This window comes from Hydra vulgaris, chromosome 06 (genome assembly GCF_038396675.1).
Source record: "Hydra vulgaris chromosome 06, alternate assembly HydraT2T_AEP".
NCBI lineage: Eukaryota > Metazoa > Cnidaria > Hydrozoa > Anthoathecata > Hydridae > Hydra > Hydra vulgaris.
The window spans coordinates 9,510,354-9,575,000 of record NC_088925.1 but is presented as its reverse complement, the minus strand read 5'-3'; the positions used below and the strand labels follow the sequence as shown (position 1 = coordinate 9,575,000).

The window sequence follows — 64,647 nt, the reverse complement described above, 5'->3', positions numbered from 1 at the left end:
ACCTAATGTTTCTATGGCACCTACTGTTTCTATGGCACCTACTGTTTCTATAACACCTACTGTTTCTATGATACCTATTGTTTGACATCTTGTATTTCTAATATATTGTAGCTCTCAAAATGCCTACATGTATTAGGTTATAAACTTACTTTTTTAAATTGCTTTTCAAACTTTTTATTTATTTCTTAAATTGAAGGTTATTGACAATGCTTCTTATACTATATGTTACTAAAAAGAATATATTTTAAACAATATATATATATATATATATATATATATATATATATATATATATATATACACTTCTTATTCTCTATAACTCATTAGTTTTTTTATAGAATGAAAATGTAACGAAATATTTTAAATTTGTAAAATGTTTTGAGGGCAAAAAAAATTATCACATAAGTAGCCTCAAGTTCAAGAAGGTATTAGAGGTTAGAGATTAAGAACCGATTAGATTGAGTCTTACATTTTTTAAACCTTTGCCATTTTAATCTTTTCACAACACTTTTGTGTTTGAGAATTACAAACAAAATGTCCACAAAAATCTGAAAGTAAGCTCAAAAAGGAACATTAATTAGTAATATTAATAATAAAAATAAACTTTAAGTTTATTGTTTAGTAAAATGTATTATTTAGTAAAATGTATTCGAAAAAAATGTCGAATGAACAATAACCATAAGAAAATATTAATAATAAATAGATTTAAAAGTTATATAAAAGAAGTTATTTAAAAAAACAACTTAATATTATATATAACCAAATAATCACACTACAAATCTTTTTAGTGAGTATCAATAAAATTCTTTGGAAAGTAGAATTGATAAAAACTGGATTTTTCATGGTAAATTATTTAAAATATTAAATTTTTATTGAGATAACAATTAGGGATTAGTTTGCGCTTCATTGCGAAAATTGTTAACTAATTTATTTTTTGATCAATCAGCACTTTTTTAATCAGTAATTTTTTTTAATTAATTTTTATTACCGTGATACTAAGTTTTTATATATATATATAACAAATGAATTATCATTTGTGCAATAAACTTGCTTAATAGTTATTTGATATCAAATCAAAAAATGCATGTAAATCACTCTCACACGCCAAAAAGAAATTTTAAAAAAAATTAATTAAAATTTTTTAACGCTTTAAAGTTTGAATTTGGTTATTGACAAATATTTTTATATTTTTATTGTTGAATGTTTGTTGAATAACTCAATAGCAAATTATTTGAATTTTTACATTAATAAATAAAAATAGTTCTTTTTTGAAGGTAGCCTTAGGCAGCCATAAACCTTGCTTAAGCATCAACGTTGCAAAAAAAATTTTTTATGAAATTTAAATCTCGTCTTTAGATAAATTTTGATGTCGTGATTTCGGAGAATATAAAAACATTTTAAAAAATTGCTTTCTCGAGTGTGCTGGCGGTGATGGTAGTGATGGTGGTGAGGAAAGCGATCGGAGGGAAGAGGGGGAAGGAATAAAAAAAATCTAAATAAGAAGATCGTTGTAAATTTTTGGAAGACTTCTTAATTTAAAATCAAACAACCTTTTGTCAAGGTTAATGATGCTTAACTAAAACACAAATGAATATTTATTTTGACCACAGTAAATTTTTATAAAAAAACAAATTAACAACAGCTGGTGTATTAGCTGGTTATCTAAATCATCTAATTTTGTTTAACTCAATTAGCACTCAATTCAACACAATTTGCAAAAAACATAAACATAAGGTGCAATTTGCACCGTACAAAACCTCTGCTATAAAGTTTGAGAACTTCTCCTTTCAAAAATGTTTTTTTGTTTGGCGTGTTTGATTTCTACCATAAGTTTTGTGAGTCAGTCAATTATTTACGTTCAAAGTTGACGTGAGTTAATCCAGCGTTTGTAATATTCAATTTTAACGAAGTTTAATTGATATCAATAAAGTTCGCTTTTACAACTTGTCAAAGCAATAAAAATAAAGTAAATTATTTTTTTAAGGGTTATTATTTTAATAGAAAATTCCTTAAATATGAAAAATTGCTTCTAAAAGTGAAACTTGTAGTCAATTTTAAGATAAATATTTGATATCGGAAGAATTATTATAGTAGTGAATAGAAGCCTCACTTGAAACACCTTCCTTATTAAATTTTCCTGTTCACAATAGACGTACTTGCATATTTCATAGTAAAATTAAAGAAGCTTGAATGTTTAATCAAGTTAGTTTGATTCTGCCCACTTTTGTAATGGAGCTTTTCTACAAAAAAAACAAAAGATTTGTTATATTTTTCATAACAGATTTTTCATAATTTATTAGATTTACAAATATCAAAGTAGATCTAACGTAAGTGCAAATCCGATTGATCAGTAAAAACATATGCTTACGTTGAAATTGAATCTTATTTTTGCATAAACTTGCTCATAGAAGTTTTTTGTATGCGCATAATATTTTTTTATTTTATATTTAGTAATTGTTATCATTAAAGATTAAAGAAATTTAGGTTACATTTTATTTATTTTTAATTAATTAAACATTTATAATGAACTTGATTGAATAATCTTAGTTCCAATTTTCTTACAAGCATAAATATATATATGTATAAATATATATATATATATATATATATATATATATATATATATATATATATATATATATATATATATATATATATATATATATATATATATATATATTTTATATATATATATATATATATATATATATATATATATATATATATTTATATATATATATATATATATATATATATATATATATATATATATATATATACATATATATGTATACATTTTTTTTTTTTTTTCTTCTTCTAAAAACATGACACATTTAACAAGATATTTATGTTTATAGATACTTGAAACATGTAAACTTTCCATGAATGAAATAGACGATGAAATAGTAAACCTTCCATAAATTTCTTTTCAAGTTTAAAATAATCTTTTGTTTAAAACCAAATAGAGAGCTTTTATAATTATTTTTTTACATTTTTTTTTTTTTTTTTTTTTTACAAAAAATTTTTTTGTTAGCAATCAATGTTTTGCAAAAAATGCTAATTTGATATCAATATGAGCAAAAACTTTGATTTTTCGCCATTCCAAGAAGTTGGCTTTAACTCAGACACCAAACAATCCCTCTTACGATTCTGTATACTTTGCACAGCCAACTGTCGTTTTTGAAGATACAAATTGAAAAACTGTATTTATTTTTAATAACTACTTCAAAATGTTTTTTTGTTTGTTTTGTTTTGTTTTGTCTGTTGAAACATACATAAGAGATATAAAATAACAAACATTTTGAAACGAGTATTAAAAGTTTTCTGTATATTTAATAAATTAGGTCATTTGTAAAATATTAGTAAACGAAAGTAATAAAACTCAACTGCAGTTACATAATCAGTTATTAGAAACTTTTAAGTGGACGAATTGGTAACTATATAAAAACTGACATGGGTTAAAGGAACACTTCTTCAATGCTATTTAATTTTTTATTAAAAAAATCACATCACTTTTTTTTCAACACTTTAAAGACACCTTTTTATTATATTTATTAATATAAAAAAATATTTAGCGGAAACTTTTGTCTAAGCTGAAGTTGTGAAAGTGAATTGTACTTTTGTTTTTACGCATCAAATTCAAACATATTAAAGATAAGAAATTTCACACAAAAGCTTTAAAATTATTGTTTTAATGATAAGATTAAAAAACCATACAGAAAAATTTGAGTCGTTGAACTTCTTGTTATTTGCAATGTAAGTTGCTCAGTGCAGCTCAACGCAAAGAAGCAAGTAATTCATTGTTGTACATGTTATTAAAACTTATTTTAATTATTTAGACATTGTTCCACAGCATATAGTAGTGAAATGCAAACAAAAGTAGTGTACATTTATTTAATATATTTACGTAACTAATATTTTACAAAAGGTCAACATCCGCACATACATTACGTCGGTGGCGTTTGATAGCTGGAAATATGGATAATATCTTAACAAGGTTTTGCAACATTTTGTTAACTTTTTGCGGTTTAGTTGTATATTTTAAATTAATTTTACTTTTTATGTCTTTGAGAAATAAGGTTTCATTCTTTTCTATTTATTATATCTCATTATTATTGGAGTATTGTGAGTATTGATTATTATTGTTTCGTATGTTTTATTATTATCGTTTCGTACGTTATATTATTATCGTTTCCTACGTTATATTAGATTTTTTACAATTATTTGTTTAAAATCGAAAAAAATTCAAAGATATTAGAATGTTAAACCAAAATTTATTTTTTGGTGTGTGTAAAAGAATCTTATGATTAAATGTTGTATTTCTGTAAAATTACATTGAAATAAATTTTTATAAAAACAATATTTATTTTAATTTACCATTCAAACTTTTCTTTAAAGCAAAATATTTATTTTCTGGTACATTATTTCAGATGGAGCGAGATTAGCACGCTATTGGAACGAAAACAATAGGGTTAGCATTAGAGAATATTGCAAATGAAATACCCTAGCCGGTGATATAAAACCCTGGTAAATTGAGACACGTAGCTTAATAAAAAAAAATAGTTTTGAATAAAAAAAAATTTGAAATAATTCAAAATTGTTTATTATTTAATAAATAATAATAGAGTTTATTTATTAGATAATATTTCCTCAATGTTTCCCCCATCTATTCAAAGCAGTTATGATGCGGTTGAGTTGTTCGTACTTCGTTCTTTCTTTAATTAAATTTTATTTGTGAAACAAGTCCTTAAAATAACAATAACAAATTTATTACAATAAGAAATTTTATTCTATCAATATTAATTTATTTGATTATCATTTAATATTTAACGTTTTTTTGATTTTTGATATTCAATGTTTTTTTTATTTGAAATCAAGAATAAAGAAAAAAAAGCCAGCAATTATCTAAAAAGCTTGCTGCGTCTTTATACTTTTTTCATTTAAAATTTTTTTAAATTATAAATATATGCATATTTTTTTAAATACTGGTTGAAAAAAAAACACACACACAAGTTATAATATTTCCGTTAACACGTGTTACATAAAAAAAAAACATGTTAAATCATATTTTTAAACAATTTTAGTTTTTAAAAAGGTTTTAATTTTTAAAGTCTTAAAAACTTTAAAACTACTTTAAATATTCTTCCGAAATATTTTCACTTTTCCAAATATCAGCAGAAAAGAATTTTTATTAGAAGCACAATATTTTTTTTGAAATATATTTTGGGCGCAAAAATATTACTGTTTTTAAATGTCGGCATATATAAAATAGTGATTTAAAAAAATTTTATTCGTGCTACGAATATATTTTAAAGATTTGCTAACAACAGACATACAGATTTGCAACAACAGACATACAGATTTGCAATAACAGACATACAGATTTAAAAACAACAGGCTTACTGATTTAAAAACAGCAACGGTTTTTTTATAATTTTACTTTAGGAAGACTTGCATAGCTGTGAATACTTTTTACCCAAATCTACATATTGTATTAACTTTTTTATTTTTCCTCAAAACCATTTTGTCTAAAAAATAAATAAACATAATAACATTATTTTACAATAATTATAAATCTTATTGTATTTTATAGTTTATTATATTAATTAAAAGTTTTCATAAAAAATTATAATTTGTTATAAAAGCGAAAGTTTATAATAATAATTTTATTTTTTAATAATAATTTTTTACGTAATTTGAAAAAAACACAGTTAAATGAAAAAATTAAAAGTAGAAACTCTACTTAAAACGTTTTTTGAAACTGATTTTTAGGAACTTTATAGTTCTTCACTTATTCAATATTAATTAATGACTTCAATAACGTTTATAGGCATTTAAATTAAATTATTTTTGTTAAAAAGTCAACGTTGAATTTTTTTACCTTAATGCGTTTAAAAAAAAGTTGTAGAATAAACAAGTATTAAGTTATGGGTACTATTATATTTTTTAATGATCAATTCACCATCCTCATTCTATCCACTATCCACCTTTCTCAATCAATTCACCATCCTCATTCCATCTACTATCCACCATCCACAATTTATTACCATAACGAAAACCAAAACGAGAGTTAACTGTTTTATGTAGATGTTCAGGTTTACTTTGGCTAACACTTCATACTTTTGTGTTTTATTCGTTTCAATAACTTATTTTTTATATAGGCATTTAATTTCTTTTATAGCATTTTGGACTTTTATGCTGATACCATTAAATACTTTAACAGATCAAGATGTAAAACTGTCGTATAACTTTTTTTCACTTTGTTTTAGGTTTTGTGATTAAAACGGCAACCCATCTTTATGTTTTCCTGACTCATACAACCCATTATGCTTCATAACTCCATTCTTTTTTTCTTCTTCTTTCAACTTAATAGTGGTTACTTGCAGCCTTGTTTAGAGTAAATTAGAATTAAAAAAAATTTGTTTACTGTTGTTACGGGAACTATTTATTGGTCATCTTCATTTTTAGCAATGTTTAAGTTTTTAAGAGTGCCTTGCTATTTGCAGCCTCTTTATGAAAGCATTTTTTGCAAAGAGGCTGAAAGAATTAGAGCCGATGATATTTGTTTTAAACTTTTTTAATTTTTATTTTTTTGAATAACTAAAACTACAAAAATGTTCGAAATTGAGTGATGGAAGTTGAACAAAGTTTAGTTTGACAAAAATTTTGGATTTTTTATCAAACATTATTTTTTTAACCGTATTTGTTTCTCAAGGGAAGTGTATATTTTAATGCTAGTAAGTGAGATCGCTTATTCAAATAAGGTGTTGTGAATGAGATGGTTAAGACTAAGATGTAATAAGGTGTTGAGAATGAGATTGTTTACATCCAGATAGTGTTGTGAGTAAGGTAGTTTATGCACAGATAGTTTTGTAAATGAAAGTTTGCTATTTAATTTTTTGTCTTTCAATTTTTTAACTATAGTTCTAATATTGTTCATTCAGTTATTTATTTCATTTTGTTCTGTTTAAATAACTCTTAAAAAAAGAATTTGAAAAAAAATTTGCATTTTGATTTTTTAACTGCCTAACTCTTTTTAAACAAATTTTAAAAAGTATAATATAAAAAAAATTTATCATAAAAACATTCTATAATCCGAAATCAAATATATGAAATAATAACATTTGAGTCCGATCTAATAAAAATGATAACTCTAAATTTTTACAAGAATAAATCAATAAGAATAAATAAGAATAAATATGGTTAAACAATAAGGTTTTAATTTTGTAAACTCTCTTTTGCTAGTGGTTGCATGCATCGAAGATTCATTAGAAATAATAAAAATAGTTTATTGATAATATATCCGAATATAAATAATACATAACCTTTTTAAATACCACATTTTGATTAGATAATTTATTGAAAATATGTGAAAATGCACAAAAATGATTTTTATAAAATTATTTATTATAAAATTGGAGACAAAAAAATACTTTGCTATTTAGCGAGCAAAGTATTTTCAAACTTAAATTATAGCATTTGTATAAATGAAAATATGGAAAGGGTGGATTCACATGGTTTTCTGAAGTATTATTATGGGTTTATCGTCATAAATTTGCGTTTTTTTTATGATTTTGATGAGCAAAATTCAAATATAGTATACACCTAGGTAATTCATTTTTAAAGTTAAAAAAGCCAATAATAAATAAAATAAAAATAAATAAAATAATTAATAAAAATAAAAGTTAAAACAAAATAAATAAAACTTTTAAATCAAAAACTAGCGGATCTAACCCATAAAAATCGAAGTTGTTGATTATCTAAACTATAAATAAACTAAAAATAATGTTTTATTTGTTGTTATCCACTCTTATAATAAAATATTTAGCATTTGTAAGTAGTTGAGTCTTATTATAAATTTTATAAAAGTGCCAAAGTAAGTTTATACGGAAAAAAAAAAAAAACTTAAGGGCCAACTAAACGTCCCCTTACGTTTTGTATTTTTTATTATTACTTTTTTTCATTACCCCATCGGACCTTTATTGGAACATCTCTTTTACCCCCCTCACATTTCTGTTAACAAATTTAAAGCTTTGTATTTTTTCATTTTACAGAATTGCCTTAGATTCAATCCATTTGTATTAACATTGTGTTAAATTGTATTTTGTTTTTAAAATGATCGAAATAGTCCCATTTAGTACAACCCACTCCTCCCATCTGTTTATTTAACACCCCAGAGTAACAACTGAAGGAACCTAACAAGTAACTGCAGTTTTATGTAAAAAAATATTTATGTTAGATAGAACTTGAGTTTTAGTTTTACTGCTAAAATGCAATTTAAAGTCACTAAAGACACAAAAGTTATAAAAATATAAAATAGTATTTGAACACGAAAGTTTATTTTGAAGTTTGACCTCATTTGATAAATTTAGATTTAGAAAATTAAGATAATATTTTTGATTTATTTTTCTCTTGTTTGATTTGAAGGGGAAACAATTTGTTTTTTTTTTCTACTCTTCAAAGTATAACAATAGTTAGTTTATTTTACCTGTTTGTTTTTTAACTATATTTTTTATCTATTTAAAAAAATTCGGAAAACCGTTGTTTATAAAATTAACAACTCTGCTATTTGCTAAGTCAACAAACTATTTCCCTGAACAAAAATTGAAACAAAGTTTGCGTCAATCAATTAAAAAAAGGGAAGTAGTTTCTACTCGACATTAAGGGCTTAATAAAACTCTACCTGTCATCACGAGTTGCTACAAATAGAAATTTAATGAATTGATTGTTCTTAACTACATATTTTATCATTGGTTCTTTAAAAAATGAAAATAGGAAATATACAGAAGACAAATAAATGACCTCTTTGAGATAATAACTCCGGCGTTTGACCTGGACACAACTGTTTCTCAAAAAAAAGCTAAAGTTGCCTCAAAGAACCTGTATATGACTACGAATAAGAGTCAATTAACACAACATATTTAAAATTATTGTTGTTTAAGTTATATAATACTCTTTATTTTATCATGTTGTTATTGTTTATCATGCTTTATTTTTATTATGTTATTTCAAGATAACTTTGATGAGGTGATCTTTGTGTCCTGTTTATGGAATTCTTATGTCGTAAATTTTTTTTGTAAAATTCTTCTGTTAAATCGCGGGCTCAGAGCAGCAAGGTTGTAGGTGACATTTTTGCGAATCAGAGAAAACACGGTTTGAAAGTTGAAATGTTTTGTATAAACCTATGTGAATCCGAAATTTTTTGATATTTGGCACAAATTTGATGCCAAATATCAAAATATCGTGTTTTCACAATTATGCAAAAATGTCAGATACAACCTTTTTGCTCTGAGCCCACAAAATGGTAATTAAAAGTAGGGTGGAGAGGGAGTAATAAACGATAAGTTTTGTAGAAAAAGAAAAAATTAATTTAATAAATAAATCCATTTAAATTAGTCTTTTGAGTTTATTCAAGTTTTAATTTAAATTATTTAAAAAAAACTATTGAATAAAAATAAATTTTTTATTTCTTGTTATTGATTTTTAATTAAAATTGTTTCTTAAATTATTTGCAAATGAAGTTAATGTTTAGAAGGAAACATTAATGTTGATTGTTATGTGTTTTTTTATCATTAGTATGTGATTTTTAAATAAAATTAAAGGAAATTGTTTCTTAAGAAGTTGAAATGAATCGCTAAAGAGGAAATGATCAATCATATAAATCTTATAATTTAGAAAAAGTTTTCAAGCTGTATAAAGTTTTTAGATAAACTCAAACCATAAATACATTGTCAAACTAAAAATGGAGTTGTTTAATGCTTGAAACTTAGTACGAGAATAGTCTTATCTTGAAAGTCAAGAAGCTATTCAGCAAAATATCAAATTAAATATCATAATTAAAGGTTTTAAAAGTTTTTAAATTATTTATATAGCATACATACATACATACATACATACATACATACATACATACATACATACATACATACATATATACATACATACATACATACATACATACATACATACATACATACATACATACATACATACATACATACATACATACATACATACATACATACATACATACATACATACATACATACATACATACATACATACATACATACATACATACATACATACATACATACATACATACATACATACATACATACATACATACATACATACATACATACATACATACATACATACATACATACATACATACATACATACATACATACATGGTTTAATAGATATTTGTAATGTATTGGATGAGAAATTGAAAATTGTTTTAAATAATTTAATGTATGTAATTTTAACAATCTCAATATATGTTTACAGAACACAGAAAAAAAAAAATTTAAACTGTGTCGCAAAAATTTTTATAAAATTGGTGTTAAGAAATATATTTAAACTAAAACATATAAACCAATAAATTAATTGCATTTTAAAGTGTATGTTTAAGAAAGCGAAATCCAAAACAAGACTTAATACCCCTAAATTTTCCTGTTAAAACGCGTTCGATTTAAACACTTAAATATTAAATGCAGAAGTTTTGATTGGTTTGGTTTGACCATATTTTTTATTATAGTTGACATCGATAATATTGTTTTTTTAAAAACTTTAGTATAATATTTATGTAATAGAAAATTAAATTAAATGAGCAGAATTTTCGAAAGATGCAAAAAGTCGCATAAATAAAAGTTTGAGTTTTATATTCTATTTCCAAATTTTATATACTGAAATATATCATCTATTTAAATATAAGATCTAATAATAGAGTCTTAATAATTGGTCCTAATAACAGAAAGAGGAAATATCAATTTCAGTGGTTGGGCGTCTTAAAGTCGTCCAGTTTTTCGTCAATTTTTTGAATCATTGTAGTCGGACCTTTTAAAAGCACCTTTTGAAAATTCACTCCCATATTATATTCTAATAAGTTTACTTTGTTTAAACTTGTAGTAAATAACGAAATAACGAAATTTTATTTATGTTATTTAGCGTTTCATCTATTTAAAACAAACAAAATTAAACATGAGTTCACAAGATTACGAAGCAAAAAGTCCATTAAAACATCAGCATTCAGATGAAGAACGTAACAATTTTATTATAAACGATACTGCTTTTAAAACGACTTCCTCGTTAAAAAGTAAATCTCATTTGTTAAGAGTTTTAGTTGTCGTGGTGCTGCTTCTTGTTGTATTACTAACAATTTTGGGTGCGTTATATATTTCAATGCAAAAAAAAAAAGAACCCGTCTTGGTTCCAAATGTTAGCAAAGGACATAGTAAACAGGATCTAAAAGATGAAGTGTGCAATACTAAAGAATGTGTTCAAATTGCTTCAAGTAAGTTAAATGTCATTCTAAATATTTAAGGTAAGTAAAAAATTTTTTAAGAATACTAGAGATTTGCATTAACTATATGGTTTCGTAATATGATTTCGCAACAGTTATATGATTTATTGCTTTTTGGCCAACAAACCGTAATAGATGGCCATAAGTTTACATATAATTGACATCTCATTCGCTTAACGATGTTTTTCTTGATATTAGGCTGAATCATTTTGAATATTTAGTTTTAGGTTGGTTCAACGATGTTTAATAGCTATGTCACGGTGACATAAAAATGGCTGTTCGTCGGATCAACGTTAGCGCCGTTTATGCTTTGCTAGATTAGCGATACATTAATCCACCCTTGTTGTAATGGAGTAATATGTAAAACTACAACTTTTTAATACTAGCTAATTCTGGTGTTATAAATTTACCTTATGGCGTAGTGGTTCATTCTTCTGCTGCTAATTGATTTATAGAAACCACATGCCCAATCCTCTTAAACAGGCATATCTCCAAATAAAGCGTCATAAACAGTGATCACGGTTCAAGAGTATATCTGCAGGTCTTTTTTAAAATAGCTTGAGGCAAAAAAAAAAATCAACTTTGATTTTTTTACAAAAAAAATGCTAATTAAGGTGCCTACAAATGTTATTAAATAAATTTTTTTAAAGATATATGAAAAAAATATATAAAAACTATTAGTTTCAATAAATGTTTTACAAACAATTTCTTCTATTGTTTTTTTATTATTGTTTTTTTTTCACAAAAAATTAAAAAAAATCTTGAAAATTTTTGAAAAACGGCTGCAGATATGTTTTAGGAAAACAAAGATTTGTTGGCTAAATAAAAGAATAAAAGCTTGAAAATGTTAACAGTATGTTAAAAATACAACTACTAAAAAAATTGCGTCTCCTTAAATATTACTAAAGCGATATTTCGCTTTTTATGCTCATTAATTGCTCTGCTTGCAAGATTTATTTTATACCAAGAAGTAGTATTGTAATTTAGTTGTACTGTGATTGTAGTAGTAATCTACTTTATTACGTCATCCGGCTAAATGCCACACTAACGCCCTTATAGTTTTACGCCGATACGTAAAATGGCGTTAAAAATCTATATTATTTACAAAGATGTTCATTAAGGTATTGGTATTGTGGGTTTATCCTCTTCCAGCTAATTTCCATATATTGAGGCCATATACCAAGGCCTGCAAAGACGAGTTAAGCTCACTAAAGAGCATTGTGACCCGCTACGCAGACCAAAAGTAAGTGATCAAAAGTAGAAGAAGTCGAGTTAGAAAGGTAGCATAGAGAAAGTGGACAATATAGAAAACTACTTGTGGCACAATAATTTTTTCTTAAATATATTAGCGCAGCAAATACAGCAGCAAGTTTCTTTATTTGGGTAACTAACGTTAAAATAAAGTTGGTCCAACTGCAAATCCAGTACAATTGCTTCAACTAACACAGTAAAACAGCTGACTCAAATTTAAACTATACATAGTTTAACCTAATTATAATTTAACCAGCTAACGTAAAGCGTGATTATTCCAAATAAAAATTAAATACAGCTGTGCCACCTAACGCAAAGAGCAATTGACCTAATAATGCAGGCGGCTGGGATAGTAGTTAAAGACGAGCGCTTAAGTTTAGTTGCTAGCTTTAGTAAAAAATATTTTTTTCTAATTCAAAAAAATTGACAAAAGTTTTTTTTTTATTATTATAGAGATTATTGACGTCATGGACAGCGAGGTTGATCCATGCAAAGATTTTTATGAATATGCTTGCGGAGGCTGGCTTAAAAGTGTTCCAGTTCCTGATTCTCGTACAAGGTATAGCAGATTTGATGAGCTTGCAGAACAAAACTCAGAAGTTTTAAAACAAATTTTGAATCAACTAATATTAAAAGAAGCAAATTCTGTTGTAAGTTGAAAATTTTTATTTAATCTAAATCTCTAATTACTTGAATTGCAGTTTTAAAAAAAAAAAATTTAAGAATTATAATACAATAAAAATAAACGTATTTAAAGCGTCTAAAATACGTTTTGTTCTTACTCGGAAGCGGTTTAGGATCAACTTTTATCAGAGCTTTATCAAATTTATGATTTACTTACCAATATCATTCTAATCATGGCCGTATTAAGGCGGGGGCGGATGGGGCTGTAGCCCCAGGCCCTTATAAAAAAAATAGGCCCTAAGGCCCGTGACTTTTTTTTTTTTTTTTTTTTGGGAACCAGATAAATATTCCTATGTTTCTCAGTTTTTTTAAATCAATTTATTGGGAGCTGCGGAGGCGTTGTGAATAAATAAATGAATAGAGATATACTATATCTCTATCTTCGTATATTTGGCGGAATTTTGGTATTCGCAAATATTTTTTAAATTATCTTTCCGCATAAAGATGTTTTGAGAACATTCAAGTTATTTATGTTTCCATCTATGTCCGCACAACTATCAGTTTTTAAAAAACACGCTAAAAAAATTAACTTCGTGACATAAATTTTTTAATTAAATAGGTTTTATAAGAGAATGCTTTTAAAACATTCGTTGATGTAAAAACCTTTTAAAGGAAAAACAATTATATTAGTGAATGATTTTAAAGCACTCTCTTATAAAACCTATTTGATTAGAAAATTTATATGTCACGAAGTTAATTTTTTAGCGTGTATTTAAAAAACTAATAGTTGTGCGGACATAGATGGAAACATAAATAAACTTGAATGTTCTCAAACATTAAAACATCTAAATTTTTTTTATTTTATTTTATTTTATGATCACTTCCGTTACCGCAGAAAATTACAGGATTGCTCATTCGTTTACAAAATTAAAATAAAAAATGAAAAGGAGCGGCCTGAGCGGTTGGGACAAAATGCAAAAAAAGAAGAAGAATGAGATTCAATTAAGTGAATTATTGAACAAAAATAAAAAAATTGTGTAGCTGTACCTAACCAGTTGGTAAAAAATTCTAAAAAAAATGCTCTAAAACATACCTAGATTGTGTCCTTTTATTAGCAAGACTGAAAAAAAAAATTCTGGGGGGCAGCTGCCCCCCTGACCCTGCTACTTAGGGGGTCTGGGGGCCCCCCAAACCCCTTCGGCTGAGGGCCTCCGGCCCACTGACCCCGGGTTTAGCCTCGCTAACGCTCGGCATTTTTACCTTACCGCCACATTAGGCCCTCCTATACTTACAGCCCCAGGCCTAAAAATGTCCTAATCCGGCCCTGATTCTAATAAATGAAAAATCGTTCTAGTAATCAAAAGTCCTTCACAAAATTTTGTTTCTTCGTCAATTTAACATTTGTATTTGGTCAATTATATAATTGACTTCTAGATTTTCTTCTAAATGATAAAGTTAATAACTTTTTAATTTGTTGTCAAAAAAATTTCCTAATTATTTAATTGTTGTTTTTTTTATAATAAATAAAACATAAAAATTATAGGTTTTTTTTTAAATCTACTCCTATGTTTAGTTTCTTTAGAGACATTTTTTATGAAAAAACAACTTTTTTTTGTTGATTTTTAAGTTGGACTTGGACTTGGGTCGTTTTTGAAATGATAGATTTCATTATAATGTCCTCAGGCTTACTGAAGGGTTTTTTCGAATTATTTTCTGGCTTTTAAATAATAAACTAAAATGGGGTAAGAGTAAATGAAAAAAAAAGTAAACAGTTTAGCAATTTTGTTTATATTGCATTTATAGAAAGCGAAAACACAAAATCTTTAAAAATGCACCTTTTTGTAGAGAATTTTGTGCTCTATCTAAAGGTGTAAAAATTATTTTTAAAAATGTATTTTTGCCTTTGCAAACTTTAAAATTCTCACCTTGGTAAAAAATTTTTTTCTAAAATCAACTTTAAAACTCTCAAAGCTAAAATTAAATCCTACTAAACTAAAAAAGGCTGTTTTGTAGAAAATTTTACGACGGTCAAGACTCTCTTTTCAAAATTAATATTTCGTAGTTACGTAAAAAAGTTATGAGCGAAAAACTGAGATGTTTTTCAAAGAAAGAGTAAATATGCTAATTGCTCACACTTATGCATTAAGATGAGCGCGGCTAAATTAATCATTATTCAATAAGTCGTAAATATATATAAAAATTCAAGACAAAATTGACTTGTACTTACATTCGTAAAACGCAAGCAACAAGGAAGAGCAATTGCAACTTGCAGTAGAACAAATCAAAAAAGCAAAAAATCACTCAGTAAAGCTTCAGAGGCCTAAAACATAATTACATAGTCGGTAATTATGTCAGCACTACCGGTATCATTCTGTCACTATTTATAGTTTACAAATTAATTTCACGTGGGACCACCAAACTCTGTATTTACAACATTCAAGTTTTGTTGGATGAAAGAGGAAGAATTTATTCAATGGCTCACTAAAGTATTTATACCGGCAATCAAATTAATTCCAAGTAATTAGTTTGATCTATTTAAATTGAGTAGTTTGATTTATTTATCACATAATTTTTTCAATTACATGTATTCATATTTTAGCCTTGAACGGACATGTCACACTTGTTACTTACAATGTTGCACGTACATTATTTACATTGCTACACGTACATGTATTTACACGTACATGTATTTACATTGACAATACTATCAGGCATATATGCTTACTGGCTCATTCGTCTAACATACTTCAACCGTTAAACGTAGACGTATATTATTGCGTTAGACGTGTTTGGCGCAAATTACTTACAGTATTTTATGCAGTTACAACTTTCAACAATAAAAGAAATTCTTATTTAACTACAAGCGAAACCTTTCAGCACCGATGGCGCATTTACACAAACACAAATAATTTCTGGATTTCAAAATACTGTTTTTTTCTACTTGATATTAGTAAATTTGATCAATTAAAATTACAAATTGGTCAAACATTTCAAGCACCATTTCAGCCTGCTACAACATCTTCATCCGAGATTATATCATAATTTAACATTAGTCGAAGTAAAACTCCAACAACTTGCCAACTTCAAAATGTAACAACAACACTAGTGCTCAAACGTATCAAATGTTGCTTTACACTTCACAAAAAGACTCGAAGGTATTTGAAAAATCTTTTACAGCGCCAACCATAAAAAAAAATCCAAAAGAGTCAATATTTCAAGAGTTAAAGGCCAGTGTCTAAGAGCATCTGAGGTGCTCGACAAACTAGAGCAAGACGATGAGGTCAAATAGTCAAAGCAATTAAAGAAACGCAAGATTGACCTCAGTAAAGCTTCAGATAAAACTCAGCAAGTGCAACATTCAAAAAAACTGAGACAAGACAAAGACATCAAGAGGTGCAAAAAGTGTCGCAGAGTTTGAAAGGAGCTTTGCTAACTCAAAGTAACATTTGGTACCAATGTGAAGCTTTAATTGAAGGTCTTGGGTTTGCCAATCGTGTTTACTCAAAAATAAAAAATTGGTGAAGAGTTTTCTTGCATGAAAAAATGCCGCGGACCTGCTTCTGACCATGAAAAAACTCAAACTTATTTAATTAATAGTTTTTTTCGAATATTTGATTAATTTTTTAATCTTTTTTTAATTAATTTAGCTTGATTTTCCTAATATCTTAATCTTTTTTAATTATTATTTCAATAAAATTTTTTTGTATTAATGTATTAATTAAAATTAGTTTAAACATTAAATGTTGATAAAATTGAACTAGTTTTTCCTAAATTCTAAGGGGAAAAGTAAGTGCTTTTTTTCTTCGTAAAAATCAGTTGTTTTTTTTAAATTTCAATATTTTTTCTCAATTTTTATATATTTATATAATGTAAAAAATTCTCTATAAAAAAAAAACTATAAAGAATTTTTTCTTTAAAAAAGATAATTGAATTTGAAGCTTAGCGTTTACTAATACCCCAGTTTACTCTATTTTATCTAAAGATAAATTTACAACTTTGTTGATTATTTTTTCGTTTTTTTTTTTTTTTAAATCTTTTTTTTTTTTTTTAGCACTCTTTAAGATTTCTAATTCTATTTTTAATTTGAAAAAAGACATGGCAATATCATTGCGAAACTGAATGCCTACCAATAAGAGCGGGAGTTATTAACTTTAAAATCAAAGCATCTTCTTATTTTTTTCTTTTCTTTTTTTTTAGGTGCTCCCAGAAGTCCTTACGGTCTTACCACGCAGCACCGCCGGAGAGCATTAAACTAGAAGTTCGCGCCTCCTTCCTTACCAATGTCGCTTATTGGGCTAGAGCCGGCGTTGAACCCGGGACCACTGGGCCAGAACCCGGGTTCTGGCTCAGTGGTCCCCGTCGAACCCGGTTCTGAGCCAGAACTCTAACTACTGCACCACGGCTGCTCAAACAAATTTAAAACATTTTTTCAAACATTTTTTTTTCTTATAGCTGAATGTATTTTTATTTTTTTAATTAGCAGCAAATGAAAAAAAAATGTTAGTTTTGCTTTTTCCTTTATTTAATCCATTACGACATTCATGAAAAATTGCAATCCAAAATGTTCAATCAAAATGTTTAATCAAACGTTTATAAAGTACTTGCATGCAGCCACTTAGCCTCAAATTACTAAAAATTAGATTTGATTTGGGCTTCTACAAGACGAAATAGAATGTTATTCAACTACAAAATCAGTGTCAGGCAACAGAAGTTTTGTTTCCCAATGGTATGAAAAGTTACTTCCAAATGGAAAAAAAGTTCATGCCTTAAAAACGCTCCTTATTTTTGAACAATTTATATGCCTGAGGGTTTCTTATACGCAGCGTATGGGAAACCCTTGTAGCTGTTGGCTAAACAAATTTAAATTAATAAACTTTTAGAAGTTAATGAGGTTTTTTTATAGAAGGTAATGAGGGCACAGACAAGAATGTCAACAATAATACAACTTTATAAAATATTTTGGAGTATTAAAAAAATAAAAATATCTTTGTATAATCCTTTATTTAAATTTTTAAATTTTCCAACCTTAGCTTAATGCATAAATGGGATATTTATAAATGAGTTAAAAAGTTCAAAAAAATTATCAAAATTTTTTTCAGAAATCAGAATTATTTTCTGAAACCGTTATTTTTTTGGAAAGAATATTTATTATATAGTGTTGTTATACAAGTTTATTGTATATAGTATTGTATATTGTATATAGTATAAGTTTATTGTATATACTGTATATATATTGTATACTATGCGGTAGTGGTGAAGTGGTAAAGCGCTCGCCTCATAAGCGAGAGGTTCCGAGTTCGATCCCCAACTTGTTCATCCGCGCAGCGGCCTTGTTCGTCGAGGTTCGTGTTTCGGAGTTATAGAGTTGAGAGAGGGTTATAACCACTATTAAGTAGCCTCCTCATCTGTAGTGGCCTTCTTGGCCTTGAAGAGGCGAATAACAAAACAAAAAAAAAACAAAAAAAAAAATATAGAAGATATTTTAGAAGAATTTTTTAGTTAGATTTTAAAGAATCCTGCGCCAAAAAATAAAATTTTTTCGATAATGCAGTACGCATTTGGATTTGTCCAGGGCCACTTTATAGCTGTTGTTTTAACTTTTAATATAAGTAAAAAGTGAAGTTTTTTCTGAAGTTTTCTTATGAATTGTTTTACTCTCTCTATTTGTACTGGAAAAAACTTTTACCAAACTTTCAAACAATTTTAGACACCGATTTTGGATAAAGCTGCCGTATTTTATAAATCATGTACAAATACAAAATTAATTGAACAAATTGGTGACTTGCCAATGAAAAAATTAGTGAAAGATATGGGTAAGTCATAACAAGTTGTTTTTTTTTTTATCTTATAACAATAATCTTGTGTTTAGAATTTTTACTTATATATATATATATATATATATATATATATATATATATATATATATATATATATATATATATATATATATATATATATATATATATATATATATATATATATATATATATATATATATATATATATATAAAGTACTTAGTAAATTGATAAAGAGTTAAAGAAACTGAACTGGGAGAGGGGTTAGTTAATATGTAGAAAATACTAGCGTGTAATGTGAAAACAAGCATAGATTTTTTTTGTTGCGTGGCTTTATCAAAGCATGGGGTTGAGTTTAATATACTCTTGGGATAACTAACGCTAAAATTTTAGGCACCATACAGTATTTTATTTCCTTTTAATTTAAACGTTTTTTTTGTTTTTTGTTTTTATTTAAATTAATAATTTTTTCCTTTCATGTTTCTCCGTGAATGTCAAACAATACAAGTATTGCATAATTAAAGTAATTACTGTATAATTAAATCAATACTTTTTATGAATGACTGTGACATATAGTGAAATTTAAATGATAGAACTCTATAACAACTTTTAATAAGCGTTATACTAGAAATTTTTAGCTTAATAAAAATGTCTGTGACGTGCGCGTTCTGAAAATTTTATCAGTTTTTTGACATTATCAGTATCTCGAACTAAATGTTTAAACTACATTAAAAAATTAATTAGCCTAAATAGTATTATGACAAAAAATGTTTTGTGCTTTTTCAATTCTATATTTTAATTACAAAAAACAGCCTGGTTTAAAAAAATGCGCTCAATTTATAAATTCGTTTTCTTACGTTCGTGCGTAACGTTTTAAAGTATGAAGCAATGAAGTTTTTAAATAAAGTTCGAACCACTCATGTAAGTAAAACTGTATTGGTTTCAAGGGTATTTTAAAGATATTTATTGCATTTAATCTTTTTTCTTCTTCTTTAAAGCAATGTTTTACGTAATATCAAAGTGCGCACATATTAATAGTAAATAATAGGGGAGAGTGGGGAGAAGTGAAACATAAAAATTATTTCTAGAATAATTTTAATATCTTTTTTATATAATGTATGTACTGCACCAAACAAGTTTTAACAAATAAAGCAAATTTCCGGACCTGATTCCATCTCCTTGACAGCAGGTAATTATAACTTAGTATATTTTTGATATTAGAGGAACCGTGCAATTAAGGTAAAGTGGGACAAGTATGGGTCAATTTGATGATAGATTTAATACAGCCTAAAGTATTTATGAACAGATAATAATAATAGCTCCAACTAAATATAAAAAAAAGAAGTTTGTTTTATATTTATATTTACTTACTATGATTTATAGAAGTGCTTTCTAGCATTTGTTTTTTTCAATGTAGCATTTGCTTTTTTTAATGTTGCATTTGGTTTTTTCAATGTTGCAATTGAATGCCAATAATAGATACTTTGAGACTTTTCAAAGTATTAAATAATACTTATTAAAAAATTAGCTGCACATTAACAGTTTATTATTATTAAGTTGAATTTTACGTCTACTGTTAGTTAATGTTAATTTTTTATTTAACTATTGCCGTAAAAATGGTTCATTACGCAAATATTTCACTACAAATTGAATAAATCACTTGTTTGAGCAAACATCAAACTTTTTTTTAATAAATAAACTTAACAAGAAGTCGAATACAAAAAAAATTTTATTTAGATTATTTTTGTAGTACTATTATTTTGACATTTTTTTCCGCCCGGAATTGATTTAATTACAAATGTATAAAAAATAAGAAAAAAAACTTCTAAGCACTTTCTTCTTTTTGGCCATAGCATTTTTTTTTTTCGTTAGCAAGATTAGCAACATTAGTTTATATTGAAAGTTTTACGTGTATAATTTAATTATTTATACACGTAAAAATGAATTAGCTAGTTAAACTTTTGCGGAACGGGGGGTGTTCCGTAAAATAGTTAGCCGGGCTAGCTAGTGCATGACTGCACGAAAGATGATGCGCTGTGGTAATTATGAATAAAGCTGATCAAATTTTGCTTTGATGCAGTTAACACTGATTGCAAAACTTCTTTTGGTTGTGCGTTCTATGGATGAGCAACGTGGTTGTTGAAAAAGTTGAAACAAACAAGGCAATTGTAGTCTCTGTCACGATGGAAGCGCCGTAACTTGGTGGGGTGTCAAATGGAAAAATATGCCAGCTAACTAAGTTGATGTTGTTCTCAACTTTGTATTTTTGAATGAGGTTGCCGCGCAAACGTCTATCTAGTAGAGATGTGAGTCCGAGTTTGATGCATCTCGTCTTGCAGTCGAACCGCCTTATTTTGTGCAAAACTTTGGTACCTCAATACTGGATGCGTTTTATTGCATTTATGTCTTTTTCAAGGAATGGACACCAGGCGGTAACTGCCAACTCGTGGGCTTATATAGATGGTGTAATGTTTTTTTCCGTATTTTGGTGTCTCAGCTGATGAAGGTGTGTTTTAAGATTTCAAGGACATTATTGGCCTGGCAGCGGCAAATTTGCCTTGATTTTCATGCTTTAAGTTGTTGGTAATTTGAACGCCTACTTTAAATTTTAACTGTTTGAAATTTTCATTTTAGGGTGTTTTTTGATTTACTTCAATTTATGTTAAGTAATATTAATAATAATTTAAAATTTATTTGTATTTTTTTATTCACAATTAAGTTTTGCACAAAATAGTGTTTAAATTTTTCCCATTGAACTTTGAAAATCTAAAATACTTTTGTCTATTTCGATAATTTTGTAATAATAGATTTTAAACTGAAATTTAACTCGATTACAATAATATACTATAATTTGTTTTACTAGCTCATTTACCACGTTGTTACCTAATGTTGACCGCTGTATTGGCCCACTACTGGAATGTTAAGGTTAGGCACTAGGTTGCAGCAAACTATACATTAAAAAAATTTAACCAAGATATTGTTTAACAATACAAAATCAAAAAGTAATTATATCAGTTAAACGGACTAAAAAAGAAGGTAGTGCGCAAACCTAAAAATGTTTAATTAATTTTATATTGGTCGGCTCTACCGGCCAAAAAAGACTAATTTCACATTTATATACTCCAAAACAAAGTAAATCTATTTATCCGTCTATGAAATCATTGATTCCCAACTTAAATACTGTTCAGTTAAATCTCCTTTTTTAGATGATGTAAAAGATTTATGTAATATTCATAAACTGAATATAAAAACCTTAATGCTGGTTAAAATTAAAAAAAAAAGTAAAACTTAGAGACTCAGAGAATGTAATTCCTGAATTCGGCGAATTTTAGGGGCCCTTTGGTAAATTTAGTAACTTTTCTTAAGGTGGTACATAGGTATATAAAACTGAAAAAATCAATTTTTGGAAACTATACTTATTCTATTCAAAATTTACTCTAGATTCTATTTATCGTAATATCTTTTAATAAAACCCTCTTTAAAGGCTTAAAAATTTTATACTAGTACTTTATTTTAAAATCATAGCAACGCCCTTAGCAACAACATTTTACCCTTACATTAACCTTATAAAAAGTAGTTTATTTTATTGATTCTGTATTTATTATCCTTTATAAAAACGTAGTGTGTATGTAGCTTTATATAAAGTTATTACATAATGACTAAACGATATAATTTCAAACCACTAATCACGTTTGTTAGTTTTAGAGAAACACTATCTCTTAAGAACTATTTTTTCTTGGTATAATATTTTTATATGGGTTCTTCTAAAAGAAGAGAAAAAAAAAGATCGTCTGTTCGAAAGTATTGGGGACGTAAAAAATCAATAGATATATCTTCTTCAGAAACAGGATTGTCTCTAGATGTAAATAAAACATCAACACAAATAACAGCACCACTCATCATATCCGCTTCAGCATCAGCCAGGAAGCTGCATTAAGATTCGTCAATTACAAAAAGAAACTGAAACTGTAGATGACATTGAATGTTATGTTTTAATTAACACAGATATATTGCGAACAATTGTTAATTTGGTTGGAATATGTCCCAGTTGTCAATCAAAAGTGTATCTTGCTCATGAAATTGAATCTAAAAAAGGGTTGTCACATTTATTTGTTTTGCATTGTGTTGTATGTAAATGGTCAAAAAACTTGTATAGCTCTAAAGAGATTGCTAATCCTGATTCAAAGAGAGAAAGAAAAACCTTTGATGTTAATATTAGATCAATTGTAGCTTTTCGAGAGATTGGTAAAGGACATAGTGCCATAGAGACATTTTGTAATGTCATGAATATTCCACCACCAATGAGTTTACCAAGATATAATGATATTGTAGAAAAAATGCACACTGCTTATTTAAAAGCTTGTTCTGAATCAATGTCTGTGGCATCTCTGCAATGTGTTGACAATGGTTTTGCAGGTGATGCATCATTTAACAATGAAGGGAATGAAATAAAAAATGTAACTGTTAGTGTTGATGGAACTTGGCAGCATCGCCGATTCTTTTCATTAAATAGAGTCAATACTTTAATTTCTAACAATAAATGCATTGATACACAAACCTTAGCTAAAAATTGTAAATCTTGTAAATATTTAGAGTCTAAGAAAGGATCCCCAGAGTACAGTGTATGGTTTGTATCTCATACATGCCCAATTAATCATTTTGGTAGTTCTGGAGCAATGAAATCTGTCGGAGTGCTTGAAATGTTTAATCGTTCTCTTTCAAAATACAATTTACGCTATGTAAAGTATCGAGGTGATGGAGATAGCAAATCCTATAAAGCTATTGTAGATGCTAATCTATATCCAGGTTATAAAATTGAAAAGACTGAGTGTGTCGGACATGTACAAAAACGAGTTGGTGCACGGTTAAGAGCACTTAAGGATACATATAAAGGAAAGTTGTTGAGTGATGGCAAGAAGTTGACAAGTAAAGGTAGAATGACTGACAAAGTTATGAACAGTCTTCAAAATTATTATGGAATATGTATAAGACAGAACAAAGGTAATCTTTATGGTATGAAAAAATCAATTGCAGCACTAATCCATCACTGTTCAGAAAACAATAATGATGACGACCGGCACAAATACTGCCCAAGGGATAACAACACTTGGTGTAAATATCAGTTAGATAAACTAATGAAAACATCTAAATATAAAAAAATCAATAAACATACCAAAACCTATGAGTGAATTAATTAAGCCAATTTTCTCGTGGAAGGATTTAGGTGCTGACAGTTTTTATTTGAACGATGTCTAGATGGAGAAACACAAAATGCAAATGAATCGCTAAATAACCTAGTGTGGATGCGAGCCCCAAAAAATGTTTATGTTGGTAAGACCATTATTGAAATAGCAGTTGCATCAGCTGTTTTGACATTCAATGATGGAGGAGTTGGTATTTTGTCAGTTTTAAAAAACTTAAACGTCTCTGAAGGAGTTTTTTCAACTCGCGGTTTGAATCAGAAAAATAAAACCCGCATTCAGAAAATGAACATTAAAACTAGTGACAAAGGTAAAAAACAAAGAAAGAGATTGAGAGCAACTAGAAAAGGTTTTGATGACAAAATTAAGGACAAAGAAGGCAAAGTTTATGGACAAGGAGAATTTTAAATTTAATATAATTTGTTTTTTGACTTTACATTTGATTTTCTCCTCTCAAGGTTTTTGGATCTTCTGGCAAGGATTCTGAAATAAGTACTTGAGCTTTTTCTATCAAATTTGGACCAAGTGTTCCCTGATATATGTAGAGTGTGCTGAAATTCAGAAAATGTTTAATATTTTATTTTAAAGACTTAAATTTTATATTATTCAATGAAAATTTTTGTCGTATTTATTGTGTACATCTGCGGTGGAGTAGTGTGAAGTAAATATTTTGAGAACCTTTTTATTTTTAATTTCAGCACATAAAGTACCATATAGACTTAACTTTGTGAAAATTTCAGATGCTAACTCTTTTTCAAATTCGTTTATTTACCTATGTACCACCTTAATAATACCTAGTGGAAAAGTTTTAAACATTTTGGGGCTCTATTGACAGGTTTTTAAAGGGGCTTCAAACTGATTAGCTACGGTACTGATTAGACCAATTTTAAAGCAAAAAAATTTTACTCAATCTAATGTGAACTGAAAACAGAAATTTTTTAAGTCAGACAGCAAAATATTAGATTGTTTTAAAAACAAAAATATTTGAAATTTAAATAATTTTTGAATTATTTCAGATATTTTAATTCTAAAAAGAACTTTTACCATACTTTTGCTAACTTACTACAAAACAAAAATAAAACTAGTTTTAACTGTGGGTTTTTAACTGTTAAATAAAAGCTACTATATAATAAAACAAAACAAAAAAACAAAAACATAACTAAAATTTCATTTTCACAATGCTAATAATAAAAAATTACATAACAGAAATAAAACAAAGGTTTGATTTTCACTGTGCTGATAAAATTTATTACATTAAAAAAACAAAAACACCAAGACTTCATTTTCAAAATATTAGTAAAGATATTACATAACAAAAATAAAACAATGGTTTGAATTCCACTGTGCTGATAAAATTTATTACATAAAAAAAACAAAAACACCAAGACTTCATTTTCAAAATATTAGTAAAGATATTACATAACAAAAATAAAACAATGGTTTGAATTCCACTGTGCTGATAAAATTTATTACATAAAAACAAAACAAAAAAAAAGACAACCACTAAGATATCAATTTTAAAATGCTAATAAAGGATATTACATAACAAAAATAAAACTAAGGTTTGATTTTCACTGCGTTGATATAATTTATTATATCTTTTAAATTCTTTTTATTTAAAGATTTCTTAAAAATGTTTACAAACGATAGTTTGATAGTTTTACCCCAGTGAACCTCTGTGAGCATTAGGTTTGAAGTCTTCAATTATTTAGTTTCATTTAAAAAGTCATTGCGGCCATATCACAGAACACCGCTGAAGAGCATTTAACTAGGAAGTGAAATGTTCTTATAATCTCCTGGTCCTCAAGCAACCGCTCTAACCACTACGCCACGCTGCTCCATAGAAAAATAAAAAAATAAAAATTATTTTAAGTTGAAAATATCCGCCATTTAAAAAAAAACTAACAGCTATTTTAAAAAAACGTAAAGATGAAACGTAACAGGAACGTATGATGTAATTGAGAGCACAAAAGTGGTGATTAAAAAATGTATGATGTAATTGAGAACATGAAAGTTGTAATTAAGAGACGTAAGTTGTAATTGAGAACACGTTACTTGCAATCAAAAAAAGTTTATAATATAGATTGAGCAAATTAGTTCCACTTAATCTTCAAAATAATGGTAGTTACATGGCAGTAAGCTGTATCTTACATTTTTTGCGTTTTTGAAGTTTGTTCCATAAAATCTTTTTGCTACATCTTTCATGCGCACATCTTTGATGTAGCAAAAAGATTTATGTCTAAATTTTCGGAATAAAAAGATAAAAAAAAGATGTTATTATTATGAAGAACTTATTGACACCTAGAAATATTGTTTTCATCAACATGGCAAAAGGCCTTAATTTTAAATACCCAGTAGGCACGCGACGTCCGGGAGACGTCTGTCAGACGTCTCACGGATGTCCAAACGTCCTTAAGACATCTAGCGGACGTTTTTCAGACGACGCATGCCCACTGTATACATCTAATTGCCATTATAATGAGATGCAACCTCTTGCCATATAACTACCGATACAATGTATTCTGTTGCATTTGATTTAAAGTGTGCTAACTCAATGTTTGCTATAACAAGTCTTGCGGTAAAATATAAATATTTATAGTGTAAAGAAAAGGTTCTTACGGACAGAAAAAAAAACACCTAAATCCCTTGATTATCATTATAATAAGTACACAGAAGCTGAAAAACTAAAATCAAAATTGGCTGATAATAAAAAAGTGATTAATCTATAAGTCTTATATCTTAAAAAAGATCCAAAAACTTTTAGAATATTTTATGCATTTTAAGGAACAATTACAACTTTTTGAAAACTTCTATTAAAACTATACCCTTGCTTTAAACATCTGTTAAAATTAAATTGTATATTTTTAGAGGCTACCGCGGCATTTGATTTGATGGCAACATGCTAACAGACCTTTAAATAAGTTATATGTCCTACTCTTGATATAGCTTATCAAGGAAAACTTATTTACAAATGCTGAATATTTAAGAAAGTTTCAAGCAACGAAGAACCTTTAGTTAGGAACTTTGAAAACTTTTATACAAATATTAAATCTTTTGTTATTGTAATTCAAGGCGTCTTATGCTACTGTAACGGAACACATTGATAACTACTTTTAAAATGTTTATTTATATGTGTCTTAAAATAATTATATTGCAGTTAACTATTTTGTACTATTTCTAAAAAAAAAAAAAACTAGACTTGAAGTTTTTTCAGAACAAACAAGTTAATTAATCAATTATATTCTGAAAAATATTTTTACAGAATTACAAAATACTTAGAAATAGTAATTTAGCGCTGGAAATATTTATGTACAGGTTGCCCACCAGCACTGAACGGCTGAAATAAAAAATAATGAAATGTAGGCAATCAAATTTAATTTTTGTTACTTTCACCTAAATTTTGTAACCCGTAGCACATTATGCCTTACACTTTTTGAGTTTGCGCAATATTTCATAAGGTCATTTTGTTATTAAGCCTGATAATCAACAAAAAAAACGCTGATAATCAACAAAAAAATGCTGATTTGAAAATTAATTAATTTTTATAAATAATTTTTCATAAAATACAATATAAATTTTCATATTTCTTAACTCTCAAACTTTTTCACTTCTTTGTACAGCAGTTTTAGCATATTGTTTTCAATTGCCCAAAACAAACGATAGCCATTTAACAACCCGCTAAGAAAACAGATAAATTTACTTTTTTCTTAAAAAAGAAAAATTAATTTTTTTAAACAGTGTTACTTTTTTCTTGAAAATATTTACTTTATATTATAATAAAAACTTTACTTTTTTCCTAACGTGTCTTTTCTTTACTTTAATTTTATTCTTTACTTTTTTAATATGTGGCTATTTTTGGTACTCCCAGAAGTCCATACGGTCTTATCCTAGAGCACCGCCGGAGAGCATTTAACAAGAGGTTCACGCCTCCTTCCGTACCAATGTCGCTTGTTAGGCTAGAGCTAGTGTTGACCTCGGAGCTCTGGGTTCTGAGCCAGAACTCTAACCACTGCGCCACGGCTGCTCTAAACTTAAAAAACTTTTCCTTTTTTGAGAGTGATTGAAAATAATATGAAAAGATAATCTCTCAGTAAAAAGATTTACTTTTAAAAAGTCAAAGATTTTTTTTTAAAGTAAAACGTCTTACTTTTTAAAAGTAATAGGTTTTACCTTTTCTAGGCGGGTGATTCAGATACTAATTTCTTATATAATGAAATAATTTGTCTGTTGTATTTAGTCTGCTTCTATCTTAAAATTACAATTTATTTTATTCTTTCTATCGAATCAATTTTAACACTTTAACTTTAACACGAAAACTGTCTCATCGTTTGATCCCAAAATTTTGAGATTAGTAAACAATTTAAGCAAAAGTAGATAACTATTTTGGTTAAACTCTTATGATCGCTTTATTTGAACTTTAAATTCGTTTAATTCAAAAAAAATTCAGTTCATTTAAAAAAATTCATTAGCATTTAATTAACTAATCAATTTTTTCTTCCGATTTTAAAGTTAGAGAAAAAAATCATGATCACAAACTACGTTTATTCTGCCAATCAAAAATGTTCAGTATTTTTTATCATTCTGTGAATTTTTGCTTAGGGATCATCCATAAAGTACGTTTATCGACAGGCAGAATAGGCGCGAATTTCATAAGTACGAACTGGCAATAGTGCGAATTGGCATAAATGCGCCGAATAGAATTGCAAAGTGCAATAACCTAAGTGCAAGTTGGCATTTCGCACTTAAGTCAATTCGCACTCATGCTAGTTCGCACTTGCGACATTCGCACTTATGCTAGTTCGCACTTATGAAATTTGCGCTTATTTAGTCGTCCCCTGTTTATACTGTAAACTATAGACTGTTATAGTCTCAAAACTATTTTTATTCCAATAATTAAAAACATTTAGAAGCTAACTTAATAAATTTAGCATTATGTTTTTAAATTTTGTAGCATTTATAGCAATAATAATGGTAACATTATTAGTACTAAAATAACAACAACAATACTACATTCTTTAAATGTCATTTCTAATGCATAAGTATAACATAACTTATGTTATATTTTACTTTATGCATACTTATGTCATAAGTATGCATAAAGTATTAACCATAAAGTTAAAAAATTACATATTAATTTTTTTATTTAATAATTTTCTATTAATAATGGTAAATAGTGACAGAAATATTTATACTCTTTAAATGGTTTTGAAGTTAATTAAAATAACCTTCAAAATCCTTTATGACAATTATATGCAAAACTGTGAATAGCTGTTACGGTCTGACATCTACTGTTATTAGACTCTATACACTGTAATGTATATCACAGCTTGTTTGTTTATTTTATTTATTGTAACTTTAAGTAAATAAATCAGCAAATATATTAAAAAATAAATAAATAAATGGTTTTACAGCTATAGAATAAACAGTACAATGTTTTGGTACAGGTAACTTAAAGTTTATATAACAGTAACACTTTAATGTAAAAAAAAATCTATATTAAACAACTTTTTTTTTTTTTTACATGTTTTTAACTTTTACTTTAAGCAGGTGAAATTTTATAGGTTCATGGCCAGTAACAGATGAAAGTTTCGATGAATCAAAATGGGATTCGTTAGAAGCATTAACCACTGTACATAAAAATATAAGTATTGCTCCAGTTCTGCAGGTTTATGTTGCAGCAGATATCAAGAATTCCAGCCAGAACATTATTGTGGTAAAGTTCTATTTATCTTACATTCAAGGTACTTATATATGTGATGTCTACATTATCCATTTGATTAATTATCAATTAATTAGAATAATCGAAATGGCACATTTTAAATGGCTTACGAGTTGATACAGCAAGTATTAAATTTAATACTTGCTGTTTAATTGTTGCTGCATATTTAACCATGAAGCTTAATATTAGGTAATATTAGTTAAAACATTGTACACAATTTTTAGATTTGCGTTAATATTTGTTAAAACATTGCATGCAAGAATAGATTTTAAAATTTAAATATGTTGTGTGATGTACTCTTTACTTTAGTTTTTATATTGAAATGATCTAAACTAGTTTTTGCTGAGCAATCGCTATGCATTGAGCAAAATTATTGATTGAGAGCATAATTATTGGTTGAGAGAAATATGCAACAACTTTCAAAGATTGAATTATCTTTGATTCATATATGCATGTAGCAGCTAAAGTTGTTCTAGATCCCCAATTTCAATTTAGCATTCATAACTTTGATGTTATTGTCATAAAATTTTTATTAAAGTGGTTTTTTTTACTCCTAAGTACTTGTGTTTTGATGTGTTATTTAATGTTTGATTCTGTTTTACTACCTTTTAAGTTTATAACAAAAAATTTATAACAAAATATTTTTAGAACTGATTTAAAATATACTTTATATCTTCAGTAAACCTAATTTCAATAATTTTAATATATTTCATTATTTACCTTATTTCAAATAATAGATTCAAAAAAAAATAATAATAATAGTTATGAAAGAATTTTAAATTAAAATTTTTACAAAATTATTGTAAGAAATATATATTTTTCTATTTAGAACTATATTCTCATAACTGATATAACTTTTACTAGCATGTTTTTCAAAATATTTGTAATAACTAAAATATATTAAAACATATTAAAATATATAATAAAAAATATATACAAACATATATATTATCACCTTGTGTTTCATATATTTTATCATCTTATGTATTTCATATACTTTATCACCTTTTGTTTCGTATATGTTATCACCTTGCATGCTTCATACATTTTATCACCTTGTGTACTGTTTGTACATACCATACAGTTTGTGCATTCTACATTGTATTAAATAAATTATGTAAAAATAAGTAGTAAATATATTTGTTTTTGACATAGTTTGATCAATCAGGAATTTCACTTGCTAAAGAATCATACTTGAAAAATTCAACTTTTCATATAAGGGTAATTTAGAAAATTTTTTAAAATTATTTAAATTATTAAAATTTTAATCCAACTGAAGACTTATATATAAAATTAATAATTACAACAAACATATGTATATATTTTTTTTTAAATGTTCTTTTTAGCACCGTGAAGCTTATCTGAAGTATATGAAGTCTATAGCTAAACAAATGGGTGCAAATGAAACAGGATTAAAGTATATGAATGATGTGATGGAGTTTGAAACTCAATTAGCAAATGTAAATTCCAATTTTTTATAATATTCATAATGACAAAAAAGAGTGTACTGGGTTAGGTATATATGCTGTAACAATTATAAACAGTGGAATAATAGATTATCATTACATTTTCAATTTAATATTTTTAATAACATTTACATTAGATTACTATGTCAGTTTTGGATAGAAGAAATTATCACTCTATTTATGAATCTATGACTTTAGAAGAATTTTCAAATCGTACTGAAATACCGGTTTACTTTTTTAAATATTTTTAAATTCTAATAGTTAACAATACTTTGTTTAATATTGTTCTGGTGTTACAACCATTTTTTCAGAATATTATTTTTTTAGTTATTGTTAAAACTTTGTTTATTTTAATTATTTGCTTTTTATATCTTTCTTAAGTCTATGTTGGATTAACCATCAGTAAGAGTTACATTAGTAGTAGTTACTTAGGGACACATTTTATTTTTAAATGATTAATTGTATACTTTTTGTATTTTTAATATTTTGTCTAGACACAAATTGAGTAATTATTTTATTGGAGTGCTCAGTAATGGTAACTGAAGCAAGAAACAAACTGAAATAAATAATTAATGATTGTTATATGAGTTAAATTATTAGATTTTCTACTACTTCATGAAAGTGACAGGTTTCTGAAAAAAAAAAGAAAAGGAAAAAGTATATTAACTAAAAAAAATAAATAAAGTATTCAAAAAAAAAGAAGCTGTGCTTGTATAATTACACTAAAAATATTTTTTTACAAAGTTATAAAATTAAATAAAAACTTTTTCACATAAGAAAATCTTGTATACTTTTACAGCAAAGAGGCTCTGTTAGGGGTTAATCTAGCACTATCTCAATCTTTATATATGTTACATTAGTTGATAACTTCTTTTAAGTGAAAAAAAATGTTTTAAATACTTTAGTTAAGTTGGTTATTGAAGTTTGTTAATAACATATTTAAAGAAAACAATTTATTAGTCCTACCCAGTGAGAGAATTGTCTCTTTCAGTACGCAGTTTATAGGAAAAGCTTACAAGTTGTTCAACAAACTACCTAAAAAGTATGTTATTTTTTATTTATTCTTTGAAATTATTTTTATTTATTAAAGTTATGCTGACATTCAAAAATTTTTTTTTAATAAAGAACACAATCCTCTTACATAATATGGCAAGCAGTTAATGTCATGGCTCCTCTAGTCTTAGGGAAGTATCAAGAAATTTTTGACGAATATCAATTAGAAGCTTATAGTCTCACAGATAGACCACCAAGATGGGAGGTTTGCATCAGTTCTACTTTACGTTATTTTGGATATGCATTAGGTCGTCCTTTTGTTGAAAAAGTCTATGATAAAACAGCAAAAACTATGGTGAGATTATTATATATTATATGCTTTTTTTATATTTTTCAACGACAAGTTATCTTGAAACTTGTTTATTTATTAATAACAGTTGAATAAGCAAAATTTGCATATTTTTTCAGCTTTGTAAAGTTTTGGCATTAATTTCATAATAATCCATTTGGCTTTATAAAGTTTTCTTTTTTTTCTTCCTGTTATCATTAACTTTAACTATTTTAAGGAATATTTTTAAAAAATGACATTAAACAAAGGTAAGCTTGGTACAATTGTACAAATTTTGTTCCCGCAACATTTATTTGAAATAAATTTATGTAGTTTGTTGTTTCATGGCTGAATTAGTGCCCAAAACTATTTATGATATTCTTTATCACTATGACAAAATTCTAACAGCTTCTCAAATATCTGGCTTCAGGTGGTTCAATACTAGAGTTACTAAAAGAAATCTGATTATTCTAAAGCATTTGTTTAAAACACGTAGACTTTGGTCATTGCAAGCAGCTCAAAGGTTCATATGCTATTAAAAACAAGTAACAGCAGCCTTCAAGAGAAACAATATTAGCATAATATTAAGACATGCAAAATAAAATACGCTTCACAGCGAGATAAAGGCAATAGTGTTAAGCTTTGAAGCTAAATAGTTTAGTCAACTTTATTGAAAGCTTCCTTATTGCTTGTTGTTTCTTTATGATGAAGGTTACCCAACTCTCTCCCTCTTTGCCATTAATGTCAATCATATGTTTTTACACCTCCATCAGAAAAAATACCTAGCATTTAGTTTTCAAACAAGTAAATCCAAAATGATGATTTTTATGTGGTTAACAATATCAGACATGGTGTTGATGAGACTTTAAAATAATATTAGACAAAATAAAGTTGTTGAGATATTTATATAATATCAGACAACATGGTGTTGTTGAGACATTAAAATAATATCAGACAACATGGTGTTGTTAAGACATTAAAATAATATCAGACAACATGGTGTTGTTGAGATATTAAAATAATATCAAACAACATGGTGTTGTTAAGACATTAAAATAATAGTAGACAACATGGTGTTGTTAAGACATTAAAATAATAGTAGACAACATGGTGTTGTTGAGATATTAAAATAATATCAAACAATGTGGTGTCTGATATTATTTTAATATCTTATCAACACCTTGTTTTCTTATATTATTTAATAATATATTAAATTACAATAAATTTTCTATTAAAATAATAGCAAACTTACTCGCTTTTTTTTTATAATTATTTGTATGTATATTAATTGTCTTTTCCTTTTTTGTTTTTTTTTAAGTCCTTTAAAACATAATGTCTTGTTCCTTATTGGAAGAAGATTTTGTTATATGTCCCTAATGGAAGAAGATTTCATTTTATGTTTAATGCTAGAAGATTTTGTTTTATGTTCTTAATGGAAGAAGATTTGGTTTGACATATTAAGACAAGAAAACTTTTGTAATGATAATTGATATTGATGACAAGGATTGATGGCAACAGATTTTTGAAAAGAAATCAATAATGAGACACAAGTACAAGTCAATAACTTTTTTTGTTCATTTTGAGATGAGACAGATATTTCAAAATGTTGTTTGTTTCAAAACTTAAGATACTTTGAGACAGTACATATATATATATATATATATATATATATATATATATATATATATATATATATATATATATATATATATATATATATATATATATATATATATATATATATATATATATATATATATATATATATATATATATATATATATATATGTATATATATATATATGTGTATATATATATATGTATATATATATATTTATATATGTGTATATATATATTTATATATATATTATATATATATATATATATATATATATATATATATATATGTGTATATATATATTTATATATATATATATATATATATGTATGTTGTTATATATATATTTTATATATATATATTATTATTATATATATATATATATATTATTATATATATATGTATGTTATATATATATTTATATATATATTTATATATATATATATATATATATATATATATATATATATATATATATATATATATATATATATATATATATATATATATATGTATGTTGACCAGCTTCGCACCCCTTCTCCATCTATTAGGCTGGCGCAGATGTATTTTTAATACATTGTTTCCAGTTTAGGATTTTGAATGCTGGATCTTCTTGACTCAATGCATAAGATTTGCTTGTATCTCTGTTTTTATGACTAGGCAACTCATTTTATTATCTCCTAATGAGGGTACAGCTCTAAAACTCAATTTATGGTTCTGAGGCCGGCTGGTAGTCAGGTTTCCCGAACTCTGTGTAGCTCTCAGAGAGGCTAATTCCATCAACAGCTGAAAAATATCAAAGTGTTAACAGTGCCATGTTGCGCATAGATGTTGTCCCTGTTTGTACTTTTGGTGTGCATTGCGGAGGCCACATTTGGAGCCCTTTGTTACGGCTTAGAGTTTATTAGTAGTAATGAGGCAATTGCTTGGGCTATTAAACAGTGTTCTGAGTACTATCTATGCTTTAACTCAAGTTCTTCAATCTAATTTTAAAATGAATAAAGTACCAAAAACTATAAAACACAAAAAACCATCATCATCACCAAGTTCTCTAAACCTATCATTCACTAATATTCGTGGTCTTCAAAGTTACTTTTCTTCTGTTGAGTCTTATCTCTTGCAAAGTTCACCAGACCTACTCGCTCTTTGTGAGACTAATTTGAGTTCAGATGTCTTATCTTGCGATTTTAGTGTTGATGGTTATCTTTCTTTAATTCGTAAAGACTTCAATAGTCACATGCTTGGCCTGGGCATTTACATTCGTAAGAATTCGCCCATTTGTCGTGAAACTAGGTTTTAAGACTATTCTTTCATGTGCTTTTGTTTAGCACCACTTCATCTATTGCCTTTCTATTTGTTCTATATCGCTCTCCTTCATCTCAAGACTGCACTCTTTTTGATGTTATTTCTGATCATATTGACCAAGCCTCTTTATCCATCAGCTAATATAGTTGTTGTCGATGACTTTAATGCTCACCACTCTGAATGGCTTGGCTCTAGTGTCAGTGACTCTGCAGGCTTTAAGGCCCACAACTTTTGCCTTTTACAATCCCTAACTCAAATAGTCAACTTTCCAACTCTCTTTCCTGACAACCCGAATCACTTGCCTTTTCTACTTGACTTATGTCTTGTTTCTGATCCTAGTCAGTGCTCAGTTTCTCCACATTCACCCTTAGGTGCTTCTGATCACAGTTTGATTTCTCTAAAACTAATACCTCATTCTTCTTCATCACCTGAATCCCCCTATTATTGTACCTCTTACAACTACAGTAAAGCTGACTGGGATTCTTTCCATGATTTTCTTCGTGATGGCCCTTGGGTATAAATCTTTTGTCTTCCTGTCGACAAATGCGCATCTTACATAATTTTGTGGATTCAGGCTGGAATGGAATCTTTTATTCCCTCTCAACGATTCCAGGTCAAGCCTCACTCTCCTCCATGGTTTTCCTCACACTTTGCTGCTGCGATTGTCAATCGAAATCGTTACTTCCATATTTATCAGCAAAACAATTCTCCAGAAAACAGACATCTGTTTATTACTGCTAGAAACCATTGTAAAAAGGTTTTGTCTAATGCCAAAGCCCGCTATTCTCAGGTCATGAAATCTCGCATCTCATCTCAAAAATTAGGCTCTCGTGACTTCTGGAGAATCTTTAATAGTATCAATAATAAGGGCAAATCTATAATTCCACCTCTCTTGTATGGTTCAGACTTTGTCACCTCACCTAAAGACAAAGCTGAATTGTTTGCTAAAAATTTTTCATCAATGTCATCTCTTGATTCCACTAGTTGCGTTCTACCTGATATTGCCAACAAACAGGTTGATCCATTGCTTGACATTCGTATCACTCCAGCTTCTGTTTCAAAAGTGATTTCCTGCCTAGACTCTTCTACAGCTTGTGGCCCGGACAACATACCTGTTATTGTCTTGCAGAAGTGTTCTCCGGAGTTGTCGTCTATACTCTCAAAACCATTTAACAAGTGCTTATCAGAGTCTTGCTTTCCAGCCTGCTGGAAAGCAGCATCTGTTATCCTTATCTTCAAAAATTCTGGAGAGCGATCTGATTTGTCTAACTACCGTCCCATTAGTCTTCTTCCTATCATAAGCAAGGTTTTTGAATCTCTAATTAACAAACACTTAATCTCTCATCTTGAATCTAATAACTGACCATCAATATGGATTTCAATCTTCTCGTTCTACAGCTGATTTGCTAACAGTAATAACTGATAAGTTTTATCGTGCATTAGATAAAGGTGGAGAGATTAAGGCCATTGCTCTTGACATTTCAAAAACTTTTGGTAAAGTTTGGCATGCTGGTCTTCTCCATAAGCTTTCTTCTTATGGTGTATCTGGCAACATGTTTAAGATTATTGAATCCTTCCTTTCCAATCGTAGCATAAAAGTTGTCCTCGATGGACAGCACTTTTCTTCTTATTCTGTAACTTCAGGGGTTCCTCAAGTTTGTATCCTTGGCCCTATACTGTTTTTAATTTACATCAACAATCTTCCAGATATTCTCACATCTAAGGTGGCATTGTTTGCTGATGATACCACCATTTATTGTTGTCGTGATAAGAAACCAACACTCTCTGATTGCTTGGAGGGGACATTTGAGCTTGAAAAGGATCTCACTTCTGCTACAGCATGGGGCTCACAGTTTTTCGCTTCCTTCATCTTGTTTTCCTGATTCATATAATTTGCAATTTTTTAAGTTGTCTGTCAATCGTTATCTTGCTCTACAATCTTCATCTTTTCTCTTTCAGTAACTTCCAACTTTAATTAGTGGCTGCTTGCAGCCTTGTTGGAAGCAAAGATGTTAAACCAAAAATTAAAAGAATATATATATGTCTACTGTCTGTTTTAATCTTTTACTTAACCTCTAATAGAAAATTTAAATTTAAATAATTTAGGAAAATTCATTTAATAATCTTTTGATTATAAATTTTTTTGATTTAGTGAGTGTTAACTAATATATGCTTTTAAAAAAATTTAATTTTTTATATTTTCATTTTGAATTTGTAGTCCACTGAAATTATTCAAGCAATCAAACAAGTTTTCATAGACAATCTTGAAACTATGGATTGGATGGATGCAAAGACAAAAGCGTATGCAAAAAAAAAAGTATTTTGAATAATAAAGATATTATCATATATATATATATATATATATATATATATATATATATATATATATATATATATATTTATTTATATATATACATTTATATATATTTATATGTATGTATATATACAAATATATATATATATATATATATATATATATATATATATATATACTATATATATATATATATATATATATATATATATATATATATATATATATATATATATATATATATATATATATATATATATATTCATATATATATATAGATATCCATATATATATATGTGTGTGTTTTATATATATATATAATTAAGAATCATTTCTGAAAGTATTAACAAATAATAATAAATCACAATATATTTGTAATATTACCTTTCATGCAAATCAAAGATAATTAAATTTCAGTTTGAAAATGTATATTTTTCAAATATTTGTCTTTTTTAATATAATGGAATAATTTCAGTAATTTTAATTTCACTTTATTTTTCATAATGTCATATAACCAATCAAAGAATTTAATTAACGAAGACAAAAAAAATTGGACAAAGAATTTAGAAAAATTAGATTTCACAATGTTACTAGAAAACGTGTAGTCAGTATGGACAATTTAAACAGTTTTAAAAAAAATGCAATTAAAACTACAGTGATTAGAAGATTCAAATCAAAAGTTTAGAAAAGTCAAAGTTAAATCGAATCAAAAAAATTTGCTTAGAACTGAGAGAATTGTGGCAAAAACTTTTATTTCCTACTTTATCAATGCAATCTGTTCATCGTAAAGTAAAAAATCTAATAACAGATTATGATAAATATTTAAGAAAATCAAAAAAATCAGTTAACACTTCTTTTACTCAATTGTTTGATATTATTGATTTGAAAGGTGTGTGGCTAAGTAGTGAAGACAAAAATCTTTACAATATGCAGATAGAAACACAAGGAATAGCAGGCTATTGTTTTAATAAAGTAGCTGACCCAACAAAAGTTCATCTATCAAAGAGAATCAGAAACATCCAAAATGAAAACTCATCTACAGAAGATACTGATATTAATGCTGATTTTGATACTATGGTTATTGAGACTAGTGGGGATAAATGTCTTGACACACCAATACCTGATACTAATTCCAGAAAGAGGAGGTATTGCACAACTTCATCAGTTTTGAAATTATCAACAACAGCAAATTTATCATCAAGAAAAGTTGCAGGAGTGTGCAATTTTTTAGTTCAAGATATTGGATTAGATATAGACACACCTAATCATTTATCAATATATAAAGCAACTATGAGAGAAGCAAAAAACTTAAAATTGTCATATAAAAGAAATGTAAAAAATGAAAGCTACTGCCTCCATTTTGATTAGTAAGTGACTGGGGCCCATGCCTTGGCTAAAAATGAGACTTTGCAAACCCGGCCCTGGCAAAAATATAAGATTTAGCAGGGGTTGATAGCCAGGGCTAGAAAAAAATTTATAATACTTTTTGTAAAATATACATTTATATATTTTTAAACTCTAATTTACTTCCAACAAGATTGCAAGCAACCACTATTAAGTTATTAGTTACTTTAAGATAGAGGACAGGTTAAAATACTAGAAAATGGTAAACTGAAGACTTTAAAAGTTGCAGGATGTATTAAAAATGAAAACACGAAGATGAGGATGAGTTAAAACGCTTTTTTGATGTGCAAGGACAAAAAACTGAATTAATAAAAGTTTTTATAGCATGAAGGGACAGATACAGTAAAAGGATGCAACTTGTTGAATAAGAAGCCAAGCAAGAATGAGTTTTGGTTTATCATAATAGTGATGATAGCTCGTTTGAACATTGACCATGATAGTATTTGTAGAAAAAAGAAAGAATTGCAACTTTGCAACAATGAGAAAGTGGCTCAAGCTTGGCAGATAAAGCAGGTGTAGCTACATTTACATTGTGCTTTTAGACTTTGTCTGAGAGTAAGACGGGTGTTATTTGTCAATATAGGAATTCCAACAATACTGCAATATTTTTTTGCAGTAAATAAGTGAGTTTTGTTGCTTTAAAAAATTTAAATCTATAAGCTACTGCAAGCCTTAGGCTAGTTACAGAAAAGAGATCAGATTAAAAACCGGTGCATATTCTATGCAATCAAAAAATGAAGATTTTTTGTCAAGACAAGAGTATAAAGTTGAGTCCTTAGCTAATAGAGGTACTTTAGATGTTAAATTTTCATGAAGATTGTTAACATTACAAGAGCAAAGATAGAACTTTGTGGTACCCTTAAAGTTATTTGAAATAAAGTGGAGTGTAGGCCTTCAAGAATGACTTTAATTCTGCAGTTAAAAGGAAATAATTTATTAATCTCAAAAACTTTATACAAAGAAACTAATAACAGAGTGAAGACTAATCGTAGTTGGAGAGGTCAAAGTGTTTTCTAGAGTTTTGAAAAATTGGAACCACTTATCTTGCACTTTTTAGAAGTTTAGAAAAATTGAAGAGAGTTCTAGAGAACATTTTTATAAGATTATGATAGAAATCTTGTCTGGAGCACAAACTGTAAAAGTGTTCAATTAAGAACTAACTTTAGCATTAGAAGCCATAGTGATTTTAATATTTAACAATGGGTTAATCTGTTTAACTGACAGGAAGAGTGTGGCCGTTAGATTTAAGAGTTGAAAAAACTCTGCCTTATTCTGGGGAGAAGAAAAAAGCCAAACCCATGAATTAGAGATAAATGTTTGACTTACTTTAGTTAATGACACTGTTAAAGACTTACCAAAAGTCTCTAGATCATAACATCTGAGATTAGAAACACAATTTAATAACAGAGCTTAACATCAGACAGGACCTTTTTACAGGACCTTTTTATGAGGCTTGACTTAAAATTGAAGAGAAGGAATAGAAGCTTCCAAGTTTTTATTCCAGAAGAAATAAAAGCTTCCAAGATGTGCTTTATGCATACATATTATGGGTTTAAACATATATTTTTGCTATTTATTTAGATGCTAGCAAACAATATCCTTTCATATTTATATAAACTTTAGTATTTTTATGGTGTAGTATTTGCCAAAATAGATGATCAGATAAATGTGTGGTGTGACTCTAACACAACAAGAAAAGGAGGCATAGTCTTAGACAGATTAGAAAAAAGTGTCCTATTAGACAACGTTTGTTAGGGAAGATTAAAGTGATTTAGGTATCAGCATGTAGAAAGGTAGAAGCTTCAGGAGAAAATGGTAGTGGTAGAAGTAAGAAAACTTGAAGAAAGTGCCTTATATATTGTATAAATGAGGTTTAGTTAAAGAAAGAAAGCCCTCTAGATTGTTTATATTAGAGAAATAGCATAAAAGAGGAAAGCTAAAGTCTGATGATGATGATGATGATCATGATGATCATGATGGTAATGATGATTATGTTGATCATAACAATGTTTATATATACATATATATACAAAATATAACATGAATTTTGAATAAAAAAAATATACTTTAGGGTGTATAATTGCTTATGGTCACAAACCTGGCCCCGGCTATATTTTATCAAACCCATTTTTAATTGATAGATTGAAATTATTGACTCTTTTGATTTATGGAATTGTATAAAAATTATTATAACATATACAACTGTTGTTAATACTGATAAAATAAATGGTACAGTAACTAGACTACAAAAAAAATTTAGTGACCTTGGATTTGATAATCCACAGTATGTTTCATGTCAACATCATGTTCTGGACAGAGTTTTGAAGTTGGTTATTGATTCTGTATGTCCTGAAAAGTCTACCTCACCTGACTTACACTATTCTTTTATAAGATTCTTTCCTGAAAATTACAAAAATCTTGTTGAAGCGTTTGACAACAGTGGTCCTTCTTTAAACTGCAAAATTTTAGGATGGAGTGATGATAAGAAATTGCTTTACAATCTATGCAAAGCATATCTTTTTTATAAAGAAAATGGATATTTTCCTAAAATTAATTTTCCCAATACATTACCATCTCTTCACTGTGCATGATGGAATTCAAGAGCAATTTATGCATTTTTAAGTTATTTTCTTGTTAACTCATCTAGAGAACAACTTGAAGTAGTTTGTAATTTTGTTAGTGGTAACTGGTACAAAATATGATTTGGGAAACATACTTTAAATGAAAATAATTTTAGTGATCTTGAAGAAGTTATCAAGAAAGTTGGTAATTGCCAGAAAGCTCTTTTTTGAAAATGCATTGGACTAAAGAACCATCAATTATTGCAAACATCCAGTACAGTAATATATGTGCTGAAAGAGTAATAAAAGTTGCTCAAGACTTGTCTCAATGTATAAACTCTGAAAAACTTAATTTAAAATTTATTTTGTCTAATATCAAAATGTAAAAAAAAAAGAAAATTAATTTCAAACTGAAAATAAAAATTGTTTTAATGATTAGAAATATTTTTTTTTTTTATTGGTGGGTGATCTTTTTGAAAAATTAATGTAAATGAATATGATTTTATGTTGTTATACATAATTGTTCTTTAGCAAATAATATAGGACATATGTGTTGTAATAAAGTCAACACCTTAGTGTATATATATATATATATGATAAATATGTTATTAATGTATTACACATATAAGAATTGAATATCAGGGGGTTTCAATCATGATTTAATATCTCAAGCTTTCATGATTTCTAAAGTTTCATGAAGTTTTATCTTTTGCAATTCTATTAATTTGTTGAGATTTCTATAAAATATTTAGAAAAAAAGATTTTAGCATGAATTTAAAAAGTAATTTTTTAAAAATTGTGGGTTCATGTGATTCTTAGCCTTGGAAAATGCAGCTTCATCTATATAAAACATTTTAATTGTGGGTGAGCCTAGTCGGAGCTTGTAAACCTAGACACCAATCTTTATAATAGTAGTATCACAATAAAAGTACTCAGTCCTGATTTTCAAAACAGGTTAATACCAGGAAGATTATCTTAGTGTGTTCACAAGCATTTACCCTTACCCTCAGTTATATTATTTTACATTAGAGTTTTCCTAGATGGTTTGCCTTCAGCATGACAAAGAAACCCTAACTTGTAGGTATTTATCATTTGAAAATTCTTTGCACCTGTAGTTCTTTGCATTTAAAACATGTTGTTTTCTTTTTTTATATGTTCTGTATTTACTGCTTTTAAATAAAAGTGCATGTAAACCTTTTGTTGATGGCACAAATGTAAACTCCAGTCCAACAAAAAGTCTTTTTGATTGCTTAGAATAGCTGATCTTGAATGTGACCTCTCATCTTGATAGCTTGGAGCTTACAGTGGCTGATGAGCCATTGTAACCCCCAATGATTAACCCACACAAAACATAGTTGTTTACTGAAAATAATTGTTGCAATCTTGTTGATAATCCTATATTAATGAATAGAAACACTTTTACTGAGTCCTCTACTTTATATATTCTCAGATTATTTTTCATTACTTCTCATGGAAATTATGTTTAGAATCGATTGCAAAACCAGCCTCTGCTAAGATTGCCTCTATTATCTCATTTTCATGCTCACCTCATGCCTCTATTACCTCGTACTCTGCCTCTTTTTATCATGTTTAGTTTTTTCTAGTTTATTTTCCTTTTGAATTTTTCTCAAAAATACAAGATTGCTGCATTTTCATTTCTTTTATTTACCTTTAAGTATTTTAGTACTTATCCAATTTTTAGTTTTTTTTTTTATAAGTTACTTTTCTAACATATTTTTCTTATAATTTTTATTTTTATTATAAATTAGTGCTTGATTAAATAATTTTTTATAATTTTATTATTTTTACAAAAAAAAAATTTATAATTTTATTATTAAAAAAAAAAATTATATACATTTATTGAAATTCAAATAAGTTTGCAATTTGAAATTATAGTATGTTTAACATAAAATTTTTTTAAATGTATCTCAAGTTTTATTTGATTTTAGTATTTATTTATATAAATACATTCTCGCCCTGTAGGCTGAAAGAATAATAGAAAATATTGGCTATCCTAGCTTCATTTTAAATAACACTGCATTGGAACTTGAGTACCACGGAGTAAGTAAATGCTATTATTTATATTAAAGTTGCTTAAGGAAATTTATGCTATTTATTTACCTATTTAATGTTGTTTATATATATATATATATATATATACATATATATATATATATATATATATATATATATATATATATATATATATATATATATATATATATATATATATATATATATATATATATATATATATATATATATATATTAGTTATCTATTAAAGAAGATGAACATTTTAACAATTATATGGAGTGTCGAAAGTATGACAATTTGAAGAACTACTTTAAAAGAGGAAAGCCTGTGGATAAATCTGAGTAAGTATTGTACAATGTGAATATTGTAAAGCTAATGCAATAAATATTTTTTAAATTCATGTTAAATAATTTTTTTTTTAATTACAGGCCATGGCTGGTCCCATTCCCCCTCCCCTTCCTGCCATACCCAACTCCAAAAATGTCTTGACATTTTTAAAGGGCTTTTTTTTTTTTAATTAGATAACAGGTTGTTTTATTAAATTTTTTTTATATTTTAGTTGACTAAAAAGTAAAAATATAAAAAAGCTAATATAAAATAGTTTGTGACAATTATTATACAATATTATTTGTTAATAAAAACTTTATGGTCTTAGATGGAGCATATTGCCAACTACAGTTAATGCATATTATGCTCCTACTGAAAACAAGATTGGTTTTCCTGCTGGAATTCTACAATGGCCATATTATGATAAAAGAGCTCCACGGTGAGATTTTTGAAAGTTCGAAAAAACTCAAAAGTTTTTCTAATTAATACTATAATTGTATTTTTTTTAATTTATCATCATTTTGTATTTTAATAAGGTTATATGAGTTGTACTATGATGTGTGTGATCCATTGATGACCTTTTTATAAAGCATCTACTTATTGTTAATATAATTTTGAATATGCAACTTAATTTTTTGAATTTACTACCTAATATTTTTAATTTACAAAATTAAAACCTTTTAGATTTAAAAATGGGTTGTTTTATTCGTATTTTCTTTTCATCATTAAAGTTGATTAAATTTATACTTTCTAATATTTTTTTTTTGTGCAGCGCCGTTTCTTATGGTGCTATTGGTATGGTTGTTGGTCATGAGATATCACATGGGTTTGATGACCAAGGTTTCTTTTTTTTTTTTTTTTTTGATGGTTAATGCATGCATTTGTATTAAGTGAATTAACTAATGTGATTATGGTATAGTTTAGAGATTTTTTTCCTAAAATTTGTTAATATGTTGTTTGTTTTTTTTGTCCTTTTTTTTTTTTTACAAGTTTACCTTCTCAATGCTACTTATAATAGCCAAAAAAATAAGTACAGAATGTTTTACAGTCAAAATTGTTTTATTAGGTAAAGATTTTACTGTTGAGGGAAATTTCGATACATGGTGGACAAAGGAATCAACTGACGCTTTTAAAAGTAGAAGTCAATGTTTCTCGGAGCAGTATTCAAAGTTTGAAATGTTTGATAGACATGTAACTTGTTTTTTTTTTTTTTTTTTGAAGTTATTTTTTTATAATAAAAAAATCAAATGTAGATTTTATTTTTTTGAAATCATAGATGAATGGTAAGCAGACATTAGGAGAAGACTTAGCTGACAATGGAGGACTGAGGCAATCACTTCAGGTTAATTATATCTCAAATTTACTTTCCACAACAGCAAAAATTTTAAATCTATATATTATTATTCATTTAAACTCTTATTTTTTTATTATATCTATTAATTTTCAGTTATAATTAATGTTACAAAAATTCCTTGAATAGTATAAATTTTTCAAAACTTTTTATATTTTTAATTTCTTATATTTTTAATTTCTTATATAAATATATTTAAGTAGTTTAATTTAATTTTAATTTAAAAAATGAATTTAATTATTGATTGATAAATGTCTTGAAGTTAAGAAAAAAGTTTGTTTTTATATAATATTATATTATATTATAAATATTGCTTTTATAATATCTTGTTATTGTTATTGCTATGTAATGATTGTATGAAGGCGATCAACTGGCCCATTCAGTCATGTAGAAATGGGTGAGATGATAGTGAGAACATTGTAGATTGTAGAATTGTTGATATGGTTAAAGCAAAAATAAAAAAACACGTTGATCAAATAGAGAGCAGCATTTTTTTCTCATGATAATACTTACCAATTTAATCTTATGATTGAATACAAAAATATTTGCAAGGTAGTCAAAACATTAGAAATTTATCAGAAAAGAATGAAAAACAGCTAGACAAAAGTATAAAAAAACCTTCAAAAAATGTTCAAATATTTGAATAACCAATCATTAATATTTTGATCAAGGTATTAATGAAAATGATATTGTATCAAATGACACTTATAAACATACTAAATAACAGTTTTGAGATTTAGTTTTAGAAAGTGATGTTAATTTGCCAGTATTTGTATCTAGAAACAAAAAAAAGTTGAACTTTGTTTAATTATTTGTCTTAGGATCATGAGTTAATGAAATTTACGCAGACTTTGCAAAGACTTTTGGTTATGTGCCACACAAAAGATTATTAATAAACCTTGAAAGTAAAATGGTTAAATAGATAACAACTTTTTGGAAAAGAAGACATGAGAGAATATATTTTATGTTAGAAGGGCATTTTTAGTTGTTGTTCAGAGCTCTCTTATTGATTACTTAATTTTTTTTTTTTTTGCTTACATAAATAATGCCTGATTTTTAAAAGTATATCAAAGATAATATAAAAATGCTATAAATCTGTTGAAGCTTTTCATAAGATATCGACAGAAAACTGTCAACTTGTCAATTAAATAAAATTTAATATTTGACTTTGAAAAAAAATATTTTATTATGCTCTAAATAAATTCAAGTAAATTAGAAAAATAGAATAGAAAATTCTGTACACACTCAAGGTGTACAGCATTTTCAAGGTGCAAGGAACAAGGTGTGGAGTCTTAATTATGTAGAATTAGGACTATGACAGCCAATAACTATAAATAGTGTTCAGAAATCAAAGTATTTAACAATACTATTTTTAAAAAGGTTTATATTATCTTTATCTATTATCTATTGAGGAAGAGAACTCGAATACTTTGTAACTCTAATTATGAAGAAATTGTGACAAATTTGTTTATGAAGAACTGGTAAATTGTCTGGGTATTCTACAATTGTTACTTCTACTAAATCTTTTAAGCTCAAAATGCAACAAAAGATGATAAAATTAAAAATATCTTTCCCTATTAAGATCTTATACATTTGAATCAGATCACCTTTTCTTCTTCTATTATGCAAAGTTGGCAATTCAAGAATCTTTAATGTTTCTTCATACAAATTCCCCCTTAATGATTTGATTCTTGTAGCTCTTTTTTGCATGAACTCAAGTTTATTAATGTCCTTCTTCCAAAATGGACTTCAAACTGTTGCTCCATATTCCAAATGGGGAATATGGAGCAAGAGTTATAAAATTCTATCTAATGAGAAACATTTTTTTGGATATCACTGTTTCTTTATTGAAATTTTGAACTTTAAATAACTGTATGTTCATATAATGCAAATAAATCATAATGTTTTTGCTAAGAAATAGGATTTCTTTTTATTTGACTTTCTACACCATTACTATTGATTACAGTATAGCAATATTACTATATAGGTATACATATATTTATATGTAATATATATAACAAAATTCACATGAAAAATATGTATATATCTTACTTTCAAGGTCTTTTGTGTGACACAGAACCAAAGACCGTTGCAAAGTTTAAAAAGTTATTAGATGATTATAAATAATTTTAAAATGTTAAATAATAGGAATGCTATAACATATTACATATAGTAATACAATTATACTGCAGCATTCTATATAGTTATTACATACTGATTATACGATTTTGAATATTTATTTTTTGGTAATTTTTTTATAGGCTTATCAGTTATGGAAAGAACAACATAATGAAGAACAAAAACTGCCTGGACTTAACTTAACATCTGAACAATTATACTTTCTTGCTTTTGCGCAGGTAAATTTTATTTAACTGCCACATGAACTCATCTGCATCTAACAATAGTAACATATGCACTTGTTGACAATTGACACTGATGATTTTTTTTTTGTTTTTTTTTGTTTTTGCATTTAACATGCCTAATAAAGTATTAGAAAAAAATAATGAAATAAAATTTATTTTAACAGTTATTATTTGTAAGATCATGGCATTTCATGATCTTATAAATAATAATTAATTATAAATAATGCGGTAGTGGTGTAGTGGTAGAGCACTCGCTTCATAAGGGAGAGGTTCCGAGTTCGAATCCCACCACGTCTCTAGTAGTACCGCGCTCAACTTGTTTCTCTGCGTAGCGACCTTGTTTGTCAAGGTTCGTGTTTTGGAGTTATAGAGTTGGGAGAGGGTTTTAACCACAAGTAGCCTCCTCATCTGTAGTGGCCTTCTTAGCCTTGGGGAGGTGAAATACAAAAAAAAAATTCTCGTTCATATCACTTTTAAAATATGAAAATAATTTTCTTGAACTTTTTAAAAAATTATACTTTGTTATACAAATTTTTGGAAAATCATTAATTCTACCATTTTATCAATTTTTTTTTTAATTGTTTTAATTTATTGTTTAATAAAAGTATGTTTATAAGTTTTATTTTTATCATAAACCTAAAATCTTAGTTGTTCCAAATAATATTTTGGTGGTTTTAGGTTTGGTGTACAAATTATAGGGAATCATCTGCAATAAATCAAATAGAGAGTGGTGTGCATTCTTTATCCAGATTCAGGTAATGTTTTTTAAAACACCTAAATTTTAACTGTCTTATTATAAAACAAGAGCATAATAATGTTAATTATTTAGGTAGTAATATATGTATATATATATATATATATATATATATATATATATATATATATATATATATATATACATATATATATATATATATATATATATATATATATATATATATATATATATATATATATATATATATATATACATATATATATATATACATATATATATATATACATATATATATATATATATATATATATATATATATATATATATATATATATATATATATATATATACATATATTATTGGCAATCATCAGCCATGAAGTACTTCATGGCTGATGATTGCCAATAGGCATGAAACTTTAAATTCCATTAAAAGTTGTTTTTTCTAAAATTTTATTATAAAACGCTCTGTTTTTTAAAAAATATATGTTTTCTTAAATATTGAGCACTTTACAACAATCAAGAGTTTAGTATTTTTAATACTAAATCATACAACAGCAATATATATATATATATATATATATATATATATATATATATATATATATATATATATATATATATATATATATATATATATATATATATATATATATATATATATATATATAAAATTAACTCTCTCCCTATAAAGCTGCAAATAACCACTATTAAATTGGCAGTTACTAGAAAACAAAAAATAGTGTTAAAGAGCAAGGAATCCGTTGACAAAACTTGAAAAGCTGTTCTATGAGTCATGAAAATATGAAGAGAGTTCTGAAGTGATATGCGATGAAAAAAGCTAGACAAGTAAAAGTTTTTAGATCATGAAGAGACAAATATAGTAAAAGGATTTTGTTAAATGACGAGTAGTAAGTGACTGGGGCCCCTGCCCCAGCTAAAAATGAGACTTTTTTTAAACCCGGCCCCATAAAATTATAATATATTAGGTATTATAAATTTATAATACCTAATATATTATAATTGTATGCTTACATTTATTATTTATTTAATACTGGCACATATTAATATATTTTCAAACTCTAATTTACTTTACAACAAGATTGCAAGCAACCACTATTAAGTTTTGAGTTACTTTAAAATAGAGAAAAAGTAAAAATACTAGGAAATGGTTAACTAAAGGCTTAAAAAGTTGTAGGTTGTATATAAAAGAAAAACATGAAGATGGCTAAGAGTTTTAAGGTTTTTTTGATGTGCAAGGAAAAAAACTGGATAAAAGTTTTTAGAACATGAAGGGACAGATACAGTAAAAGGTTGCAACTTGTTGAATAAGAAGCCAAGCAAGAATGAGTTTTAGTTTATTGTAGTAGAGATGATACCTTGTTTGAACATTGACCATGATGGTATTTGTAGAAAAAAGAAAGAAATGCAACCTTACAACAATGGGAGAGTAACTCAGCTTGACAGATAAGCAAGTCTAATTACATTTACGATGTGGTTTTAGACTTTGGCTGAGAGTAAGAGGGTTGTTATTCATCAATATAGGAATGCCAACATTATTGCAATATTTTTCGCAGTAAATAATTGAGTTTTGTTGTCTAACAAAAATTGTGGATTTTAAGTCCAGAATTTAAATCCATAACCCACTGCAAGCCTTAGGCTGTTACAGAAGAGAGATAAAAATTAGCTGCTTGTTCTAAGCAATCAAAAAGTGAAAATTTTTTGTCAAGACAAGAGTATAAAGTTGAGTCGTCAGCAAATAGAGCCACTTTAGATTTCATGAAGATTGTTATTGTAGATAAGAAACCATACAGGAACAAAGATAGATGTGTGTATGTGGTACCCTTAAAGTTACTTGAAATAAAGAAAAGAGTAGGCCTTCAATAATGGCTTTACTACTGCAGTTAGAAAGAAATAATTTATATAAAGAAACTAATAACAGAGTGAAGAATAATCGTAGAATAGTTGGAGAGGTCAAAGTGTTTTCTAGAGTTTTGAAAAATTGGAAACACCTGTTTAGCATTTTTTAAAAGTCTAGCAAAAATCAAAGGGAGTTCTGGAGAACACTTTTTTAAGACTATGGTGGAAATCTATTCTGAAGTATATACAGTAACTCAACATGTTTTTCATTGTTGAGTCAATAATATTCCTTTTGGATGACAATAGATAACAACTTCTTTTTAAATTTTCCAATTCTCCTTGTCTAATTTCAGTTTCATTGACTGGGCATAATGTTGTTGTCTTTAGCAGTTCTGATTAAGTCTCCCTACTTTTTCTTTGCTATACAGCTTTATAATGAAATTATTTGGATTTTGATGTTACTTTTAAATACTTTGCAAAAGAGTTCATGAAAAGTGTCATTATCAGATGCTACAATAAAAAAAGAAACAATAAAAGTCTTTACCTCAGTTAATAGGTATCATAAAATAAAATCCGTCTGGTGACTCTGGCATCTCTAACTTTCTCTTTTGAGTTTTTCTGATGTCAGTTTTGAGATTTTGGGTGCTCCAGATCCCTAATCTTTGCAGCCTTTAAAAATGTTCGGGCTTCAGAGTCCAGCCTGACACTTTCTGGTTATTTTAATAACTTTTGGGTTGGTATCTGCAAGCAAAAAATGTGTACAACTTACTAAAATACTGTTATAAACTAATTATAATATCACACAAATTAAAAGCTAAAATCTTGAAAAAATATTATGGAAAGAGAAACAGTTATGTGGCTCCTTTTTTATGATTAACTTTTTAAATTTGGTTAGTGAGCTGTAATAGAAAGACCAGGTGTCAACAGTGGTTGCAATCATAGGGATTCTAATCCAGGGTAGAGCTCAGTATTTTCATAGTTCTTAGAATTACCATTGCTGATAAAACTAGTGTGATAATCACTAAAACTGGGTGAGAGAGATTTTAGAATTTCTGGTTTAAGTTGTTGCAGAAGAAGTACCAACGAATTAGTGATTATAACTAAATAAAAAATCTATTAAAAATAAAACCAAATATAACTAAAATATAACAATCAATGAAATAATATCTATATAATTAAATTTACATAAAAATTTACATAAGCTACATAAGGTAAAAAAATTGCTATGAAATAAATTTTTTTTCTTGTGAAACAAATTTTTGGTGGATGAAAAAGTTGGTACTTTTATCATTTTTTATCACTTAGGTGAATGGTAGCGCTATAGCGTTTTGGTCTTATTAGGTTATTTTAAAATAACCTAAAAATAAGATAAAACTTCAGTTGATTGGTTTACTGGTTTATGATTTATGGCAATTTTAGTTGATATTTTGTTAGTTTGTTGCTACTTAGACCTCAAAAAGGTACCGATTAATGTGTTAAAGGTTACATGAGTGTTTTACTATGTAATATCAACAATTTTTATTATAATTATTCTATTGCTGCATGTTCCATTTTTATTCTATGGACAAAAATATTGATTTGCTATTTGAAGTGTGGTTAGAATTTGCTTATGCATAGCGCAAACATCTCAACATTTCCTAAAGTATAAACTACTGCCAAAATGCAAAAAAACGTTCAAAACCTGGCAAAACAACTTTCAGGTGGTAAAACACAAATAAACGTTTCTGTTAAAATTATTGGTCCTTGAAACCTTAAATAGATTGAATTTTAAAACGATGTGAAATAACTGTATAAGCCTACTTTTTTACATTACTTTTTCATTATATTACCATCAAATATTGATTAAATTGTAAGACACTGTCTTTGATTTTCTCCACAAGAAATTTAAGATAGCTTAATATACTCCTTTAGTCAATTACTTGTCAATGTTTTTACTTGCAATATTAAAATTCATAATTACTAACAGCAGTTATGGATTAAAATGGTTAAAATGTTCATTATAAACCGTAAGCTATAATTTTCTGCTGCTTAATCTAATAAATTGAATTGTGGTAACAGTCCTTTAAAGATGCTAACTGTTGTTGTCAGATCAGTTATGCAGCATAACAATCTTTCATTGTACTCTGAGTGATTATTGTTTTCTTTATACCTTTCCTTCATACCTTGACCAAAGTTTATAAAAGTCTTGATGAGTGAACAAAATTAAAAGATTTCAAATTTTTGACAGTTTGTTCACTTTAGGGTCCCAAGGGCGGTCCTTTGCGACTGATGAAATTTTTAATGTGGTAGAAGGTGTTGTGAATTTTGGGTGTTACGCTTGCACCAGTTATCATTAAAAAGCACTATTTTTAATTTTCAATTATTTCATCAAAATCTGGCTGATCGATAAATCAAAAGCAATCTTTTACAGCTAAATTGAAACTTTGAATGCTTTAATTATGTGAAGAATGTTGGAAACCGAGTTTGTATCAGCAAGTTGCTGAAACACATTCACACTTTTAAGAAGGTTCCTGCATTCATTTTCCTCGAACTGGTCTCTATGATACGTGCTCAGTTAAATGTGGAGGGCAGCTGGCCACTTAACAGCTTCTATCTAAGCAGTCTTAAGTATCTTGAAAAGGTAATTGACAACTCCTTTAAGGAGATTCAGTTTCATTAGTGGGATTATTTCCAATTATCAGAATATTGTCAGCCCCACTGGTGATTGACTTTCGAATGGCATTGCCAAACAACTTTGCACCAGCAACAACCCTGCCAGATTGCTAAAAAGATTCGAGGCTAGATTTAATTGAGCCCAGTGTTTGCAAGTTTCCAAATTTGGCAAGACATTTGGATTTGGTGTCACACCATGTACAAGAATGCATACTTGAATGGGTTTGAAGACCACAAATTATATTTGCAACTTTCATATTGCAAGCCAAAATTGGTTTAATTGTGTTTAAATGTTGGAGTGAGTTTCTGGCAAATCTTCTGATACCACAACAAGAATTTGTTCCTTAACTCCATTGTCTTAGCCAGTCCTTTGAGTGAGAGGTTATTTTTGAGATGGTGAGTAGATATAAACCCTTAACGCAGTATCAACAATGTTTAGACAAAACTTGAGAAAACTTTTACCACTATTAGTTCGAAGCTTAATAAAAATTTGGCTCTACTATCTTGCTGCTTGATGTTTAGTTTACAGTTCTGACCAGTTTCTTTAATCCGTTGTTTGATAGTCCAATATTTAATTGTACATTTACAAGAGCTAGAGTGGTCAATTTTGGAGCGCTTGATAGTGGCTGGGCACTACTTTGATCTAAAACCAAAACATACCTATATTATCTTTATATTAAATTTGTTCAAAAAGTTTGTTTAAAACTTTCAAACTATTTGTTTTTAAAGTTATTAGAAACTTGTTAAAAATATACTTCCTGAAACCTATCTTGTCTCTTTTTTAAAGGCATGTAAAAATTACTTAAGTATAAATATTTATCTAGGGTAATTGTAAGTGCTTTTGCAAGTCGAATAGTTTCTTCAGGGGATAATTCTGGAAATAACTTGGGATGCTTTGGCATCTTTTGCTGCTAATAATTGAAGATTTTCCTGAACTTTATTTGAGAGCATTGGTGGGGCAAACCTTTTCCTAAAGGGCAGAGACATGTGCTACAACATGCATTTGGTTCTCTTACGTTTCTCAACATACATTTTGGTCTCTTGTTTCAGGTCTCATTTATATTGAATTGAAATTGAGCAAAGGAGGGACTATAACCTCTTTCTTCTCTTGTTTCCTGTGCAAAATTGTTCTACACAATCGCAAAGTCCTTGTGGTACCCGAGAATCACTGGTATTGACCTTTGTCTTGTACAGTTGGCATATTCGTTGTTTATGCAACACAATGATTGCAAAAAGTGACCAACGGAGCCGTCCAGTTACATAGACCTGGGAGATGTGAAAATAGAAGTAGATTGTAGATGATGTCATTGGGTAAGAATCATAAATGAATGTAAAGACTATTTTGTAGGAGGAATAAAATTTTAGGAATCAGGCACAGGGTGAACAATAACTAACGCTCTAGTCATCCTAAGCAAATGATAAAACTATGAGTAAACAAGTCAATACAGATCCGCTGGTTTATTAATGGTAACCATGGCTAAAATTATCGCACCATACAAAAACAATAAAATAAGTAGATAACAAAATATAAAGTAAAATGATAATAAATGATATTTCGGGCAATATAAAAAGAAAAAATGGGCTAATAAATGTTGTACTATTTATGGTCTAAACTCTAGTTAATAAATAGAAAACTAATAATCAGCTGTGTAACATAAAAGTATATAAGTGCCGTTAATGTAACAAATTCATAATATAAAGCTCGCAATGCACTAAAGTTCATGGGTGTAAAAGCAAAAAAAAAATGTTGGTGCCATAATAACCAATTAGAATTAAGTAGTGGATAAATGGTGATACCCCTCCTCAGGAATGCACTGCGATCACTTATGATGTTTCGAAGAGCTTGAGACCTGCACTAATGCCACTTGTCAGGGGCGTGTCCTTGCAACAGATCTCACCGCCTGCACTCTACATCATGCTAGTCAATATTGCAATATAATAGGACTACACAACAAAAGCCAAAAATCCTAATCCCTTTTCTAGTTTTTAATACAGCTCCAACATTCTTAGAGATCTCGTGAGGGTGTTGAGGGATGGGCGTGGTTTGGCTATAAATAAGTATGTAAATACCTAGACATAAACATCATGTACACTTGCATTAGAAGAGACAAACGCCTATACATGCAGGTATGCACAATAAATTATTAAAAGTAAACAAATTTAATGTATAGAAATAACACAAAGCAAATAGAAAATAGTAATTGATAACTAAGAGTAACTTACCGTTTCTTTTATGACTGTAATATGTCTTGTAAATATAATAAGTAAATGCCACTCATAAACATTGAAACTAAGTAAAGATGGTGTGTGGTTAGTACAAAAGTAGTTGGTAGAAAATGTGGTAACTCCAATAGTATGAGAAACATTAATCTTGCCTGATAAGTAGAGACAATAGCTACCGCACAAAACAGACTCTGAGTAATTAAAAAATGATCAGCCAGAAATAAAAAAATATACAACCATTAAATCAGTAGGCAGAGAATAGTGAGAAAATAAACTGATGAGACAATAAATGCAATTTTTTACTAATAGCTTATAACCACTGAAAAATGTATTGTTAAAAAACAATATTGTTGACTCATCGACCAAAAGAACGTTAGTGAAGACTGTATAGTGCAAACCACAGCAAACTAACATAGCGATGTCAGATCAAGAACATTGGATAGAAACAAAAAAGCGAACGAGATTGTGATATGTTTAAACTTATCTAGTAGAATTGTTCAGTACATTCCAACCAAAAATACATTTGCTATAAAAATACGCTAATACGTGTTTTTGCGTAAAATTTTTTGCACTGTTATGCTTCTCACTAATATACGGTCTCATTCACACATAATAACACAAATCTGAATAAATATACAAGGATAAGGTCAAAAAAAGATTATGAACAAAAGTATATACTAAAGAACAATTATTTGATTTACTGATTTTAGAAACTGTTGATATCTACAGGTGAGATTATGTAGTGCATTAGTATGTTCCGTTTGGTTGTCTAGTATGGTTTCGTTATGTTTTCGTTCACTTTCAAATTGGGTGAATAGAAAGCTAAACACACTCACTCCTTGCGCTTATGGGCTAGCACATCAGAGCCAGACGTAAGACCTACAGAATGGATTTCAATTGATCGAATGCACACATTATTCACTGTAGGCCACAAGCCATCACTCTTAGCCAAAACAGCTACTGCCCCATACTGGTGTGGAATGATGTGCTATGGAGTGAGATTTTAGATCTGAGCACATAGTCAGCGAGCGCTGATCCAACGTGCATTGTGGAGTTTCTGAATGAACGTGTGCGTGAGTGTCAGCGTAGTCATTAGGTTGTTTAGCGCCATAACCACATCCAGCAGGATAGCCTAATGTCCGTTTTGTTGTTGTGGTGTACATTGGAAAAAGTTAGGGCTCACAAGGCAAAAAGAATATATGTATTGTTTATGCAACACAATGATCGCCTAAAAGTGACCAATGGAGCCGTCCAGTTACGTAGACCTGGGAGATATGATATTAAAAACAGTTAGTAGATGGTGTCGTTAAATAAAAAATAAAAATCATAAGAAAAAATAAAATGAGTGGTAAGACTTTCGTGAAGGTGAAAAACAAAGTTAGATGCTCGGGAGCAGGGGGAGAAACAACTAACGCTCTAGTCACTCTGTGTGTAAAACACATGTAACAAAGAACAAATATTTGATTGATTGCTTTTAGAAACTGTTGATGTCTACAGGTGTGATGATGTAATGTATTAGTATGTACCATTTGGTCGTCATTATATTGTCTCATTATGATTGAAGGTTTTCCTGAACTTTATTTGAGAGCATTGGTAGGCCAAACCTTTTCTTAACGGGCAAAGGCATGTGCCATGGCAGACATGTGGTTCTCTTACATTTCTCAACGTATATTTTGGTCTCTTGTTTCAGGTCTCATTTGTATTGAATTGAAATTAAGCAAAGGAGGGACTATAACCTCTTTCTCCTCTTGTTTCCTGTGCAAAATTGTTCTACACAACCGCAAAATCCTTGTGGTATCCGAGAATCACTGGTATTGACCTTTGTCTTGTTCAGTTGGCATATTCTATTTGCTTGGAAAGCAGTAAGCTTTTTTTAGTCAAGAGCAAGCACACAAATTTTCAATTTTCATTGTGAACCTTTGCCTGATTTAGCATTGGGGCAATTCACTAAACTTTACTAAATTAAACTATACCTTTTACAAAATTTAACCTAAATTTATATGGATAACAACCCATTAAAATACCTACAAATATTATTAATTCCAAACGATTAAAATCAAAAAAATAGTTACTTAAATTACAGGTAAATAATTCTTACATAATTCTTTGCTTTAAAGGAAAGAATTATTTAAATTAATGACACTTGTCATACTTATTGACAATTTAGAAGAGTTTTTATTTCATGACGCATTCTTAAAAAAAAATTTTACTGCTCCTTAAAGGACTATTCTCTCTTTTATAAGATTTTCCTATGACTGGCCCCCCCACACTTTTGTCAATTATTTAGTTATCTAAATTTATATTCTTTTTTTATGTAGGAATCTTTATAAATGCTTTTCAACCATTTTTTAACATTTTCATGCATTTTGACAGTAGTTTATACATTTTAAAATGCTGATATTTTCACGCAACGCATAAGCCAAGTGGAACCACGCTTCAAATAGCAAATCAATTTTTTATCTATAGAATGAAGATGGTATACGCAGCAATAAAACAATCATAATAAAAATTGTTGATATTTCATAGTAAGAAACTCCTGTAACCTTTATCATACTAATTGGTAACATTTTGAGGTCTAAGCAAAAAACTAACAAAATATAAACTAAAACTGCCATAAATCCTTAACCAGTTAACTGATCCGGCTAAAATATTTTTATCCAGAGTTTGGTGCGGCCATATGCTACATTTGCACCAGTTTTTATCAAATTATATACAGTGGTTCTCATTTTACAGGTGTTTTTATTGTCGCACTTTGATTCATTCTAAGTAGTAGAAGTAAAAATTTCACTTAATTTGAACATTCAAGTTAAATTATTTTCCGCGGACAAAATTAAAAGATTTCAAAATTTGCATTACATGGTACCTTGATCACCATATATAAATGGTGTTCTTGGGTCAGCTGGGTTGGCATTGTCAGGATTCGTGCTAACCGTGTAAAGATTGGTAGTATTTTGTGTTTTAAAATGTTTTTAAAATAAAAAAGTTTTTTATAAAATTTAGAAGGTTTTTTAACCTAACCCAACCCTAACTCTAGCCCTAAAAAAATGTAAAAAAAAGTCGACAAAAAATTATGTTCACTACATTTTATACTTATGGGCAAACTTACCCTAATGATGAGCTCCGCATAATACTAAGCATTCAATCGAGTGAAGACTCAATCGAAACGACGGATCAACCTTTTAATGTTTCTAACGTCTCGATCGCTGGGTAAAAATGAATGACCTCTAATTGGAAAATAATGCGTGATGTTTTGGAAGACCTAATTATCTGGCAAATTCCTTTAAAATTTTATTAATGTAATATTTTTATTCTTTCCGCCACATGGAGCACTAAATAAAGTAAGGTTGTTTAATTTTGGTGGCAATTCGTTCTTCGTATAATCAAGCAAGAATGTATAAAACTCGTCTGGAGACCTTCTCCCATTCAGTTGAATCATTTATTGCAAACATCTTTGCGATTGACCATAGCGTAAATTTTCTTTATCTTTTGTATTTAATTAAATTTATTTAATAAAATTATCTTTTGTAGTAAACATATGAAACTTTTATTTCTGGATGTTTATTGCAAAAATTAAATCCTTATATTCGACTTACATCCAAATACTTTATTGTTTTTCCGGAATAATGACTAATTCACATTATACGAGCTAACATGATCAAATATTTTTATACAAACTTCTCCTGGTATTGCATTAGAACTTCATTTTTTTCCTCTCATATCTACTGGTGTTTTATCAACAACCTTAAAATCTGCCAATCTACGAATTTGTCGGTTTGGTGTTGTTTTATGTAATGATCCAAACGCTTACTTGCAAATCTTCATTTGTTCCACTTGCAGTTCAATGATATAATCAAACAATTTTTTTCTTCTGGAGATTTTTTCTGTAAAATTCTTCAATCTTCTAGTTATTTTCTTAGCAGAAAATATTTTGTTAACAGAAATCATTGATTAAATACAAATCCTGTTCATTTTTAGAGTTCACAAAAAACAGGTTTTAGCAGTGCCGTGACTAATGGGCGGTGCCCCCCCTAAAGAAAGTGTCATTACGGTCTTAAAATCTTTTTAATTTTACCGCAAGGTTTTGCTAGAATAAAAACCTCTTTAAACTAGCAAAAGGGTACAAAACTCGTTCCCCCCCCCTCCCTCCAATTAAGGGGTATGGGTAGCCTACCCTCGGCACTGGGTTTTAGGCTTTGTTTTCAATATTACTGATCTCAGGTAAGACTCGTTTTTTACGGATTTATTAAATAGGGGTGTCTGAAAAAAACGTCCACCCTAAGTATAGTTTATTTTTATTTGATTCGTCATTAAAACAAAAACAAAGTAGAATATGAGACTCGTACTCCGTACTCCATAGCATTAACCTCTCGGCCAAGCGAACGTGTTGTTGACAAATAATTTAACTTTATTAAAATAAATACTTGTATATATTTATTTGAAGACATGTCCTTTAAATTGAGATCCTGTACCAAAAACAAAGGGCTTTGGGGATGTATAAAGTATCGAAGGTACCCTCTCCACCTTTTTTTTTCAATAAACTTTTATTGAAAAAAATAAGTGTGTGGAGGGAGGGTATTTCAAAAACGTACGTACTTTTTAAGGAGGAGGGGGGAATTTATAAGTACACATGGCAACAGGGGGAGAGGTTTAAATTTCAAAATTCATACTTGTACCGGTTGTTAAGAAAATATATTAGGAAAAAAAAAAAAACTTTCTCGTCTAATAATTAGATGAGAGAGCTAGACGTGATTTTTTAATTTTTTTCAGTATTATATATAGTCTCTATATAGCTTTTTTGTCTAATAATTAGACTTGATCTCGTCGTCTAATAATTAGACGAGATCTCATCATCTAATAATTAGACGAGATCTCTTCGTCTAATAACTAGACGAGAAAATTAAACGTGATTTTTTAATTTTTTTTTAGCTTTACATAGCTTTTTATAGCTTTCTCGTCTTTCTCCTCTAATAGTTAGACGAGGAAGCTAGACAAGTTAGACATGATTTTTTAATTTTTTTTTATGGTGATTTTTTAAGAGTTATTGGAACGCTTCAAAATAACCAAGAGTTTAGTAAAGCCTACAAATGCCCCGAAGGCTCAATAATGAATCCAAAGAAGAAATGTCGCGTTTGGTGAAAGATTTTTTAAACCTAAATGAATATTCTTTATATTTATAGATTCAAATATATTACTGTAAATATTTTATTTATATGTGATTTGAAATTTCAGCTAAAATTAAGTTATGAAATGAAAATTCTAAAAGAATAAGCTTTTATAGAAAATTTTTTTTTGCTGAAAAGACTGAAAATAGTACTGCCGTAAAGGCCCGGCCGTAACTATAGTAACTTGTTATAATGTATATTGTTACTGTAATTGCTAGCTAATTTAAGTTAAAAACTTCAAATAAAAAAAGAAATAAATAAATGAAAGGTTTTGCTAAATTGTATATAAAAGCAATCTATTTAATATCTAGATTCTTTAACATTTGTAACCGAGCGACCAAAACTTGTTCAATTAATATGTTAATGTTTTTTTAATTTGCATATAATTTTGTTTATTTTGAAACTTTTTAATAATTTCATATTGTTGACAGAAATAAGTCGATCAAATGATAAAAGTTAAGAAATAAAGAGTTTTTTTTTTTAAATAAATAGCAAATGATAAAAGTTAAGAAACAATTTTTATTTAAAAAAAAATAAAAATAAAAATAGCTCGCAAAATATGAATAATGTCAAAGAATGGGTTTCCTGTATTTAAAAACCTTTCTCAACATGACGTAAAAATGCTCGTAGTTTTAATTTTTACTGTTTGTCAAGACCCTAAAAAAACTGTTAATTCTTCAAAACTACTGAAATGTTATGTAAATACATCAGTAAAGTAACATTAAATATATCATTAGTTAGACATCAAAAATTATACTGTAAAGTAATATCTGAAATATCATTACTACTTTAAAAGTAAACTTCTCGAGTGTTTTTTTATGTCAATGCTAAGAAGATTTTGTTGTTTTAACATCAAGCGCCATTGTTGGAATGGGGTTTGAAAAATCGTTGTTTTTTTTTAAAAAAAACTATGGGAAAGGCGCCTATGATGGCAGACTTAACTTTGAAGCTTCATTATTCAGTATCCTGAAGACCAATAATAAAAGTTTTGATATGGATACATTCCTTGTTACATCTAGAACAATAATTACCCTGGGAGTTTTCATCAGTTTTATTTTTTTTATAAGTTATTCTTATTGTAAAAAAAAGCACAAGTATGCCATCATAGGCAACCACTGCTCATAGGGGCATAGGGGAGGATGGGGCTAGTTAGGATCGAGGGTAACTTAATGATTTCATTTAACCTTAGAGTCTTCCCTCAGAAAAGCAGAAATTACTCGAAACCATCCTAATTTACCATTTCATGCTACACACCAGCATTGTAAAATTTTGCGCATGCGCATTGGATATATTGCGTTTTACGTATTTATTAAACCAAAAAAAAATTTTGGAGCATCGCTTTCTTTTAACTTTACTTAAAAATAAGTTTTTCTTATAAAAAAAAAAGGTTTTCCCAACTCGTTAATATTTCAACACTCCCAACTCGTCAGTATGCCATCATGGGTAAAATTCATCATTTTCATTAAAACAAGCTGTGTCTGCTTTGTTCAAAAGATAAAATTAAAGTAACTATTCCACTAAATGCACAAAACTTGAATATAAAATGCATGAAAATTTCATTTCTGCACAGTTAATAGTAAAATCACAATCTTAAATATATGAAAGAAATAAAACTACAACAGCACATCCCAAAATCGATTTCTGTTGATTATAAAAACAATACTTGTGCCCAAGAGACGTTTTTTCACTAAAACTAATGTAAAGTCAGTATAGTCATGTAGGTCTAATCATTTTTTTACCAAAACCAATTTTAATTGAAATATGACCGGTATGCCATCATAGGCGCTATGCCATCATAGGCACCTTTCCCCTACTTAATATTTAAAAGTCGAATTTCTTTTTTTGATTTTTAATTATTAAGTACATTTTTCTTAAAATACTTTCTAAATACTGTTGTTTTTATCTTTACGCAAATTCAGGATTTTTGATATTTTAGATATAAAATTTCAAACGTTGTCAAAGCTCTAAAATTAAGTATGTTCGTGCTTATATCGAATGAGAATATTTTTCAAAAAAAAAAAAAAAAGAATGATTGGAGCCTTGGAATAAAAATGCTCCAACAGATTTACCGCCGCTAGCCCAAATACAAGGGCTAACGACAATAGATTTGTTTAATTATGTTTTAGCTTTCAAACCTTATGCCATTGCAAAATTTACAACATTTTGATCGAGGTGAAATCTTTACTTGTTTAACAACTTTTCAACATTAGAAGATAATTAAATGAAATTCGGAACATGACAATGAATTCGAATTTAGAATAAGTTAGTAAGTTAAAATATTTTATTATGTCTTTGCCCTCGCGTTCGGGCCACGGGTATTTTTGTTCCCAGGCTTATTGTTGATTAGAATAAAAAATGATGCAAAAGCAAAAAATTTTATTTAAAAAAAATCCAATTAACTTCTAAAAATATTCATCGAAAAATGTTATTTATTGTGATTATTTATTAAAAACTACTTAATTAACCTTTGAAAGAAACTTAGAAAAAGGAAAGGGGAGGCGGAGCGCAACTTCCTCCCCCCTCCCTTTCTCTCTTTTATTCCTCCTCCTAAATAATAAATGTTTTTATTTTAGCTATGATTATTTTTAATTTTAGATTAGGGTATTTTGAGCACCTTAAGCAAAAAATGGAATATTTTCAAAAATAATTATGCTGGATCCAAAACTTTTGAGAATAAACGATTTTTAGGGATCACTACTCATGATTCACTTAGATATTTGGGCACCCGAAAGTTTTTCTTAAAGACACAGACGTTTTAAAAAAATAGCGAAAGTGCTTATACTACCAAGACCACTTGATGATATGAGCACTTTAAATAAGCTCAAAAAAAGTAGCATTATTAAGTAAAGGAATGCCAATCTGAAAATTAGAAATAATATGTGGAATAATTTGTTATTAACAAATTTTATCATTAGATGATCAAGTTTTGAGTCACTTTACGAAGAAAAAATTGTTATTTTTTCAATTCTATTGACTCAAACCTTAAAATGATAACAACAAATTTTTTGAAATCAAATTACAGAGAAATATTTAGTATTATTGTAATAATAAAAAATTTTGTGTGTTTGTTCAAAAAGCAATCAAAACCACTGCAATTTTATGTATTTAAACTAGGTAGTTTCAATAAAAAAACTAGGTAATTTGAGCATGCTCAAATTACACGAAAAACGGTATCTTTAAACGAAATCAGAAATAAATGTTACCATACATTGTTTTCCAAACAAAATAAGAACGGATTTCTAGCTAACATTTTTCTTTATAAACAAGTAAATACTATATATTTAAAATACTATATTAAAATACCTATATTTCAAAATTAAAATTTCGTGCCATAGATTCTTCCATGTGTGACGATAATATTTTAGCAAAACAAAAAACTGAATAGTTTAAATAGAGGAGAGCTGTCTATAAGCTGACATGGGTAGCATCGTAACCTGGACTTAAACCTGATTGATGGAGCTCAAAGTCAAGAAATGCAGACCCACAATTACAATGTTTTACAACACGTTTACTCAATAAACGAGCATAACGCTAACTGCAAAGTCCGTAGAACAGTAATTGAATCAACGACATTCAAAAAAGACCTTAGCGTTTGAATTACTAACAGCTTTAAGCAGAGGTCTAAGCACCAAAATTGCCGCTGTCAAAACCAAAAATGTCCTTGGAATCTTAAAATACATCTTCATCAGCTAAGTCATCAAAATATAGAAAAAAGTTTACACCACCTATATACGCCCAAATCTCAAGTTTGCAGTTTGGTGCCGTACCTTGAAAAAGACATAAATACCATCAAACTCTTTTCAAGAAAGTAGGCAAAGTTAATGATGCTAATGCATGTTGGTGTAAAAAGCATTGAGTTATTGTGACAATAGAAGCCTCGATCTTGACCGATGCTGAAAAACCAAAAGCGTTTCCTTCTGAACCCAAGCTTACTCTACCTTTACTCTCAAATTTCCGAGAACCTTTTTATCAGAATAAAAATATCCTTTGCTTTTGTAGTTCCCAAAAATGAGTTGCAAAACAGAAACTCTTCTTTCGTAGTTTGTTTTTCCAGATGTACATTTGTATT

General features: G+C 27.8%; 1 protein-coding gene across 1 annotated transcript; it reads left to right on the top strand.

Moving 5' to 3' along the window:
- Positions 1–10,964: 10,964 nt before the first annotated feature.
- Positions 10,965–60,614, top strand: LOC100202134 (endothelin-converting enzyme 1-like; the record flags this gene model as incomplete). Its single annotated transcript, NM_001309749.1, is given in 19 exon segments — positions 10,965–11,299; positions 13,013–13,209; positions 18,891–18,996; positions 29,742–29,893; positions 31,055–31,120; positions 31,246–31,359; positions 31,503–31,592; positions 32,271–32,407; positions 32,491–32,713; positions 37,828–37,926; positions 43,872–43,949; positions 44,161–44,264; positions 44,579–44,689; positions 45,023–45,090; positions 45,317–45,441; positions 45,527–45,592; positions 47,863–47,958; positions 48,643–48,719; positions 60,453–60,614. Coding segments are annotated over 19 exon segments (2,322 nt in total). The 3' UTR covers positions 60,553–60,614.
- Positions 60,615–64,647: the final 4,033 nt, after the last annotated feature.